The sequence below is a fragment of the Nicotiana tomentosiformis genome, chromosome 4 (assembly GCF_000390325.3).
Source record: "Nicotiana tomentosiformis chromosome 4, ASM39032v3, whole genome shotgun sequence".
In the NCBI taxonomy this organism is placed as follows: domain Eukaryota; kingdom Viridiplantae; phylum Streptophyta; class Magnoliopsida; order Solanales; family Solanaceae; genus Nicotiana; species Nicotiana tomentosiformis.
Window position 1 is genome coordinate 121,997,162 of NC_090815.1, and position 72,089 is coordinate 122,069,250.

Genomic DNA, 72,089 nt, shown 5'->3' on the forward strand with positions numbered 1-72,089 from the left:
GCCATCATGCTATTTGAGAACGTAACTATGATTTTTCCAAGCTCCTTCCCTTATGTGTGCATTGCCTTATGTGATGGTGCTTATAGATATGAAGACGTTATTTGAACAAATAAAAGGGAAAGACTTGAATTGTAAAATGTGCCCAAGTATCAAGAACTATTTAATAAATGAGGTTGTTTGTGCCATGTAATGAAAGATGGGAAAGAGATGTGAATTGAGTGGGCAGTTGGAATAGGTTATGTCTCAAGTGAGATGGCTTAGCCGATCGGGCCGAGATCGGACGCCATGCTGTACACATGGTGGCATTTGTATTGGGATTATTGAATTACATTGTGGATATGGATATGTCTCACTTGAGATGGCTTAGCCGGTCGGGCCGAGACCGGACTCCGTGTAAAAACACGGTGGCATTGTGAGTTGTGGCTTTGGCACTAAAGATTATTAATCTAGAAAGATGGAAAGATTGAATTGGAAACTATGTGACCCTTACTTGGTGTTTTCTTTGTATTTGTATGAAACCCTTATTGATTATTATGACTGACTGCTCCTTGTTTCACTGTTCATTCTGCTAAGATTGGTGTTTGCCTTATATACTAGTACTATTCGACAGTACTAATGTCCCTTTTGCCGGGGGCGCTACATCTTTGAATGGATGTAGGTGGTGCCATCACAGATAGTGCTGATCATAGATAGGTGGTGCTCTCCTTCTCTCCTCACAGCAGTCTTGGTGAGCCCCATTTATCCCAGGGGTCTTGTAGTCCTTTTGTATAAGTTTTCATATTTTGAGGTATAGTCGGGGACTTATTGCCGGCATTGTCATGTTGCTCTTTTGTACTCTTAGAGGCTCCATAGACGTTTATGTGGGTCATATATGTATGTTGGGGTGGTCGTTGGATCGAGTTGTATTTTGGGAACTCAATTATGGCATAATGTATATAAGGAAAAATAAACTAGCAACGTTTCTATATTTATATAACTGATCCCCCCTGTTTTACAAATGGTGATGTGATCCCTTTTTGGATTATGAATGAGTCGGGTAGGAAAGGTTTAATAGGCTTGCTTGACCGGGTTCACTCGGTTGAGCGCCAGTCGCGCTCCCTGAGGTTGGGGCGTGACAAACTTGGTATCAGAGCCTAAGGTTTTAAAGTGTCCTAGGATGTATCAGAGCCGTGTCTAGTAGAGCCCTTCTTATCGGTGTGTTCTCGACCACATCTATAATTAGGGGGCTACTTGGACATTTAAGAAGGATACCCTTCATTGTTGTTCTATATCGTGCGATAGAGCGAAACGTGAGGTTGTTTTCCCCTAACTCGTGCATTGTTCTAACTTTCAGTAAATGGTACCTAAGAAGAGAGCGAGAATTGGCCAAGAAGCCAATACCACCCCAAGAGTGGTTGTTGATCCCTTACTTGATAATACGGGTGAGGATAATCCCCCTTCTATCACACTGCCTGATTCGTCTATTCCAGAACATACTGTCGCAGTTACTACACCCGCGGAGGATGCCACAATCCCTCCCGCCGATATACCTGTTCCACCTCCAACCCCAGCTCCAGGTCCCGGTATTTCTGATGGGGATCTTAGGGGAGCTATTCAGATGCTGACTCAATTAGTAGCTTCTCAGGCCCAAAGGTCAAATGTTGCACCCACCTTATTTAGCTCGCAAGAGGATTCTTCTGGTTCCAGGGTAAACAGGTTCCGTCAGTTAGACCCTCTAGTGTTCACAGGTACTGATCCCGGGGAAGACCCTCAGGATTTTATTGATGAGATGCATAAGACTGTCCGAGTTATGCGTGCTACGGAGACAGAGGGAGTAGAGTTGGCCTCTTATCGTCTGAAAAGTGTGGCATATTCCTGGTTTGAGATGTGGGAAGATTCCCGTGAGGAGGGGAGCCCTCCGGCGAGATGGAGTGAGTTCGCGGATGCCTTCATAGACCATTTCTTGCCTGCCGAGACTAAGGCAGACCATGCTGTGGAGTTTTAGACCCTTAAACAGGGTAGTAGGAATGTGTGGGAGTATTACATGTAGTTCGTGCGCCTGTCGAAGTATGCTGTTCATATGATGCCTACTATGGAGGCAAGAGTGCGTCGATTTATGCAGGGCCTTAGCCCTTTTATTATTAATGAGGCTACCACAACTGTTCTAAATTCTAACATGAACTATGGGAGGATGGTGGCATTTGCCCAAGATACAGAGGCCCGAAAGTTAAAGCTCAGGATGGAACGGGAAAGTAGTAGTAGGGCCCGATCAGCGGGCAACCTTGGGGATTCATTCGGAGGTGGGAGATCAGCTTTTCGGGAAGGATCATCAGGGCCGTCCCAGTCTTATGCTCAGTCTTCAGCTAGTGTCCCGCCATCAGGGCACGGTCAGCAGTAGGGGAGTGGCTTTAGGCCCGGTTAGGGAAGCAGGGGGTCCCACCATCAGGGCCGATCAGGAGGGAGATTCCAGCAACAGCAGAGGGCCCCATTCCCTAAGTGTGGGAGGATACATTCGGGAGTCTGCTACCTGGACATGCCAATATGTTACGGATGCGGAATGAGAGGTCATATTCAGAGGGAGTGTCGTGCATCCCGTCAGGGTACAAGCAGGGGCACAACTCAGTCATCCAGTCCTACAACTGCCATATCTTCAGCACACCCTCCAGCTCGAGGCTCTTCAGCAATCGCAGGGTGTGGTACAGCTGGGGGTGGTGCACAGAGTTCGGGAGGACCCAGCCGATTCTATGCTATGTGTGGTCGACAGAGTGCAGAGGCTTCCTCAGATGTCGTCATAGGTATATTGACCGTTCAATCTCATGATGTGTATGCCCTTGTTGATCCCGAATCTTCTTTATCCTATGTTACTCCTTATGTTGCTACGAGCTTCGGGGTAGAACCAGAACAGCTTCATGAGCCGTTCTCTATATCTACCCTAATTGGCGAATCTATTACGACCGCGCGAGTTTATAGAGATTGTGTTGTCACGGTGCGTGGTCGGGATACCATGGTCGATATTATTGAACTAGGGATGATTGATTTTGATGTAATAATGGGAATAGATTGGCTTTATTCATGTTTTGCCAAACTCGATTGCCGAGCCAGAATCACGAGGCTTGAGTTTCCTAACGAGCCAGCAGTTGAGTGGGAGGGGAATAATGTTATGCCACAAAGATGATCAGGAAGGGGTATATTTATCATTTGGTCCGAGTTACGGACACCACTGCTGAGGTGCCTACCCTTGAATCTATACCAATTGTGAATGAATTCACCGATATCTTTTCGGATGAGCTCCCTAGAATTCCTCCAGATAGGGAGATTGATTTTGGAATTGATGTGATGCCAGGCACGCAGCCTATATCCATTCCACCTTATAGAATGGCGCCGACAAAATTAAAAGAGCTAAAGGAACAACTAAGGGATTTGCTAGAGAAAGTTTTCATCCAACCGAGTGTGTCACCTTGGGGCGCATCGGTTCTCTTTGTCAGAAAGAAAGATGGATCGCTGCGGATGTGTATTGATTACCGGCAACTCAACAAAGTCACAATAAAAAATAAGTACCCATTGCCTAGAATAGATGATTTGTTTGATCAATTACAAGGTGCTAAGTTCTTCTCCAAAATTGGTTTGCGGTCCGGGTACCATCAATTGAAGGTGAGGGAGTAGGATATTCCGAAAACAGCTTTTAGAACCCGGTATGGGCACTTTGAATTTTTGGTAATATCTTTCGGGCTAACAAATGCCCTGGCAGCTTTCATGGATCTTATGAATCGAGTCTTCAAGCCGTTCCTCGACTCCTTGGTGATAGTATTCATTGATGACATCCTTGTGTATTCACGAAGTCGAGAGGATCACGCCGATCACCTCAGGGCAGTTCTGCAAACTCTTCACCAACACCAATTGTATGCAAAGTTCTCAAAATGTGAATTTTGGCTTGAATCTGTCACATTCCTGGGTCATGTCATCTCCGGAGAAGGAATTAAGGTTGATCCTCAAAAGATTACAGCGGTGAAGGATTGGCCTAGACCTACTACTCCAATAAAGATTCGCAGTTTCTTGGGTTTGGCTGGGTATTATAGGAGGTTCGTGGAGGGGTTCTCCACTCTTGCCTCTCCATTGACTAAATTGACGCAGAAGGCGGTTAAGTTCCATTGGTCCGATGCTTGTGAAAGGAGTTTCCATGAATTGAAATCAAGATTGACTTTGGCGCCGGTATTGACCCTACCAGAGGGTACCGAGGGGTTTGTGGTGTATTGTGATGCTACAAGGATCGGTCTTGGGTGCGTATTAATGCAACGTGGTAAGGTAATAGCATATGCTTCAAGGAAACTATTGAATCATGAAAAGAACTATCCAACTCATGATTTAGAGCTTGCGGCAGTGGTTTTTGCATTAAAACTTTGGCGTCATTATTTGTATGGAGTCCATGTAGATGTATTCACGGACCACAAGAGTCTTCAATACATTTTAAAGCAGAAGGAATTGAACTTAAGGCAGAGAAGGTGGCTTGAGTTGCTCAAAGATTATGACATCAATATTTTGTATCATCCGGGGAAAGCTAATGTGGTGGCGGATGCTCTTAGTCAAAAATCTATGGGTAGTTTGTCTCACTTGGACGCATGTCAAAGGCCCTTGGCCCGAGAGGTTCACCAGTTGGCCGGTTTGGGAGTTCGTCTTACGGACTCTAGTAAAGGGGGAGTGATTGTGCGGAATAGGGCGGAATCATCGCTTGTGGCGGAGGTCAAGGAGAAGCTATACAATGATCCAGTGTTGGTGCAGCTGAAGGAATGGATTCATAAACATAAGACTACGGCTTTTTCTCTTGGCATGGATGATGGTACATTACGGTACCAAGGACGACTATGTGTTCCAACCGTAGATGGTCTTCAAGAAAGAATCATGGCAGAAGCTCATACTTCTAGATATTCCATGCACCCAGGTTCTACAAAAATGTATCATGATCTCAAGGAAGTTTACTGGTGGAATGACATGAAGAGGAGTGTGGTGGACTTTGTGGTAAAATGTTCAAACTGTCAACAACTGAAGGCCGAGCATCAAAGGCCCGGTGGGTTAGCACAGAGTATAGAAATTCCAATGTGGAAATGGGAAATGATCAATATGGATTTTGTGGTAGGGTTACCACACACTCCGTGTAAGTTTGACTCAATTTGGGTGATCGTGGATCACCTCACGAAATCAGCACACTTCTTGCCAGTTAAATCCACCAACACTGCGGAACAATATGCTCAATTGTATATCAAGAAAATAGTCAGGCTTCATGGCACTCCAGTTTCCATCATTTTCGATCGAGGGGCCCAATTCACAGCTAATTTCTGGAAGATATTTCAGCAAGGTTTGGGTACGCAGGTAAATCTTAGCACGGCCTTCCATCCACAAACTGACGGGCAAGCAGAGCGGACTATTCAGATGCTAGAGGACATGTTGCGTGCGTGCGTGTGTGCTTGACTTCAAAGGTAGCTAGGATGATCATTTGCCTCTCATAAAATTAGCTTATAACAACAGCTTCTATGCTAGTATTCAGATGGCGCCATTTGAGTCCTTGTATGGTAAAAGATGTAGATCCCCGATTGGGTGGTTCGAGGCTGGAGAAGCTGAACTAATAGGACCAGACCTTGTGCATCAATCTGTGGAAAAGGTTAAGATCATAAAAGAGCGGTTGAAAATTGCTCAGAGTCGTCAAAAATCCTACTCGGATGTTCGTCGCAGAGACTTAGAGTTCAAAGAAGATGATTGGGTGTTCTTGAAGATATCTCCCATGAAGGGGATCATGCAATTTGGAAAGAAAGGGAAATTAAGTCCGAGGTATGTCGGGCCGTATAAAATCATTCAAAGGATATGGCAGGTGGCGTACAAGCTTGAACTACCACCTGAGATGTCATTAGTACACCCGGTATTCCATGTGTCCATGTTGAAGAAGGTATTTGGAGATCCGTCTGCTATTGTGACGGTTGAGACCATCGACGTCAGTGAAGTATTGTCATATGAAGAAATTCGGGTTGCTATTCTTGATAGGCAGGTCCGAAATTTGAGAAACAAAGAAATTGTATCCGTGAAGGTGTTATGGTGAAACCAACAAGTCGAAGAAGCTACTTGGGAAGCCGAGAATGAAATGAAAGAAAAGTACCCTCATTTGTTTGAATAGCCATGTAATAGTTCTATGAAGTTGTTTCCCCTAAAGTTTGTATCACTTGTTTGGCTAATATAAAGACACTCATTTCTAGCTATATGTCCCCCTTGAGGCTTCGGTTGGTGTTATTTTGCATTTTGTTGTGTCATTTAATTCTATATATGTTGCTAAGGTGTGCTTCGGGGATTCTCTGACAGGTGGATAGGCCTAAATACAAAGGAAACTCTGACGAAATTTTCAGGAAGTTAGGCAATTTTGGGGCCGATGGTATGTGGCATAACTGAAACTGTGTTAAGTGAACCTTGATCTTCATTTGAGGACGAATGATTTTAAGTGGGGGAGGATGTAAGGACCCGTAAAAGTTTTAACCAAAATACTCAAGATTTCGTGGTGCCAAGATAGATTCTTGCGTTACTACGTGGTTCGGACTTTTTGGATTGAACAGTACCCTACGAACTGAGAGGAAAATGTTTCGCAGAAGAACGCATTTCTGCGGCCCATTATGTGGCCGCATAATCACTCTGCGGACCGCATAATGGCCGCAGAGTAAAGCAGTAAGTTTGGCCAACTTGAGGTCAGTTTTACGGTCGATTATGCGACCGCATAATCGATATGCAGACCGCATCTCGATCGCGTAATCCCTCTTGAGTTTTTGCGGAGGGAGTTCTGCGGTGCATTATGCGACCGCAGAACGAGTATGCAGACCGCATACTGGTCGCATACCTGGGCCGTAAGTCCAGGCCCCTGAGGGTCATTTCTGCGGTCACTTTGCGGACCACATAACCATTATGCGGTCGCATATGCGGCCGCAGACCTGTATCAGGGTACCATTTTTCTTAATTTAAAACCCGACCCCCATTCTGTTAAAACACCCATTTAGTCCATTTTGAAGCTCATTTCTCATATTTCTAGTGTGAGAGAGAGAGGGTTCTAGAGGGAGGGCCTAATTTTCATCAATTGATCTTCAACCATCACTCAAGGCTTGAAAATACTCAAGTAGAGCACCAAATTCTTCATCCAAAAAGGTAAGATTTCATCACCCCAACTCTTAATTTCAAACATAGCTATAATGGGGTACTAGGGCAATACTTCATGGGTATGAGAGTGGTTCATCTTGCATGCATGTGATAAAGAGTGTGGGAAAAATAAAGAGTGAACTAGAACTATGAACATTTTCCTAATTTTGGGTTCAATTTGTATATTGCTAAAATAGATTGAGGTTGCTAAAGGTTTCGCAAAATTGTAGAGTCTAAAGAAGCGCAATTGAGGTATGTATGTCTAACTCTTTTCTTCCTAGAATCGAACTCCTGGTGTCCGAATAATTGGTGTAAGTTCCAACTTGATCTTACTAGAATTATTTGCCTTAGTGCGTTGGGTTGAAAGATTCATGTTCCCTAATTGTTTTAGATATTTACCATGCCATCATGCTATTTGAGAACGTAACTATGATTTTTCCAAGCTCTTTCCCTTATGTGTGCATTGCCTTATGTGATGGTGCTTATCGACATGAATGATGACGTTATTTGAACGAATAAAAAGGGAAAGACTTGAATTGTAAAATGTGCCCAAGTGTCAAGAACTATTTAATAAATGAGGTTGTTTGTGCCATGTAATGAAAGATGGGAAAGAGATGTGAATTGAGTGGGCAGTTGGAATAGGTTATGTCTCAAGTGAGATGGCTTAGCCGATCGGGCCGAGATCGGATTCCATGCTGTACACATGGTGGCATTTGTATTGGGATTATTGAATTACGTTGTGGATATAGATATGTCTCACTTGAGATGGCTTAGCCGGTCGGGCCGAGACCGGACTCCGTGTAAAAACACGGTGGCATTGTGAGTTGTGGCTTTGGCACTAAAGATTATTAATCTAGAAAGATGGAAAGATTGAATTGGAAACTATGTGACCCTTACTTGGCGTTTTCTTTGTATTTGTATGAAACCCTTATTGATTATTATGACTGCCTTCTCCTTGTTTCACTGTTCATTCTGCTAAGATTGGTGTTTGCCTTATATACTAGTACTATTCGACAGTACTAATGTCCCTTTTACCGGGGGCGCTACATCTTTGAATGGATGTAGGTGGTTCCATCGTAGATAGTGCCGATCGCAGATAGGTGGTGCTCTCCTTCTCTCCTCACAGCAGTCTTGGTGAGCCCTATTTTTCCCAGGGGTCATGTAGTCCTTCTTTTGTATAAGTTTTCATATTTTGAGGTATAGCCGGGGACTTGTTGCCGGCATTGTCATGTTGCTCTTTTGTACTCTTAGAGGCTCCGTAAACGTTTATGTGGGTTATGTATGTATGTTGGGGTGGTCGTTGGATCGAGTTGTATTTTTGGAACTCAACTATGGCATAATGTATATAAGAAGAAATAAACTAGCAACGTTTATATATTTATATAACTGATCCCCCCCGTTTTACAAATGGTGATGCAATACCTTATTAGATTATGAATGAGTCGGGTAGGAAAGGTTTAATAGGCTTGCTTGACCGGGTTCACTCGGTTAAGCGCCGATCGCTCTCCCCTAGGTTGGGGCGTGACAGTTTCCACTATTCCAATTACCTTGGTTGTTAGAATTCCAATTGCCTTGATTATTTGAAGGTATCCATTATTGTTGACTAGGGCCTTGGAAGTTGTTTCTTTGCCCTTGAAAGTTGTTCACATATTGGACCTCTTCCTCTTGATCATTGTAAGAATCACCTTGATCAAATCCACTATTATCTTGCACAAGACTGTCCACTCTTTGTTGCTCTTGTGGACTTCTCATTCTCCTCTTGTTTACCATCATATTGACTCCCTCCATATTATTGACTTGTCTCGGGTTTTGTACTTGTTGAAGTTGAGCCTTTGCCAATTGGTTCATGGTGGTTGTCAACTCGGCTATGGCTTGCCCATGGTCATGTAATTATTTATGTAGGTGAATCACATTCGGATCACCTTGAGGAACATTTACCCTACTTTGCCATGCCGATGAAGTGTCCGCCATTTCATCTAAATTCTCACAAGCTTCTGCATAAGGTGTTGTCATGAAATTTCCACCGGCAAGTTGATTTACCACACTCTGATTGGTCATATTGATCCCTCGGTAGAAAGTTTGTTGAATCATAACCTCCGTCATGTCATTATTGGGGCACTCTTTAACCATAGTTTGGTACCTCTCCCATATTTCATGCAACAACTCATTGGGCTCTTGTTTGAATGCTAGAATCTCGTCTCTAAGAGTAGCCATATGTCTAGGAGAAAAGAACTTGGAGATAATGTTTTCCTCCAATTCATCCCATGTATGGATGGAATGGTTTGGCAATCTCTCTAACCAATCCAAGGCTTTCCTCTGTAGCGAGAAAGGAAATAGCCTCAACCTTAAAGCATCCTTAGATACGTTTGTCTGTTTACTCCCCCAACAAGTGTCCACAAACCCCCAAGTGTTTGTATGCATTTTGACTCGGAGCCCCAGTGAAGAATCCCTGTTGCTCTAGCAATGTGAGCATTACATATGTGATTTGAAAGTTTCCCGCCCTAATGAGGGGCAAAACTATGGCACTTGCATACCCTTCATTCGACAACACCCAGTGTGGAGCCGCTCATGGTGGAGGTGGGGGTGGAACGGGTACATTGTCTTGAGGCGGTCGGCCTCATCTATTGGCTTGAGGTTCAAGAGGGACCTCACCCATTGCATCATCATCAACGTCCACATCCCCCACGGCTATGTTTTCGAGCTCATTGTTTACCATAATTGCACCTACAATACTCACACGTTAGTAACAAGGAAGGAAAAGAAGATATTCCAAAAACACACCTAAATATATAGCTAACACAATTTTTTAGCTCCCCGGCAACGGCGTCAAAAATTGGTCTCGTCCAATTTCACTCTTCTATTTGAGGATATGAAAACGGTCGAAGCAATAGTAATACCCAACAAGAGTCGGGGTCAAATTCCGTAGGGAGCTATGTGAATGGGTGCTAGTAGTATATATCTTAGCGCGTGAGTTTGTATATCTAAATTTGTACTTCCGCAATAATTGATTTTGTTTGAAAATCTAAATTAAATTACGATTGCGATTTAAAAAATGAAACTAGGAAATTATTTTTGGTTATTTTTCAAATGATATAAAAAGGCCTAGGGCTATGACCTTCACCTATGTGTTTGCCTAATGGGTTATAAACTTTAAAGCTTGTTTTATTGGTCGGGGTATATTATAACTATCAACACTCAAGTACCCACTCACTACCTCTCGGTCAGAGAGTGATTTTGCCCAGTTTGGCTTTCTCAAGTCTAAATGAGTATTGAACAAAGCAGTTGATAATAAGCTCAAGTCGGGTTTTATTATCTCTAGGTTCAACCCTTTAATTGGGCTTATCAATCTCTTGATTGACCCAATTTCTTGCTAGCTAAGTTTTCCTAGACTAAGTCTCTCTTTCTCAAGTAAAGACCAAGTCAAATAGGCATGAAATAATGTTTGCAACCATTAATTCTTCACATAAAAGCAAGAACTATGCTAGATAATCAACACCCAACCATAAATAAGCAATAAATCAAACACCCATTAAGTTTATACACTAGGGTTGGGTTACAACCCTAGTAAAAATCTAGCTACCCATGCTTAAATTGGAAAAAAAGAAGAAGAAGTGATAATTAAACCCATATTGATAATTAAAATGATGAAATAAATATTCAAAAAGCTCAAAATAGTAAAATCTACTAAAAAGAGTAAAAGAAAATCGTCTAATGTAGCAGATGATATCAAAACTTAACCTAAAAAAGTGAAACTCTCCTATTTATACAGTGCTGGAATTTTCGGACAAAAATGCCCTTTCGGAGGTTCTGCGGTCGCACAATTGCATGTGTGGTCTGCACTTTGCTTCAGCCTAACAGGATTGGAAACCTGCGTCCGCACAAGTCTGAACTGCGGCCGCACTTCTCTCTTTCTGCGGACAACACAAATATGTATGAGGCCGCACCATGCTCTTCTGCGGTCCGCACAAATGTGGTTGCGGCCGCATCATACTCTTCTGCGGCCGCACAATAATTATGCGGTCCGCACTCTTGTTGAACTTGAGATGCAGGTTCTCTAAACTTTGACTTTTGCACAATTTCATGTGTGGACTGCATCTTGCAACCATCTATGATGGAATTGCTTCATGACCTACGGCCGCAGATGGTATTCTGTGGACCGCACTTTTAGCTTTTGTGTTATTTTTGTCCTTAAGTTCAGATTACTCATTCTTGTAGTGGATTTCATCTTTGGAGCTCATCTTCCAATATTCCTGCAATTAAGTATATTTAATTAGTTTTCGAGAATACAATTAAGCATTTTTGGACTAAAACGAAAGTAAAAAGATACTAATAAATAGTCAAAATCCCCACTAATCAGACACCACTTACAAAAAATCCTGCGTACGACGCTGATTGGTAGAAAATGTTGATAAGCTTTATTACAAGATAATTCAAATTCTGTGATTATCTAACGTGGTTTAAATAGTAAATTATGTAGTGATGATTCATACAGCGATTTCAACTGATTTGAAGTTTAGTCATTGTCATTGTGGCCGACTGATCATTATTTAACCTTAGATTGTATGATAAAGCCAAGAAACTTCTCTTTATTCATAACACACTATATGATTATTATTACACTGGTCAAATAATCAAAGTTTTTTAAAAAAAATCAAAATCGAATTACAATTGCCATGAACAAGGATTCTCATATGCTCCAAACAAATGATGTGCTATTTAAGTTGTATTGTTTGTATGACGACACTTGGAATCCCTGAGTCTTTTTTCTTCAGAAAGCTTCGTTGCAAACCTGGCAAAAATAATATGTTCCATTCAATAATTAACACCGAATATATATACTAATTAATCTTGGTATTGATAGTGCTGTATATGTAGGATAGTAATGTTCAATAGAGACTTTGAATATTACCTTTTCAAAGTTTCTTCATTTGTACCACCAATTTCATGTGGTTCAAATATACCTTTCTTCAGATTTATCCTTGAAACTGGTTTCTTCAATAAAGTTTCTCCTATTTCAACCAATTTGGCCATGTTCTCTTTTGTTGCTATGTCAACAGACGAGTCTGTTCCACTTAGTGTGTCATCCTAACATTGTTGAGCAACATAATTAATATTCCCATATTAGTCAATATAAAGTCACAAGACCAATAACACTCCTATTATTTCAATATTCTATTTGAAAATACACGTGCATCTCTAAACTAAACAGCTCTGTATAATCCATGTATATATGTGCATGCATAATCATGCACAATCAACCTATAATCTATGTATAATATCACTAAAAAAAGTAAATAGTAAGTCTGGCAGGCTATTTACGTAAAGATCCTGGTGAAAGCTAAATAAAGATGATTATATTGTACTCTTCGCTTCGATATTATCAGTCTTATAAAAAAATTGCACACCCGTTAAAAAATATTGTACTTTTTATAGCCTAGATCACATGAGTATATTTCTAAATTACTCATTTCATTCAAGTTTACTTGTTAACCATTGACTTGACACACCCCTTTAAAAACAATAAATAGTATGTTAATTTTATTATATCTCTTCTTAAATATCTGAGTTGATAAATACTCAATTATAACAATAATAACAATAACAAATCCAGTGTAATTCCACACAAGTAGGATTTGAAAATGGTAGAGTATACGCAGACTTTAACCCTACCTAGTGAATGTAGAGATGCGATGAATACTCGACTAATAAGGCTATATTTGAAGGGGGGTGGAGGGGGGGGGGATTGACTGTTTTTTCTATAAAAGCCAAATATCTAAAAACAATTTTTTTTAATTACCTGAATACGAAGGTAATGGTCTTCATCAGAACGAAGAGCTTGGAAAGCAACAGAAATATAATAATCAACCATATCATCACCACCTTGAGTAAAAACATCAATAATTGGATTTGAACCTCCATTAGTTAGCCAACCTAAGATACCCCATTTGGCTGCCATTTTAGCATTAAATTTATGTTCCAGTTTTGCTGATCCAGTGCCTATTGAAATCACCAAAAACCTTCCATGATCACTGGGTTTTATTGGGAAGAAATCTGGATTTTCCGCATATATTTGTTTGGTAACTTCACTTGTAGCAATAAGGGTCTGTAAAAGCAACCAAGTGATATCAATTTCTGACACTATACAAACTTTGAGTTAATTGGCTAGCGTTTGAACATAGATTTGGTTGAAACATGAAAAAATAAGTTTTTGAAGGCAAGATGAAAAATGATTTTTTAAAGTTAAAATTGTGTTTGGACATGTATTTTACTTAAAAAGAATTTGAAGTTTTGTGAGTATAAAATTTCAAAAACTACTCTAGAATTGTTTTTGGGATTTGAAGATTTTATTTTCAAAATCTGACAAAAAATGATTAAAATATATGAACAAACAGATATTTGAAAACAAGATTTGAAAAAAAGCTCCCAAATTCTATGGCCAAACGGGAGCTTTCATTCACTATATACATTCACTATTTTACAACAGTATTTAGTATTTTTTTAAAGTAATTAACCTTTACTCATACAATAATAAAGTCATAGAATTATTTTTCTTCCTATGAAAGTAACGAAACGTTACATATTATAACAGTAAAATCACAATACTTTTTTCATTATAACAGTAATAAAGTCAGGTTGATGAATACATTTTGTTTTTGTAGCGAGTAAAGTTTAGTAACTTTGTTGTTATAATAGCTAATGTTCGGATATTTTAATGCAATACAAACGATAGTACTGTAACTTTATTGTTATGCGGTAGGTAAAGTTTAGTGAAGTCGACATTATATATAGTGGGTAGATTTCGGTTACTTTAATGGGACAAAAATTTTTACTGTTATATTAGTAGATAAAGTTCAGTAATTATATGTGAAATTAACCGCAAACCGCCTGATCACATGTAGAGAAAAAGAAAATAGTTGTACGTACTGGATTGTTAGCTGCGATTGCACCATCAATAAGATTGAACTCATGAAAGTTGCCATCTCTGTCTTGAGTCTGGAACTGATGTGCAGGAAGATATGTTGGAGCAGCAGATGTACTGATGCATATATCTGAAAGCTTAGCATCCATTAATGGATTTTTCCTAGCCTGCAGTTAGCATTTCAAAATTAAACATGTTAATCATTCTCTATCTGAATTTTTTCCAGAAAAATATTAAAGATTAAGGACCCGTTTTTACATAGATTCCCAAATATTTTTTGAAAAAGCTGATCCGAGTGAAGTTTAATTTGAAATTGAAAATGCGTATGGACATAAATTTTGGGGAAAATTTTACATGGTAAAAAGTCCCCTTTTTCAGTAACTCTTTTCCTGGATCTTTTTTTTACATATTATTATGATACCAAAAATCCTATCTTTTTTTTTTATGTTCTGCAACTTTTTTCCTGGATCAATTTGGACTAAATATGCGGTCCAAATTGAACCAAACGTTTAGGCATGCCAACTTGTTATGCCCAAAATGACCCGTCAACTAATATTTTCATGCATTAAATTTGATCCCCCTAATAAAAACTGATAAATTTGTGAGTATAAAGTTGAGAATATAAAGTCAAAATTCTAGACAAAAAACATAGAGCTCAATAAAGGGAGAGAAAAGGACCTCATAAGAAGAGAAAATTGTGGGCTGCATATTCTTGATATCAAAAGTTGGAATAACCACATTAGTCAATGTCTCATGCAAATGAGTCCCTCCTAGTTTCTCTTTTATGACTTTGTGAAGATACTTCCCAGCATACTTTGGTCCTGTTGCTAATTTCCACATATTCGTAATTGTACCAATTCCAAACCAATTCCTAAGATCATGAGAAGCAAAATAAAGTGTCAGTCCTAAGATAATATTAGTGCTTTAACAAGAATTCCACATTAAAAAAAAACTTACATAGTATTTTGTGGGAATATCCTAGGGCCATGCTCAAGATAGAAAGGCTTTATGTCTTTAGCAGCAAATAGAGGACGTTTGTCTTTGTTTGGAGCTGCTAGCATAGCCGTGACAAGACCTCCTGTGCTTGTTCCTGCAATTACATCAAAATAATCTGCAAGCCTCGCATCCACACCGTCCAATGCCTATTCTTTCAAATTTTGAATTTGATAAATGGTAAGTTATCTATTATAAATAAGGGTAGAGAATCGAAAACATCGGAGAAGTGTAAACTTCACCTGGAGTTGAGATTCAAGGAACTCAAGAATGGTGCCAGGAATTAGTCCCCTAATTCCACCTCCATCGATGCTGAGAATGGTGATTAAATTGCCACAAGTTGGAGGCTGATGCTTGAAAGAACCAGATGATGGAATTGCCCTCTCCATTTTTGATATAGCTTAGTTTGATAAATTTAAGAAAAAAACTTTTTATTGATTTTCAGCAAGGTCGAATCATCTATTTATAGAACTTCCCCACCATGTGAAGTTGCTTCTTCAACATGCAACCCAGGGATATGTTTTGGGGACCCACATGTTTTAATTTAATTTTTAGAAACCAATGAATATGAACCTGCCACGGAGCGGGAGTCTAGGAGCAACAATAAAATTATTTTAGTGTGACCTATAGTTTACAGGTTATAGTCGTGGAATCAGTCACTGATGATTGCATCAGGGTAGACTGCCTACATTACCCCCCATAAAATGCGGCCTTTTCTCAGGTCCTACGTGAATACAAAATGCTTTGTACATCGGACTGACCTATAATGGAAATGACCGAGAATATATTTAGAACCCGTAAGACACGTCCTAAAGGATTGATGCAAATTTTGGGACTCATTAATTATCTGACGAATATATAATTGAATTTCCTTGTAGAAAATTTTGATTGGGACGAATAATTTAGCGACCATAATATTCGTTATTGTAATCATCCCGGCTAATTCAAATTCACAATATATATGTACCATTAAAGAAGAAAGTGCTTCATACCATAAATATTTTTATTGATATGGCTCGAATAGATATCTCTAACTAACAAAGTTTGATGATTTTTTTTTTTCTAAACTAAAATATCCTCCAACCTAAACAGTGTTGTTGATTAATTTCTTTCCCACGCCCCTTACTATCCATTTATCCACTGATTTTTCTTGATAAGTTCCATTAAGCGCACTGTTCACATGCAAAATTCTTTGCACTCGTAATTGCAAATGGTATTTTTATACTGTATAGTTGCAGATGCGGATAAAAATTTTGAAGTTTTAGGTTTTCTATCGCAATCTCAACTTAATATACAATAATAATTAGATTCACAGTTAAATATTTATAAATATTTAGTAAATTTCTTAATAGAAATATATGATATATGCAAAAATTCCTGTATTCCTCAAAACCCATATATAATGATTTAGTCCACCCAAAAACATTGACACCAACCCGATCAAATGTGTAACTTGCCCTCGTTGAATTTACAAATATTGGATTTTGTCTCAGGTCATTTTTGTTGGGAATTTAAAACACAAAGAAGGGAAGTTGAGAGAGTATTTTGAAGTCTGTCAAATTGCATAAGAAAAGCTACAGTAGAGGCCTTTTAAATAGGCGTACAACCAACTAACTTAAGCTAAAAATAAGCAACTAATAAACAAAGTGGATAAAATACTCCCACTACTTCTACCATTATCATCCAGCTAAATGATCATGCTAATTAACTGAACAAGTACTAACTTTATAGATGCTAAAAACTAGGAACTAAATAAGCTGTCACTTTGAAGCATTAATCAACACACCCCCCTTGCTTCAAAGCTTGTCACTCCCATTTGTGATCTGAAATACTCATACTTGCCAACGGGAAGTGCTTTGGTTAGAATATCAGCAACTTGCTCATTTGTGCCGCAATGCTTCCAGTTGCTACCAGATTTCGGATGAAGTGGTACCGAATGTCGATATGCTTTGTTCTGCTGTAAAATGCCGGATTGTTTGTCATCGCAATAGTTGCTTTATTGTCATAGAAAATTTCAGTTGTTGTAGCTTACTCTTGAAATAGATCAGCAAGTAACCTCTTTAGCCAAACTGCTTGACAAGCTGATGTAGTGGCAACAACATATTCTGCTTCAAATGATGACAAGGCCACATTTTCTTGCTTCTTTGAGCTCCAAGATATAACACCTGAACCAAGAGAGAATGCATATCCAGAGGTACTTTTCTATCATCCTGACAACCTGCCCAATCACTATCTGTGAAACCAAACAATTTAAAATCTGACACATTAGAGTACCAAATTCCAAAATCAGCAGTTCCGACAACATATCGTAAAATCCGCTTTTCTGCCCCAAAATGATGCTTTGTTGGGTTATGCATGAATCTGGAAACCACACTAACAAAAAATACCATGTCAGGCCGTGTGTGCGATAAATAATTTAGACCACCAACAATGCTTCTAAAGCATCGAGCATCCGTCAAACCCGTACCATCATTTGATATGAGCTTCTCATTTACATTCATAGGTATAGAAGCTATCTTACAACCCAACATATTGAATCTCTTAAGAAGATCAGATGCATATTTTCTTTGCGAGGCAAAAATGCCATCTAAACTTTGTTTAATCTCAAGACCAAGAAAATAGTGCAACAACCCCAAGTCTGTCATTTTAATTTTTTCATCATGAAAGACTTAAATTCAGCAATAAGTGATTCACAAGAGCCCATATAAATCATATCATCTACATAAAGGCACACCACCAAGAAATCAATTTTACCTTGCTTCTTTACATAGAGAGTTGGCTAATTTTTGCTTTTTTCAAATCCATTCTCCTGGAAATAAGAGTCGATTTTGCTATACCATGCTCGCGGCGCTTGCTTTAGGCCATATAAAGCTTTCTTCAACCTGTACACTTTACTTTCATATCCAGTTACAATAAAACCTTCAGATTGAGCAACATAAACTTCTTCTAATTCTCCATTTAAGAAGGCAGACTTCACATCAAATTGGTAAACTGGCCAAGGGAGTTGAGCAGCAAGAGCTAAGCGAGTTCTCACCGTTTCAAAGCGCGCTACAGGGGAGAATGTTTCATCAAAATCAACTCCTTGCTGCTGTGCATATCCTTTTACAACTAGCCGAACTTTGTGCTTCTGAATAGTTCCATCAGCATGGTACTTCGTGCGATACACCCATTTCAGGCCAATAAGATTCTTTCCCTATGGTAAGTTAACCAACTCCCACGTTTTATTCTTTTCGACAGTATTCATCTCTTCCACCATTGCTTGTTGCCACTCTTCTTTTTCAGCTGCTTCTCCAAAGTGTATAGGATCTGAAACAATAAAAGCAAATTGACAAGTATAAATGTCATTAGAATATCTGGGATTTGGTCTTTTGTCCCTGCTTGATCTTCTTGTAGGGATTGGATCTGCTGGAATTGGCTCTTCTGAAGACTCTCCAAGTATTTCAGATGTTACTGGTGCTGAAGGTTCAGCTACAAGTGTTTCAGGTGCATTTTCAAGAACCACAAAATTTGCAGGTGTTGTAGTATTGTTAACATTCCAAGCCCAAATTTCTGCCTCGTTGAACCTAACATCCCTGCTTATAACAACTTTGCCACTCATCGGGTTATACAGCTTATATGCTTTGGATTGAGGACTATAACTCACAAAAATACATTTTTCTGATTTCACATCAAGTTTGCGACGAGATGGAGAAGTATCCAAAGTATATGCTAAACAACCAAAAACTTTTAGATGGCTTACCCGTGGCTTCCAGCCCTTCCGAACTTCTTATGGGGTTCGATTCATGACTGCTTTCGTCGGTGAGATATTAAGAAGATACACTGTTGTTGCTATTGCTTCTGTCTAAAACTTCTTTGGAAGTTCTGTTGCTTTCATCATGCTTCGGGCCATTTCCACCACCGTTAGATTTTTTCGCTCGGCCACTCCATTTTGCTATGGTGTGTGTGGTACAGTCAATTCCCTGTAAATACCATTTTTCTCACAAAAATCATCAAATTCTTTAGAAGTAAATTCACCACCTCTATCTGAACGAAGAGCCTTTATAGAACACCCACTTTGCTTCTTTACAAATGCCTTGAATTTCCTGAAATTCTCAAAAGTTTCAGATTTGAATTTCAAGAAATAAACCCAACTCATTTGACTATAATCATCAGTGAACAACAAAAAATATCAACTTCCACCTAAGGATTCAATACTCATTGGACCACAAACATCAACGTGCACCAATTCAAAATAACTGGAAGCCCTCCAAGCCTTGTTTACAGGAAATGAGTTTCTACTTTGCTTACCATAGACACACCATTCACAAAAATCAAGACCATTAATTTTAGGCAACCCAACAACCATATTGTTTTGACCCAACAATTTCAGCCCTTTAACATTCAGATGGCCATACCGTAAATGCCATAAATTAGCGCCACTAGCTTTAGCAACTAAAGCACAATCCTTCACACCAGATATATCTAAAGGAAATAATTTATTTTGTGTCATAGAAATGTTGATAATATTTTGCCTTGAGTTCTTATCATAAACAGTGCAACAAACATCATCAAACAGAAGAGAGTAACCATCATTCATCAATTGGCCAACACTTAACAGATTATAGGCTAAATTAGGAACATATTGCACATTATGTAGAAGCTTTACATTACCATGTAGGGTTTTGATGGCAATTGTACCTTTTCCTTCAACCTTCATCAGCTTGTTGTCTCCAAGTCGGACCTCACCTTTTTGGGACTCATCAAGTTCTTTAAACAGTGACCTCATTCCAGACAAATGGTTTGAGGCACCACTGTCTATGAACCACACTCCATTAAGGCCATCATTGATAGGAGATTGGGTCATGAATAACTTACTCCTTTCTTCAACTTCCTCTGTGAAATTTGCTTGCTTTTGCTCTGTAAAATTTGCTTGCTTTTCTTCATCCCTCTGCTTGGTCCAGCAATTAGCTTGTATGTGGCCCAACTTCTTGCAATATTGACATTGAATGTTATTTCTTTTTTGACGCTGATCACCAAATTGACCTCTTCCTCTGCCGCTGCCACGACCTCGACCACGATAGCCACCTCTTCCTCTACCTCGGCCACCAGAAAATTCTGATTTCACCTTGTAAAGAGGTTCCCCCTTCACCTGAAAAGCTTTCTCGTCCACCTTTTCATAGGACCTACTGATTCGAACTTCATGGGCTAACAATGAACTCATTAGTTCATCAAAACTGTAAGTAGATAGGTCCTTAGATTCTTCTATTGCAGCAACAACATGGTCAAAGCTTTTTGTTAAACTTCTCAACACTTTACTTACAACAATTTCATTGTTAACACTTTCACCATATGTTTTCATATGATTAACAATTCCAGAAACTCTAGACATAAATTCTTGCACATACTCTTTGTCTTTCATGGCTAAAGTTTCAAATTCACGACGAATTATTTGTAATTTCACAGTAATTACCTTCTTGTCGCCCAAATATTCTTGCTTTAGAGTCTCCCATGCTTGATTGGAGGTTGTTGCTGTTGCAATTCGGGGAAAAATTTCATCATCCAGTGCCGATTGGATGAAAAATAGTGCTCTTGCATCTTTCTTGCGAGTCTCCCGTAGCTGTTGGTCGGGTTGAGCCGGTGCCGGATTTGGCTCAACATACCCGTTCTCTACCAAATCCCATAGCTCCTGAGACTTGAACATTGTCTTCATTTTGAGACTCCAAAGATGATATTTTTCCCTTTAAATATTGGAATCAGGGGTTGAGATGAAGAATTTGTGCCGTTGCTTGCCATAACTTCCTCTAAATTTTGTGATCCTTACATTTTTTTCTCTTACGCTTCACCTCAAACTTTTTATTTGATTGTGGCTGCCTCTCAATGAACCTGGCTCCGATACCAAAAATATTGTTGGGAATTTAAAACACAAAGAAGGGAAGTTGAGAGAGTATTTTGAAGTCTGTCAAATTGCATAAGAAAAGCTACAGTAGAGGCCTTTTAAATAGGCTTACAACCAACTGACTTAAGCTAAAAATAAGCAACTAATAAACAAAGTGGATGCTCCCACTACTTCTACCATTATCATCCAACTAAATAATCATGCTAATTAATTGAACAAGTACTAACTTTATAGATGCTAAAAACTAGGAACTAAATAAGCTGTTACTTTGAAGCATTAATCAACAATTTTTTCTATGTGGTCCAGATGGCTGCTAATTAATAACGTTTAACGTATTTAGAAATTAGAATACTATCATTTTGGCTATATTACCATTGAAACCAGTATTGACTTGGTTCTTCTCCACTCGTTTCTTGGGAATTGGTGGGGCTTTAATTACTTCGCATTATATCAGGACACGTGAAACTAAAGAAAAATTGTTAGGATCACAAAAAAAGATTCAAGAATTATGAGCTGTCTGTTTTGTACGGTTTGAATTATCTCATTGGACTACAACTCTATACAACAACAATAATAACTAGTGAGTCTCACAATTGGAGTCTGAGAAGGGTAGTGTGTACGCAGACTTTATTTCTATCTTTAAGAAGATAGATAGACTGTTTCGGTAGACCCTCGGCTCAGTAAAAAAAAAAGAAAGGTCAATAACGAGCACACCAACCAGAAAACCGAAGTAGAAATACAAAACTAACAGTAGGTACTATCAATATTAATGAAGAGTAAATTTTACAAATTATCATATAACTATGACTTTTTTTCACCAAAGTTATATAACTATATTTTTTCACACAAAAATCATATAACTATGACTTTTTTTTTTAAAACCAAAAGTCATATAATTATGGTTTCTCACACAAAAATCATACAACTTTTATTAACTCACACAAAAATCATAGTGATCAGAAAATATAATTTTTCAGTAGTATTTTTTTATTTTTTATTTTTTAAATTCAGTCTGATAAATAAAAATTCGCTTAAATAGGGATGACCCAACTCGACCTGGCCCACCCGACCCAATATTCGTGTGTGTGTGTGTATATATATATATATATATATATATATATATATATATATATAAATAATACTAAAAGTGAATAGTAAATCCTTCATGATACTTCTATCCTTTTTTGTCAAGATTTTTATTCAAATTGATATCATTTTTATTTCAAGTGCTCTTTAATTATACCTTTTATTTCTTTATTTTTTTATCAGAATCTCATGCATTCCGAACTAAGTTTTTTTACGGGGGAAGAATTCACTTCTAGTATTATTTTAACTTAGGTATAGGGGTATTGAGCCAGGCTGGGTTGGATCATTCCTATTTTAAAGAAAACATATAAAATTAACCGGTTGGCCGAAACTAATTGCATTTGCTAGCCAAAATATATATAGAATGTGTATATTATATGTACTCCCTCCGTTTCAATTTATGTAAACCCATTTGACTAGGCACGGACTAAAAAGGAAATAGGTTCACATAAATTGAAACAGAGGGAGTATATAATACACACATATATATATATAAAAAAAATATTTTATCGGCTATTATTTTTGGGAGCGGCTAAAAATATACTCATATTTCTCATATTTTAATTGGGTAATTATTTATTAGACTGAAAATAAAAGATAAAAAACGCAAAATAAGAAAATACTACCGAAAAATTTATTTTCCGACCACTATAATTTTTGTGTGAGAAAACAAAGTTCGATGATTTTAGTGAAAAAAAGTCATAATTATATGATTTTTGTGTGACATAAAGTTACATGACTTTGGTGAAAAAAAGTCATATTTATATGACCATTTGTCAAATTTACCCTATTAATGGACTACAACATTATATATTTATCTCATTTTTATTTCTTTACTATCATTTTAGGATAACATATTGTTGATTAACTCTCTTTCCAGATTGGCATGACTTTCGGTGAATTATTTTTCTTTCGAGGTTGTATACAATTGTTAGATGGAGTAACATTTTTTGGAAGTTTCACTTTAAGAAAATGGAAAAGAAGAAGAACGGAAGGCCAGCTCGCGTAAAATTTTTATAATATACTATAGTGCTTTGGCAGCCTAAACTTATAAGTATGAATGGTAGGCATAAATAAACAACCAATGAGGTATATTTAACACTAAGTTTCTGACCAAGGTTTGATGCAATCTTGAACGAGTTTAACGCTTACATTGGTATAGTTATTAGATCGATTAAAAGATAATTTACATAATTGTTCATAACAAGGGTAAGTATTGATTTGAAGGATAAGACAAGTAAAATCATTTTAATCTAAAAATTATTTATATTGTTTGTTCCTCCTGAAAAAATAATGTTAATTCTGATTTTGATAGTTACATTTAAAGGTCCTTATTTTGTTTTCTAGGATGCAAGCTATATGGAAAGGTCCTTATTTGGTTGAACAATTAACCTAAATAACCAATCACCCAAGCTTAAACTAAAAATAACTTACGAATGTCTAATATATGTATAATTTATATTTAAAATATATATAATTAATGTATAATCTATGTATACCGTTAGAAAAATAATTAAACAGTAAATGCAATTTGTTAAGTTGCTGAAACTAAATGCACTGTTCATATAAAAATTATTTATATTGTCTGTCCTTCCTGAAAAAATAATGTTAATTGTGATTTTGATAGTACATTGAAAGATCCTTATTTTGTTTTCGAGGGTGCAAGTTGTTGCTGATGGCCACTTCGATAATTTGTAAGCTAAAAATCTACATCTGTTCCACATTTTTTTTAAACACGAATAAAACAAGCTGAACAGAAAAAGATAAGAACAAACCTATAAGATAAGTTATTTGTGGTTATGCTACATATGAGTAATTTGAACATCGCATAATCAGTTGAAAGCCACAGTTTATGCCAATAATATGATAATATGATGATATATGTGTTATAAGTGTGACCGATAGACCTTAAAAATTTGTTATTTGGCTATGCTATTATCGAGTCAACAACACACATATCATGTGAATTTATGTTATACCATATAAAATTTTTCACTTTCTTTTCTTATTTCGATATTAAATTATTTAAGGTGACATGTGCTCCATTTTTCATAAACTTGTTAGCTTAGAAGCCTTTTAATACTGTTAGACCCATTCAAACTTATAGTATTACGTCCTTTTTCACTTTCTAAGGAAGCAATCCTAACACAAATATTTATTTTACTTTATTTTTGGAAAATCTATATCGAATTCAGAAAATTGAGGGGGGGGGGGGGGGGGGGGGGGAAAGCGCACATTTAAGTGACATGATTTTGACTACTGAATTTTGCAAAACGTATATCTTATCCTTATAAACGTGTTCCTAATTCAAACAATTGACATGATTGACTACCAAATTTTCCAAAACGTAATTCTTAACCTTATAAACGTGTTTCAAAATTCAAACAGATTTTTAGCAGACAACAAACACTATTATGAGCAAAAACGTACTATTAATCTGTACTAAAGTTACAGAGGTGTCAGAGAATAGAATATGGAGTATTAGTCAACAAAGCATTTCTTGTGCGGCGTGTGATATTGAATACCAGATGGTTATAAAAAGAACGTCAAATTGAAAGGTTCGTAAAGGACTCCAACTCGTTGGAACTAAGGTGTTGCTGACTTGCTGTTTCTGATTGTTAAACACTTAAACTTAGGTTGTTTTCAAAAGCCAAGAACTTTTGTAATAAAAAAAATTGTACTCCAATTAATTCCCTAAACTTCACATATGCAAAAACTCCTAGCAACCATCAATTAAAATTATAAATAAGATTATCACTTAGGGGTGAGGTGGAATGGTTAAGACTTGAGAGTCTGATTTCGAGTTTGAGCTTTGAAAATTAAAATTTTTTCGATAGAGAGCCTTTGCCTCTTTAGTGGACCTACCTTATGAATGCACGCATGGTAACAAGAATTTTATACTTCATTTTGTTACATCTTATTATAATACACGACTTGAATTACACTATACATCATACACAAATTTTACACATCTATCACAAATTAAAGCTTTAAAGTAAATACAGAGCTAATTTTTAAAGACAAGGATTTCTTGTATGTTGCAAACAAATGATGTGCTACTCTGAGGTTTTGTTTGTATGAGGTGACTTGGAATTCCTTAGTCTTTTTTCTTCTGAAAGCAACTTCGCAAACCTGGCAAATACAATATGATCAATTCAATAATTAACACGAAATACTTTTCTCGGTATTAGTATTACTATATACAACTATATAAGATGGTAATGTTCAGAAGAGAGTTGAATTACCTTTTCAAAGTTTCTTCATTTGTGCCACCATTTTTGCATTGTTCAGATAGGCCTGTTTGCAAATTTACCCTTGAAACTGGTTTCTTCAATAAAGTTTTCCCTATTTCAACCAATTTGTCCATGTTTTCTTTGGTTGCTATATCAACAGAGGAGTCTGTTCCAGTTAATGTGTCATCCTACAATTGATGAACAATATAATTATCTTAGTCAAGATAAAGTCATAAGATCTAAAACTTTCCTCTCTTTTTTTCAATATTATATTTGAAAGAGTTTGACTAATATACACAGCACTAGTATACAAAAATTTCATATTATCCTCAAAAGCTAATTACAACTAATTTTTTATTGCAACCATGAAATTGTATAACCTGCAAAACATGATAAGTGACATGTTACAACAGATAGTATAACAACCTTTTATGCTATTAAAGTATAATAATTAAATTCTATTTGAAAATAGGTGGATCTCCAAACAAAGCAGCTTCAACTACATGTCGACTAAACAACAGCAACAACAATAACGACCTAGTGAAATTTCACTAGTGGGGTCTGAGAAGGGTAGAGTGTACGCAAACCTTACCCCCTACCCCGAAAGGGTAGAGAGCCTGTTTTCGATAGACCCTCGGCTCAAGAAGACGAGACGACGAAAAGAGGCAATATATTAAAATGTATTAAAAGTTTATTCAAGCAATTGTTTTTATGTAGCAAACCAAGACAACCCGCAATCAAGGAATAGAAGCTACCATCCCCGCGGAGATTATATTATCTCTCTACCCAATTTTTCATCTAACAACAAAGAAATTCAGTGGCGGAGGCAGGATTTTCACTAAAGGGGTTCAAAAAAAAACTAAATAATTTAAAGAGACTGTGGCCAGTGGGAATTAAACGAGCAACCTCACAAAGGTTTTGAATCCCCTTGATCACTGAGCTATGCTTTTGGACTGCGTCAAGAGGATACAAAATATAATATATATAAAGGCATAAAACGGATTTTGCCTTATATGTATAGTGTACCCCTTCCATCCCCTAAATCTGCCCCGCCAAGAATAAGATAGTTAAGACACTCAAGTTGTCGAATGATTTAGGATCAAATGAGAAAATCAATCCGAAGAGAGAACCTTAATAAGATAAGTTAATAGGAGTTGCCGAAAGGAGTTCCCACCATTTAATTGACCCTTACAACCTTAGTTGGTCTTAGGCAACAAAGATCAACTTTAAGGACGAAAAGGGCTATCCATCTATTAATACCAATCAGTACTTCTTAGAATTTTTATTTTTAGGCTTATATAATTGTACCTGAATACGAAGGTAATTTTCTTCAGAATGAAGACCTTGGAAAACAACAGAAATATGAAGATCAACCATATCACCACTGGCTTGAGTAAAAACATCCACAATTGGAGTTGAACCTCCATTAAGAAGCCAACCCAAGATACCCCATTTGGATGCAATTTTAGCATTATATTTCTGTTCCACTTTTGCTGATCCAGTGCCTATAGATATCACCAAAAACCTTCCATAATCAATGGGTTTGATTGGGAAGAAATCTGGGTTTCCAGTCATTATTTGATGGGTCACTTGGCTTGTAGCAACAAGGGCCTGAAATAGCAATTACCAAATCATATACCCCTATGAGATGTTCAAGAGCGTGATAAAAATCAAGAATTGAGATAATTGGGAAGGGAAATGGCTTCCGCACAAAAGTGAGGAAAGTCATTTTCCCTCTTTAATTTGATAGAGAATATTCTCTCCGTAAAATTTTCCATAGCAACCAAACTTCAGAAAATGACTTATTTTCTTGTAAACATTTTGGCCATAAACTATAGTTAAAAAAATAAAATAAAAAAGTACTGTACGTACTGGATTGTTAGCTGCTACTCCACCATCGACAAGATTGAACTCATGAAAGTTGCCATCTTTATCTTGGGTCTGGAAATAATGTGCAGGAAGATACGTTGGAGCAGCTGATGTGCTGATGCATATATTGGAAAGCCGAGCATCCATTAATGGTTTTACTCTAGCCTGTTGGCATTTCGAAATTATATATGTTAGTCTTTACCTATATATATATATATAGATATCCATCAGTTGAATATATATATAGATATCCATCAGTTGAATCAAAACCTAGACAAAAACATTTTCACATAAATTCAGAGGTAAAGGGAGAGAAAAGGACCTCAAAAGTGGAGAAAATGGTTGGCTGTAGATTCTTGATATCAAAAGTAGGAATGACCACATTAGTCAATGTCTCATGCAACAGAGTCTCCCCTAGTTTCTCCTCTATGACTTGGTGAAGATACTTTCCATTATACTTTGGTCCCATTAGAGATTTCAAGGTTTTCAATACTGATCCAAACAGTACCATCGATCTGTAATGAAGAGCAAGTATTTAAGATAATATTGTACTTGAAACAAGAATTTAACTAAAGTAGTAGAAATAGAAAAAGTTACTTTTTCTGTGGGAATATCTTAGGGCCATGTTCAAGATAGAAGGGTTTAATGTCTTTAGCAGCAAATAAAGGACGCTTGTCTTTGTCTGGAGCTGTTAGCATGGCTGTGACTAGACCACCTGTGCTTGTTCCTGCAATTATATCGAAGTAATCCGCAAGCCTTGCATCTTCACCATCCAATTCCTATTCATCCAAATTTGAAACTCTTTAAATATAAATTCAAAGTATTAAGCATGTACATGAATACGACCTAAAAGAATTTTTTAGTCACTTAAAACATAACTACAATGGAACAAAAGGGAGGTAATGGGGTTCAATAAAATTTGCTTCGCCAAAAAACTGTACTATACAAATTGGACAAAAACAATTTTTTGATAAATGAATTTTGGATTCTTTTGAGTCTTGGTAGAAGAGAAGATTCTATTGTAGTATCAAAGGGGATTCAAAATTTGCTTTAGATTTCATGTACAAATCCTAAGTCTGATACTCTAGCACTTTTTAAAATCCCTTTCTTAAAAATATCAGGCTCCACTTTTAGTTAGCCATCCATAATATTATCTATGTTTCAAAAAGATTGATATTATTTCCTAATTAGTTTGTTTAAAAAAGATTGACACATTTTAATATTTCCTTAATAAGAAGCATTTATAACCACTCACATGCTATGTCAGGTTTCAGAACAAAAGAAAAGTTTTATAGCCACACAAATACTATGACTTATTTAAGACTACATATCTCAAAAGTCTTCCCTTCTTTATTATAGTTTGTGCAAAGTTAAACTAAGATAATCTTTTTGAAACGAAGGGAATAAGTGAAATTGGTAACTTTAAAAATAAGGCAGACAACCTACTATCCTACGTTAAAATATACTAATAATTTAAAGTTCTACCGCATTTTGTGTCTGTATATATAAGTTAAATCCTTATACATATGACAAAATGGGCGTGTAATAGTGTAACCTCTTAATTTCTGCAAACAAAAAGCATTAAATATAGAGGACATTCAATTAAAATCCTCTTCATTTTAAGAATCTAGAAGGTTACAATGGAAGCTTAATTCACCTGGAGTTGAGATTCAAGATACTCAAGAATAGTGGCAGGAATTATTCCCCTAATTCCACCTCCATCGATGCTGAGAATGGTTATGAGTTTACCATAAGTTGGAGGCTGTAACTTTAAAGAACCAGATGATGATATTGCCTTCTTCATTTTTCCTAACTTGGTAATTTGATGAATTTAAGAGTTACGATCGAATATTATTGTTGGTTTTTTTGAAGCAAGTAAATAATAACACAACAATGCTTAAACTTTTTATTGATCTTCAACAAAAGGTCGAATCATCTATTTATAGCCCTCAAAGTATGACTAAAGAAACATCCCCTCAATGCTCATCAAATTAATTGCTTCTACTACTTGCAATCCTGGATATGTTTTGGAGACCGATAAATTTTATTTTATTTTGAAAAATCAAAGAGTGATGACCACGAACCAGTCAGAGGCGACCTAATTAAATGGCAGGTGCAAAAAACCTTCACGTTACGAGAAACAATTTGAGACTCATATTTATAATTTTATATGAATAGTTTGTCAATATCATTTTAGTTTGTCAACTATAGAAAATTTTGATTGGTAATATAATTAAGATGGAACTATAGTTATCTAGCAAACAAAATATATACAGCCACACAGCCACACCTCTCTATAAGGCCATCTCCAACCCTACTCTATTTTTGCCTCCAAAGTCCAAACTCCATTTTGAAGTCAAAAAATGGAGGGTGATTTGGAGTGACACTATTGATTATTTATTCCATCACTATTCCCTATTATTTTTTTTATTATTTAGCCCTTTTTATTTATCATATTATATATACCTAATTATGTTTATGAAATATCTTCATAATATTAATTTTACATCTTAATTTTCGCGTATAATTTTGATAAATTAATTTTCATGCATATATTATTTTTATGTAAAGTTGTAAATTAATTTGTTATAAGTTATAATTATATAAAAAAAATAACCATCACAAAAATGAAATGTGCAAATATAAAATACAAGATGTTGCTAAGTAGTATTGAAACCAAATTTTAAACTATATGTAATATGTATTAAATTATCTTGTATCTCAATGATTTTACTTTTATTTAAATTATCCATTAATATGTATAATCTATAATATTTGCGTAAAAATTATATTATTTAAAAATTTATGGTATAAAATAATTTTATTTAAATGGTTATATAAGAAAGAAATATGAATTATATGGGATGAATATGTAAAAAAGAAAAAAAAAGGATTTGTTCAATGGAAATAAGAAATAACATTTAAATAAAAGATAATAATATAATATAGAAGAGGGAGAGAAATATAAAAAGGAATCTTCTTTTTTGGAGTAAAAAATGGAGTAATGGTTGGAGTTAGTTTACTCCATTTTGGAGTTACTCTATTTTGGAGTAAAGATTTTGAGTGAAGGTTGGAGATGCCCTAACAACCCTCCTCTATAATAATAATTCGCTATAGTAGCCAAGTACTATTCTTCATATTATATTATAATATTTTCTCTATAATACCATTTCACTATAGCAACAAAAAAATATTAGAACAAATGAAACTATTATAGAGAGGTTTTGTTGTACCTATAGTAGCTAAGTTTTCTTTGGAACGTATACTATTCTTCATATTATGTTATAATATGTTCTCTATAACAACATTTCACTATAGAAACCAAAAAATATCGAAACAAATGAGATTGTTATATAGAGGTTTTACTGTACCTATAATTGTTTGGGCAGCCGTGGATAAGTCAAAGGGCAATGGATACTTGAACTTGAACAACCAATGAGGTATAATCACCAACCACTGATATAAAGGTATGATGTAAATCATACAAGATTTGAACTTCTATAATTAAGGACAACTTTTTTTCACATTATCATTTCGCATGATAGGTCTAGTACTTCTACTACGACTATTTGATTCACAAGTTACTCTAATTCGTAAAGAAAACACTCATTCCAATTCATTAATTGTTTGTGACATTTTGATTACAACTCAATTTTCTAAAACACATTCACTACACTAACTCAAGAAGAACACAACTCTGGTACTCGACTAGAGTGTACAAAATGTAGTTCTTAAGTTGACGTTTAAAAGGATAATCTCATAATGTAATGATCCAACTGGTTATTTTAACTTTTAGAATCCCGTTCCCTAAAATAAAAATTGCTTATAATAAGTGTAAGTAGTAACAAAGAATAAAACAAGTGACTTGTTACAATGTCAAGTTAAATTACATTGTTAATTTAAAATTAAAGTTCTTTACGTCGTTGGGGCGTATATATAATTTAAATTCACCTTGAAAAAATAAGTACATTCTAATTTTGTTCGTTACATGGAAATTAGATGACAGCAATCTCTCTATGAATTAACAAGGAAATGCCATAAATATTGGAAGTAGATTGTAATGTGCCCCCATTATCATTTTAATTTTCAAAAATCATTGAATTGAAGAGAAACTTTGCTTAATTAAGTTATTTGAATTTGAATTAGTAAACTAATAATGATGGGCACTTTGGCTTCAGTTTTTAAAGGAAGAAAAGTATCCATATAATCCGTCCACTGTCTAGTACGCGTTTAAGTTTTTTTCAACAGATGTAGCTTTCATATTCCTAGTAGTAGTAGATTTGAATTATATGTATCTTCTTATCAAAAATTAAAAGCTCTATAATTAAACCTAAAACAAATGTCTATTCTCATTTTTGGTTTGTAAGATATTAAACTGAAAAAGAACTCTCTCTATAGCGCGCGATATAGTCCACAACTAATGTTGAAAAAATACATTTAATTAAGTTTATTATTTACCTTTCCTAATTGGTATATATAGATTATATGCTAACTATACACGGTTATACGCATATTATACATAAATATCATACATCTGCTAGCTTTTTTTGGTGTAAGTGATTGAATGAATGAATATTTAAGTTAATTCTTCTTTTTTATATTTGTGGAGAAAGAAAAATATTGACACGCCTATATAATATGGCTCAAACTTGTGAAAAAGGGGGAAAAGAAAGAGATGGATCTGAATATACTTCAGAGGGAATCAACCAAGATCACTTGTATTTTCTTAATTTTATAATTCAGTAGGATGACCAAGAAAAGTTGAGTGTAAATAGAGAGAAACCAAAAAAGTAGTACCCTGATTATTTGTATAGAAAGATAGTAATAGCCAAAGCAAGCAAAGAATATTTTAAAATATTATTAATACCACTTATTGTTTATTAGAAGATGACGCAGATGCAAAATTGCACGCTTGGAGGTTTAGTTACTTTAAAAAATGTCAATAAAGCTGATCCTAGAGCTATTTGAAGTGATTATTTTAATGGTAGTTATTTCTTAAAAATCGTGGGTCAAGAATCTAGAGTTTTCGAAATTTAGATAATTAATTAAGTGACCACTTCAATATTTTCCTTCTTTGATAGTGCAATATTTCGTGTATCCATTAACTTGAATGATGGACACCTAGGAAAACTGTAACTGCTTATATATTCAAAGAAAACAATGTTACTTAGGGTCCGTTTTGCCATAAATAAAATTCCTTTTTTCTATTTTTCTTTTTACTTTTTTTGAAATCAGTGTTTGGCCATGAAGTTTTTGATTTTCATTTGAAGGTGAATTTCAGAATTTTTCAAATAATTGAAAAACTTAAAAAAAACTATTTTTCAAAATTCACTTCAGATTACTGACAAAAATTCAAAAACAACCCAAAATCATATTCATGTCCAAACACAACTCTAATTTTTAATTACCATTTCCACTTGAATATTTTTTTTCCCCCAAAATTTCAATTCTTATGTCCAAACGCTCACTTAATAACCGTTTAAATTTAATATTAGGCATTGTATTCTCGTTATTAACTTAAGACCTTTTCTTTTCCCCTAATACCTTTGCGGTCAAAGTTTTGAAATAAATGTGATATAGTGAAAGACTAACAGACATCCTTTATAATAATATTTCATTATAATAGCTAAAAAATTTTGAAATCATTTGTTTATGTTATGTTATATTATATATATAAATTCTATAATAGCACATAACTATAGTAACAAAAAATAACGGAACAAACGGGGGTCGAGACTTTCACTTGCCCACTTTCTTGAGGATGATAGGGGTCGAGACTTTGTGAGTGACACCATACTTGGTGAGTAAGGTATCAAAAGTTTTGTTGCAAAAGTGCGATCCCCCATCACTAATAATGGCCCTTGAAGTACCGAATCTTGTGAAGATGTTCTTTTTCAAAAATGTCACCACACTTTGAGCTTCATTGTTGGATAAAGCCACGACTTCAACCCACTTTGACACATAATCCACAACTACCAAAATATAAGTGTTCCCACAAGAGCTCACGAACGGACCCATAAAATCAATGCCCCACACATAAAAAATGTCAATCTCCAAGATGGTGGTGAGGGGCATCTCATTTTTCTTAGAAATCCCACCGGCCCTTTGACATTCATCACAACACTTGACGAGACCGCTAATGTACTTGTAAAGAGTAGGCCAATAGAATCCACAACTCAACACTTTTGTTGCCGTTCTAGCTCCACCATGGTGAATAGTGGGAAGCCTCAAGAATTTTCACTTGTTCTTCCTCCGATACAAATCATCGAATCACAACATCAGTACAAATCCGGAAGAGATACGACTCATCCCAATAATAGTCAAGGCAATCCCGTTTGAGCTTCTTCCTTTGGTTTGAAGAGAACTCATTCGGTACAATACCACTTACACGATAATTTGCTAAGTCGGGGAACCATGGCATCCCGGTAATTGAAATGGCTAGAAGTTGCTCGTCGGGGAAGGAATCATTTATCTCAAGGCCGTCATGTGGCCTCCCCTCCTCCTCCAAACGAGACAAGTGGTCCGCCACTTGGTTTTCACTAGCCTTTCGGTCTTGAATCTCTAGATCAAACTCTTGCAATAGAAGCACCCACCGCATTAACCTTGCCTTTGAATCTTTTTTTCTCATTAAGTACCAAAGCGCCGCATGATCGGTGTGGACAATCACCTTTGTACCCATCAATTACGGGGGGAACTTCTCCATAGCAAAGACAATATCAAGTAGCTTCTTTTCGGTCACTGTGTAGTTGACTTAGGCATCATTCATGGTCTTGCTAGCATAGTATACCGGATGAAAGATTTTGTTGATACGTTACCCCAAAACTACTCCAACCGCCACATTACTTGCATCACACATGAGCTCGAACGGCAAGCTCCAATCCGGTGAGGTGATAATAGGAGTAGTAGTCAATTTGAACTTGAGCAATTTGAATGCCTTCATACAGTCCTCGTTGAAATGGAACTCGACATCCTTCTCCAACAGTTTACACAAGGGGTTCACCACTTTGGAAAAATTCTTGATGAATCGGCGATAGAACCCCGGATGACCAAAGAAGCTCCTCACTCCATTCACGGATGTAGGGAGTGGTAGTTTAGAGATCATCTCTATTTTGGCCTTGTCTACCTCAATACCATGCTTTGAAATTTTGTGGCCGAGGACAATGCCTTCCTCGACCATAAAGTGACATTTCTCCCAATTCAAAACCAAGTTTTTCTCCTTACATCTTGCCAAGACCTTATCCAAGTTGTTCAAGCAATCATCAAAAGAATTTCCAACTACGGAAAAGTCATCCATGAAGACCTTAAGAAAATCCTCCACCATGTCGCCGGTGCATTGCATAACCCAAATGACATTCGTGAGAATGCGAAAGTACCATAGGGACAAGTGAAAGTAATCTTCTCTTGGTCCTCCGGGGCAATAAGAATTTGATTGTATCCGGAATATCCATCAAGGAAACAATAGAAAGCTCGACTGACCAACCTATCAAGCATTTGATCAAGGAATGGGAGTGGGAAATGATCTTTCTGAGTGACTTTGTTGAGCTTTCGATAGTCCATACATACTCTCCACCCGGTTACCATTCTTGTAGAGATCAACTTGTTTTTGTCATTTGTGACCACAACCATGCCCCCTTTCTTTGGAACACATTGCACCGAAAAGGTCCACGAGCTATCAGAAATGGGGTAAACAACCCCGGCATCCAACTATTTTATGATCTCCTTCTTCACCACTTCTTGCATTGCTTCATTTAATCTTCTTTGATGTTCAACGGAGGGTTTGTCATCCTCATCCAAAATAATCTTGTGCATTCATAAGGAGGGGATTATACCCCGAATGTCCGCCAATATCCATCCTATAGCTTTCTTCCTCTTTTGTAGCACTGCCAAAGTAGAGTCTACCTGCACGTTAGTCAAACAAGAGGAAAGAATAACCGGCAAAGTAGAACATGGCCCAAGGAATTCAAACCTGAGATGTGGAGGTAATGGCTTTAACTCCAAAGTGGGAGGCTCCTCGATTGAGGTCTTTGTTGGAGGAGTCTTCCGGTTCTCAAGATCTAAGGACAATCTTCGAGGTTCATAAGTGTACGACCCCATTCCTTGCAATGCATTTACACAATCCACATAGCCTTCCTTCTCATCATCATCATGATTAAGCAATACGACCTCCAAAGTATCATCAATATTCTTCATGGCACTAGCATCCTCAACAATCACCTCGGTCACTAAGTCCACAAATGACCAAACTTCGTTACTATTTGGTTGCCTCGTAGATTTGCATACAAGGAAAACCACCTTGTCATCGCCCACCCGAAAGCTGAGCTCACCAGTTTCTACATCAACAAGAGCCTTCCCCGTAGCAAGGAAAGGTCTACCCAAGATAATAGACACCTCATAGTCTACTTTGCAATCAAGAATCACAAAGTCAAGATGAGCTTATCAACACGAACCAACACATCATCAATAATGCCCAATGGTCTCTTCATAGTATGATCCGCCATTTGTAACCTCATAGATGTGGGTCTTGGTTTCCCAATTTCCAAAGTTTTGAATACGGAGTAGGGCATCAAGTTGATACTCGCCCCTAAATCACATAGAACTTTGGCAAAGTCGGTGCTCCCAATAGTGCAAGGGATTGTGAAAGCGTCGAGATCTTCCAATTTCGGAGCCATTGAGTGTACAATAGCACTCACTTGATGTGTCATCTTGATAGTCTCACAATTCATTGATCTTTTCTTTGTCACCAAATCCTTCATGAACTTTGCATAACCGGGCATTTGTTCTAACACCTCAACCAATGGAACATTAATGTATAAGATGTTCATCATGTCCATAAACTTCTTGAATTAGTTCTCGCTATTTTTCTTGGCGAGCCTTTGAGGGTATAAAGTAGGAGGCCTTGGCATTAGTGCATTGGCCTTTGGCACTACCGGTTCCGGTATGTCAATCACGTGTTCCCTAGACGGGTTCACTTCTTCTTGAGTCTCCTCCACATTTTCATCAATATAAATTCTCACTTCTTCATTAGCTTGAACCACATTGTTTGGAATTTCATCTTCTTGAATCACTATATCATCATCCACAATTCTTCTTTGGTTTGAGGTTGTTGCCTACCCACATTTTCCACCCATTATGGTTATGGCCATGGCATGTCCCTTGTTGTTCCCACCCTTCGGGTACACCACTGTGTCACTAGGTAGTGCCCCCTTAGGACGAGTGTTTAAAGCTTGCGAGATTTGCCCTAATTGAACCTCCAAATTGCGGATTGAAGTATTGTGAGAGGCTATTTGAGCATCAGAGTCGACATTTTTCTCCATCATTTGTTTGAACATATTTTCAATCCGTTACATATCATTATTGGAAGAGATAGAACCATGAAACGGATAAGGAGGCAGGTTGCTTGGTTGTTAATACATCGGGGGCCTTTGAAAGCCCAACCCCCAATTCCCTTAGTTATTATTCAAATCCCTTGGTTGTTGCCTCCCCAATATCCTTGATTGTTGCCACCCCAATTTCCTTGGTTGCCTTGATTATTCCAATTTCCTTAATTATTGTTATTATTCCAATTTTTTTGATTGTTGTTACCACCACTCCAATTGCCTTAGTGGTTTTGATTGTTCAAATTTCCTTGATATCGCCATTGTTGTTGATTCGGGCCTTGAGAGTTGTTACTTTGCCCTTGGTAGTTATTCACATATTGCACTTCTTCCTCTTGCTCATTGTATGATTCGTCTTGGTCAAACCCACTATCATCTTGCACAAATTGTTCCACAAGGTTTTGCACTTGTTGACCCTTTTGCCTTCACTTGTTCACCATCATGCTGACACCTTCCATTGCATTTACTTGCTTAGGACCTTGAACTTGTTGAAGTTGAGCTATGGCTAATTGATTCATTGTTGTGGTCAACTCGGCAGTTGTTTTCCCATGATCATGCAATTCTTTGTGTAGGTGAATCACATTTGGATCACCTTGAGAAACATTAGCTCTACTTTGCCATGCCGATGAAGTATCCTCCATTTTATCTAAAATATCACAAGCGTCGGCATATGGTGTTTTCATGAAATTCCCACCGGCAAGTTGGTTGACCACGCATTGATCGGTAGTATTGATCCCCCTGTAGAAGGTTTGTTGAATCATAGCCTCAGTCATGTCATTATTCGGGCACTCTTTCACCATAGTACGGTACCTCTCCCAAATCTCGTGCAAAGGCTCATTGGGTTCTTGCTTTAATGCTATAATCTCGTCTCGAAGAGTAGCCATATGCCCGGGAGAAAAGAACTTAGCAATGAATTTTTCCGCCAATTCATCCCATGTATGGGTAGAATGGTTTGGCAATCTTTCTAACTAATCCAAGGCTTTCCCTCGTAGAGAGAAGGGAAACAGCCTCAACCTTAGAGCATCCTCGGAGACATTGGTCTGTTTACTCCCCCAGCAAGTGTCCACAAACCCCTTCAAGTGTTTGTATGCATTTTGACTCGGAGCCCCGGTGAAGAATCCCCGTTGCTCTAGCAATGCAAGCATAACATTGGTGATTTGAAAGTTTTCCGCCCTAATACGGGGCGGGACTATGGCACTTGCGTATCCTTCATTTGGCAACACCCGGTGTGGAGCCGCTCTTGGTGGAGGTTGGAGAGGGACGGGAATATTGTCATGAGGCAGACGGCCTCGCCTATTTGCTTGAGGTTCAAGAGGAACCTCATCACCTTAGTCATCGTCCACTTCCTCCCCCAAAGGCAAGTTTCCGAGATCATTGTTGAGAGCCATTTTTGTACCTACAATCGATTCACAAAAAGGTTAGTAACTCGGAAGGAAAAGAAGACAAGTCACACACAAAATGAAATATATAGCTAAATCCTTTTTTAGCTCCCCGGCAACGGAGCCAAAAATTGGTGTCGCCCAAATTCACACCACTGATTGGAATTATGAAGCGGTCGATGGAATTATAATTACCCAACTTTGAGTCGGGATCGATTCCTCAGAGAACTTATATTGGATTAGGTATATACTTAGACTAGGTGTATGACGTGCCTAAAATGCACTTCCACATACTTGGTTGTTTCTTTGTACTTCTAAAATTTATGCTATTGTTTGTAAATGCAAAGCTATAGAACGATATTTTTGGTGTGGTTGTTTTTCAAGTTTATAAAAGATGTAGGGCTGTGACTTCCACCTACGTGGTTACCTAACGGTTTTTGGGCTTTAGGGCATGTTTCGTTGGTCGGGGTGTAATATAGCAATCAACATGTGATTACCCACTCGATACCTCTCGGTAGTTAGAATGGTTTTGCCCAATTTGGCTTTCTCAAGTCCAAATGGGTAATTCACAAAACTGTTTATATATGCTTAAGTCGGGTCTTACTATCTCTAGATTCAACCCTTTAATTGAGGCTATCAATTTTTTGAGTTCGCCCCAATTTTTTGTTAGCCAAGTTTTCCTAGATTTAGTCTCTCTTTCTCAAGTAGAGACTAAGTCAATTAGGCATGAATCAGTGTTTGCAACCGTTAATTCTTAAATTCAATCAAGAATTAGGCTAAATATCATACACCCAACATTAAATGACCCCTAAATCAAATACCCATTAGGTACCCACACTAGGTTTGGGTGACAACCCTAGCTAGAGTCTAGAGATTTAGCTACTCATAGGCAAAAATTAAGAAACTAAGGAAGAAAATAAGATTAAACTCATAATAGATGATAAAGGGATGAAAATCCAATGTTAAAATGATAAACTAATACAAAGTTTCCTAAAGTAGTAAAGCAAAAATGAATATCTACTTTCTAGAGTTCAAAACTTAACCTAAATTTGACAAAAAGAACTATTTATACACAACTGAAATTATCGGACAAAATTTCCCCTGCGGAGGTTCTGCGGCCGCACAATTCTGTGTGCGGTCCACACTTTGAAGCTAGGCTTGACAGGATGGACTTCTGCAGCCGCACAATTCTGGGTTGCGGCAGCACGTCTTCAGATTCTACAAACCGCACATTTATGAGTGCGGCCCCACTCTTGAATTTGAGCTTGACAAGAGGGACTTCTGCGGACCACACATTTTTGAGTGCAACACACTCTTGTATTCTGCGGCCACATAATAATAGTGTGGTCCGCACTTGTTCATGGACTCATAACTCCATCTCTCTGAACCTCATCTTCTGCAGCCACACAATAATTGTGCGGTCCTTCATAGTTTGTGGCCTCACTCAATATTGTGCGGTCCGCACTTTGCTCTTTTTGCTTGGATTTAGTCCTTGTCCAAAAATACTCCTTCTTAAGTTGAATTTCATCGTTTTGGCTCTTTTTCCAATACTCGTGCAAGTAAGCACATTTTATCAGTTTTCGGGAATACCTTTAAGCATTTTTGAGCTAAACCTAAAGTAAAAGAGTTCAAATAAGTAGTCAAAATCCCTACTTATCACATAGTAAGGGCACACAATTAGAAAATACACCGAAATCTTCTAGCTGCTGCGTGATCCACAACAGTTGAGCACAGCAAGAGGCAGTTGCCACATACTCAACTTAAGCAGTTGAAAGGGCCACTAAGTTTTGTTTTCTTGTCTTCCATGAGATTAGACACCAATCTAGAAAATGTACCATACCAGAAGTGCTTTTCCTATCCACCAAATAACCAACATAGTTAGTATCAGCATACCCTATCAAGTCAAAGTTATCTCCTGAGGGATAGTAGATAACCAGGTCCTGCGTTTCTTTGAGATACCTAAGAATTCTCTTTGTAGCCTTCAGATGAGACTCCTTTAGATTGGATTGAAACCTGGCACAGAGTCCCACACTAAAAATAATGTTTGGTCTACTTGTTGTGAGATACAGAAGTGACCTAATAATGCCTCTATATATAGTCTCGTTTACAAGAGAACCAGGTTCATCCATATCCAGGCGAGTGGCAGTGGCAATAGGTGTATCAATGATCTTTGAACTTTCCATCTCAAATCTCTTCAGAAGCTCTTTGATATACTTTTGCCGACTTATCATTTTGCCCCGAGGAGTTTTCCTGACTTGTAGACCCAAGAAGAAATTCAATTACCCCATCATGCTCATCTCGAACTCACTTCTCATGAGTTTTGCAAATTCCTCACACAATGAATCGTTTGTTGCTCCAAATATGATGTCATCAATATAGACTTGCACAATGAGCAGGTTCCTCCCTCGTTTCTTGAGAAATAAGGTGTTGTCAATTTTTCCTCTTGTAAAGCCATTTTCTAGAAGAAATTTGGACAATCTTTCATACCAAGCATACGGAGAATGCTTTATCCCATATAGTGCCTTGTCAAGTTTTTAAATATGCTCAGGATGTTCATGATTCTCAAATCCAGGAGGTTGCTTGACAAAGACTTCTTCTTTTAGAAAGCCATTCAGAAATGCACTTTTGACATCCATTTGGAATAATTTGAATTCCATATGAGACACAAATGCAATGAGGATTCTGATTGCCTCCATTTGAGCAACTGGAGCAAATGTTTCATCATAGTCAATCCCTTCTTCCTGATTGTAACCTTGAACTACCAGCCTTGCCTTGTTTCTGGTTGTGTTTCCAGACTCATCAATTTTGTTTCTGAATACCTACCTGGTTCCTATAACAATTCTGTTAGCAGGTGGTGGAACCATGTTCCATACACTGTTCCTCTCAAATTGATAGAGTTCTTCTTGCATAGTTGTAATCCAATCAGCATCTTTTAATGCTTCCTTGATATTCTTGGGCTCAATTTGAGAGAGAGAAACTTATAAGACAAGCGTGTTTCTTGCCTTTGATCTGGTTTGAATTCTTGAATCAAGAGGAGTGATCACATTATCCGGAGGATGTGAACTTTTGTGTTTCCAGTTAGGCACCTGAACCTTGTTGTGGGATGGTCCAGATATTTCTGAATGTGATTCTCTCTTTGCATGTGGGGTCCCTTGAACTGCATCGGCAACTCTGTTTTCAGCTTCAGTTGTTGTGATTGTGGAACCGGGTTCCTCAATGTCAACTGGAGATTCAGCTGTGCCATTGTTATTTGAATCCTTGAACCGACTCATCATATCGGTATTTCCATTTTCCATGTCAATAACTTAACCAGGGACATTTGATAACTCTCCATCTTGATCAGCCTTATCATGTGCAGTTTTTCCAAGAGGGTGTTGTGCTTCGTCAAAGATCACATGTATACTTTCCTCAATACATTGAGTTCTTTTGTTGTATACCTTGTAGGCTTTGCTTTGTGATGAATATCCAAGAAATATTCCTTCATCACTCTTGGCATCAAACTTTCCCGGAGAATTCTTACCATTGTTGAGAACAAAACATTTACAACCAAATGTCCTCAAGTGTGTTAGCTTAGGTTTTCTCCCATTCAGCAGTTCATACAGGGTTTTGTTCAGGAGGGACCTGATCATGCACCTGTTCACCAAGTAACAGGCAGTGTTGACTGCCTCTGCCCAGAAACCTTTTGCAACACCACTATCAATCAACATTGTCCTAGCCATGTCCTCAAGAGTCTTATTTTTCCTCTCTATGACACCGTTTTGTTGAGGTGTTCTTGAAGCTGAAAAGCTGTGACTTATACCATTTTCAGCACAGAACTCGTCGAACTTTTCATTGTCAAATTCTGTACCATGATCAGATCTTATACTCACAACATTATGTCTCATCTTCACTTGGATCATTTTTACAAATGCAACAAATACTTCAAATATTTCATCCTTGGATCTGAGAAACAGAGTCCAGGTGAATCTGGAATAGTCATCCACAATAACAAAGATGTAATTCTTTCCTCCTCTACTTGGCACTCTCATAGGTCCACATAGATCCATATGAAGGAGATCAAGTGGCCTTGAGGTGATGACTTCCTTTTTGGGCTTGAACGAAGATCTGACTTGCTTTCCTTTTACACATGCATCACACACTTTGTGATTCTTGAAGCTTGAGTTGGGCAGGCCACGAACCAGGTCCTTCTTGACCAACTTGTTCAGCAGCATAAAGCTTGTTGCATGACCCAATCTTCGGTGCCACAGTTCAGCATCATCATCCATAGCACTCAGACAACTGAGATCTCTATTTTGCAGATATTCAAAGTCAGCAACATAGATGTTTTTGTATCTTTTGGCCACTAACACCACTTCACTAATCACAAGATTAGTGACTGTGTATATCTTTGACACAATTTCACTTTGTTTCCCTTGTCACAGATTTGGGAAACACTCAGCAAGCTGTACTTCAATCTGTTCACATAGTACACATTTTCAATAGAGTGAGAGAGACTTCCGAATCCTTCCAACTCCCAGAATGTATCTATTCCTACTATTTCCAACGGATACACTCCCTCCTTGCAGGGCCTTCAGTGAAAGAAAATCGTTTGTACTTCCAGTCATGTGTTTTGAGCAACCACTATCCATGTACCATTGTTGGCTGCTCCCATTCACTGTTCCCTGCACATTGAAATTAAATGTTATACTTAGGAACCAAAACCAGTTTGGGTCCCTTGTAATGAGGAAAGGGATGAATGATGGTTCTTTTGGTCCAAGCAAATATCATGCGTCTTTTATATGAGGGACCAGGTTCTCTAACAATAATTACCTTTTTAGTAAAAACTTTATTTTTCTGTTGAGGCTGAAACTTGGCCTTATAGGTTTACTTAAAGTGCCCAGTGTTACCACTGTGAGTGCAGAGCCAGTTGTCAGGTATAGTAACGTACTTGCTATGAGGGTTTTAAGGAGTTTTTTCCCTTTGAAACCTGATTCCCTGCCTGTTTCCCCCATTGTTCGTGTATATGACAGTTATAGATTCAGAGGACCAGGTCCACTTGAGTAATTTTTCAAGATTACTCTTGACTCTACCTAGTTCTTCCTGAAGTTGTTTGATTTTCTCGAGTTCAACACACAAAATAGATTTCACTGATTTTATCTCATCTTCAAGCCTAAGATGTGTTTCATCCGCAACTTCCTTTCCCTTTTGAAGAATATCATGCCTACCTTCTCATTTTAGTTCCTCAATTGTATCCTTCATATCTACAACTACTACTAATAGGTCATCTCTCACATGCTTTATGTTAGCAACCTTTTCAGTTAAAGCTTCTTTCTCCTTTTTAACACACACAATAGTCTCTTTTAGATCGACCACAACAACCACTAGATCATCTCTCTCATGTTCTATGTCTCCTAGTTCTACAGTTAATGCATTTTTATTATTTATAAGACTGTGATAAGCATCAATTAAAATATTTTCCAAGGACATTAGTTTTTTAGGAGAATAAGACTTTAGATTTCTTTGAACATCTAGAAAGTTTACCTCATCATCATCGTCGTCATCTTCATTATTATCAGACTATGCCATCAAGGAAAAAATAGAGTCATACTCAGCTTCTTCACTTTCCAGTGCCATCATGGTGTTGTCACCTTGATCATCATCTTCTTCAGATTCGCTGGAAGAGTCTCCCCATGCAGCAAGAGCTTGTTTCACAACATTGTCAGCGGCTTTTTTCCTCTTGAAATGTTTGTCAGGAACCGGATTCCTCTTAGTTGCTTTGTCTGTGTTGTGTTTGTATTGATTTTGCTTGAGGAGAGGAAAATCCTTGATGAAATGTCCTAGCTTACCACACTTATGACATAGGTCATAACCGTTTGGCTTGCTGGAGCTGCCCCTTTTTGGAATGCCTCCATTTTTGCAAACCATTTTCTAGAATCTTTTTGTCAGGTAAGCCATATCAGCATCCTCACCACCTGAATCATTGTTGTCCATCTTGAGGACTAGGTTCTTCTCCCTTTTGGGATCTCTTCTCTCATTATCCTTCTTCTTCTTCTTCTTCTTCTTCTATTTATAAGTTTTTAGATTACCAACAAGTTCATCAATGGTTAGCTTCTGCAAATCCTTTTCCTATGTGATAGCATTCACTTTGCTTTCCCAGGAACTGGGTAAAACACTGAGTATTTTCCTGACAAGTTTGTTCCATGGAATGATTTCTCCCAAAGAATGAAGCTCATTGATGATGGAGGTGAATCGAGTATGCATGTCCTGGATGGACTCATCGTCTTTCATCCTGAAAAGCTCGTATTCTGTGGTAAGCATGTCAATCTTTGATTGCTTAACTTGGGTTGTCCCTTCATGAGCTATTTGGAGAGCTTCCCAGATCTCCTTAGCAGATTGGCATGCTGAAATCCTGTTGTATTCATCAGGACCAATACCACAGACAAGAATTTTCTTTGCTCGAAAGTTCTTCTCTATGGCCTTACGATCAACATCATTGAATTCTTTTATTGTTTTGGGAACTGTTACTGCTGGGTCACCACTAGTTTTTGTAGGGACGAAGGGTCCATTGCAGATGACTTCCCAGAGCTCTGAGTCTTCAACCATGATGAAGTCGTGCATCCTTGTCTTCCACCATCCATAGTATTGGCCACTGAATCTTGGTGGCCTGTAGATAGATTGACCTTCTTTAAAGTTTGGTGAAGTAGCCATTGGGGTCCTTTCTAGGTGTTAGCCTAATAGAAAGAACCTGCTCTGATACCAATTGATAGAATTTAAGGGTCCGCCAAACTATATAGAGAATCAGGTTCTCTATTAGTTCCTATAGAACACACGCACACTACAGTAGGTAACACTGCAAGAAAATAGATCTTTAGCGAAGGAAATTATGGTCGTTAAAAGTACCGATCCGGTCGCTATTAACCAATAACGTCCGTAAAAGATTTGGTCATCACCGATCGTTGATGTCCCCGACGTTAAAAGTTTGCGACCGGATTTCAATACGGACGTTGAAGAGTCTTTAGCGGCGATATAAAATCCGGTCGTTATGCCTCATTTTAACGACCGAATTTTCCTTCGTTAATTATTAATCTGGTATATAAAACCCTTTTATTACTATAACAAATCCCTTCGTTAAAAATGATGTTAGCAATGAAGTTTTTCGTGGACTAATTGTCACAATCTTGCATGAACAACCAAAATTACAACCAATTCATTAAATTTTAAATACATCCAAAATATATAAAACAATTAATAATCATAAAAGTTTATGGTCAATTACAAATACAGAAGCATAACATTACCAAAAAATATACCCATCCAAAGCATAACAATCTTCCAATAAATGCCTAATAAAGAGATAGAATTGTGGCATGTACAAATGAGAACATTTCTAAACAAATACTAACACAACAGTAGGTCTCTCTAATTCTTCAACTTGTTCTTTTAACATTTCAATTGCTTATACTTTCTCAGCACTTGCTCTCATGACAAGTTCTTCAGACATAATTCATGATCTGTAAAAAGAATAATATAAAAAAATTAATAAAAGGACTTCAAATTCTTGAAAAGCATATAGACACCCACATGTATCCATATTAGGAACAAAGGTACAATAAGCCTATTGTATAGTATAATAAAGTAAAAAAGCTACACCATGAATAAGTTTGTTTGTACCTTTGGATCTTGGACAAGACAGATGTAATTCAGCTCAACTTCTATGAGAGTAAATATAGATTGGATGTAATGGAAAGGAGCCAAATAATCCACATGAAAAGAGAGAGAGATACCTAAATCAAAGTAGCTCCCCGAGCACTTGCAAACAACCTTCTTTGTAGAGAAAGCCAAAACCAAAGTACTTTACAATTCCAGTTTCACCAGTCACAAAGATAAAAGACACCGGATGTGAACATAAGAAAAACTACCATTTTTATCACTTATCTAAGGATATACTAGTTCCAGAGTAACAAACATTAAAAAAAAATTAGTAATTGGTAGAAACACTACGGAGTTACATGTGATGTTAGTTCCGCTTAGGAGGAAACCGGGTGGATGCAGAAGCCTCTTAGGATTTGAGGGCAAAAAATGGGGAGAAATGAAAAAGATAATATCTCAAGGTTTGATATCAGTTTCATAACAAGCAACAGTTGGTATATTTCCTAGTGTAGCTTCCTTATAGGCTGCAAAAGGATTCAAATTGGTTGTAAATCATTGGCAACTCAAAAGGGAGACAATTATAAGCACCTTGGAAATAACTAAATAAGCATCAACTTGGTGATCAGTACTAGGATCACTGAGAATGAGGATAATGAGGAGACGTGGCTCAAGTGCATCACAACTCCCATACATCTTCACAAGTTCTTAAGAAACGAAAGGTGTATATTGTATATCTTTCTTCAGAATCTGACCATGTATTTCTTTACCGAATTTCACCTAGATTCCTCTTACAACCATCAATCTGCAGTAAATTAATTTTAGAAAGATATTTGTAGGTGTTGGGCAAAACAGAAAAATTAATGATGCTATAACAAGCTCTCTCTACGAGCCTGTGTGAAAGGTCAATCTGTCTTTGCCAATAAGAAAGACTTTGTATTGATAAGAATATTCAGTAAAGGTAGTTGAAAATTTCCTAGCCAAAACGCTTCAGTAAATTGAGGGCGGAGGGGTACAAATCACAGCAACATCAGCAGGTGTTCACAATGAAAGAACCTCAAGATTAAGTAACAATTTGAAAAGGGGATGAATGCAAATAGAGATCCTGTTCAACTTAAAAGGTTTAATATTCTGATCATTAAAACTTCAATATAGATTATAAATATGCATTCGATTTTTCACATTATTTAATTCCGAGGAATTTGGGATTTTACCTTTATGACAAGCTTATCAAGCGTGTTATTCAAATTAAGTGGGTATGTACTCGATAAGAATTCCTCTTCACTTAAAATGAAAAGAATATGCAATACAAGCTATGTAGTTATGAGCTCCCTCCCGTGCTGCCCAAAACTCTGGAATACAGAAATCTAACTGTCAAAAACACCAGTAATGACCAATCTGAATTTTCTAACTCTAAAGACTAAACCAAAGTCTTTTTTAGAAATAACACTAGAAAGTAGAAACCATCTATTTCCACTCTCTTCTTTTTCCTCACAAGGCTACCATCTTTACAAGGAAAAATGTCTTAAGCAGTGCCTATGAGGAATATTATACCATATATGTCTATTTTACCGAACATGACAAAGCAAATAATGGATCAAATAAAGTAAACTTACAATAAGGATTCTGAGCTTTCACTTATCAACGCAGTCTTTCCTATTCCGTCAATAAGTAAATGCAGTCGTCTCTGCACGATACCCTCTGTTTTGACTAGTAAATGTCTCGATCTGCATAAACATGAATGAAGATGCAATGTTTAGAGGCGATGCATGTTTGTGTAGTTTTAATTTTCCAAGAAAAAAGTTAGAAAATGTAGAAAAGCTTGGGTGTCACCGATGTCTCAATCTCTTCCAGCAAAGCTCCCCTAGAAGATATCATTAGCCGATGTCAAAAACCCAATTTATCACCAATCACCTCACTCCACACCCCCCAGAAAAAATCTAAACTAAAACTAGAGTAGGAAAAATGTCGAGGAAGCGGGGGGAAACCCCAACCTAGTTGGTAGTGCAACTGGCCTGTTGACTGAAAGGTCACAGCTTTGATTCCCCTCGTTGGAACTACCTTTACCTTCTAGGTCTGATCTTGTCAAATTGAGCTACAACCTCCTACACTACCTTCCTCTCGAGTAAAATAAAATATCAAGCAAAACAAAAGGAAGGAGAAATGCGGACCCTCAATCTCAAGTAAGTTAGAATCAGCTGTACGAGTCCTCTATATCCATTAACACTTCTATTCAGGTCCATTTCATTCAAACTACTAATGTTTAATTGCCGGTAATGCTTGCAATTATCAAATGATTTAGCAGCAATAAAGTTATGGCCACTATATAATTGCCGGTAAAAATGCTTTTTGTAGTAACAATAAACAAGGGATATCACTTTGGAATTTGGATCAATGTTTGTTCAGATTTTTTCAAGTTCTTGCAATTCTTCATTTTTAGAAGTAATTTGCCGGTGTTACTTAGACAAGTGTTCCTCATCTATCGCAAAACTTACGAATCTTCAAAACACTACAACTATGAATAAACAGTTTCTCTTTGCAAGCTAAAAAATACTTTTTTCTAAAACTTTCCCCCAAAGTTGCACAAACAGTTCCCAAATATCAAAATTTTAACAAAATTTAGAACACTAAAACTTTCAATTTGGGTCACAACTTCATTATTGTAACGACCCGGCCGGTCGTTTCGAGAGTTATAGCCTCGTTTTCTCCATTTCTACTTCTTTTTGTATTATTCAACTATATTATGTTATGTCGGGTTAGTTGGTTCGGGACCGGAGTGGTTTCAGAGTGAATTGAGACACTTAGTCTCTTAAGTAGAAACTTAAGTTGGAAAAGTCAATCGGATATTGACCTATATGTAAACTATCTCGTATTTGAATTTTGATGGTTCTGTTAGCTCCGTTAGGTAATTTTGGACTTAGGAGTGCGTCCGGAATGTGATTTGGAGGTCCGTGGTAGAATCACGCTTGAATTGGCGAAATTAAAAATTTGGCGATTTCGATCAGCAGTGAAAAATTTGATATCGGGGATGGAATGGAATTTCGGAAGTTGGAGTAGGTTCGTAGTATCATTTGTGATGTGTGTGCAAAATTTGAGGTCATTCGGACGTGATTTGGTTGATTTCGGCATTAGTTGCCGAATTTGGAAATTTGAAAGTTCTTAGGCTTGAATCCTAGGGTAATTTGATGATTGGATATTGTTTTGAGTGATTCGAAGGTTCGACTAAGTTTGAATATTATTATATGACTTGTTGTTATTTTTAGTTGAGGTCCTGAGGACCTCGGGGTGATTCCGGGTGGTTAACGGGTTTGTCAAAGTTGGAATTTGCATTTGGAGCTGCTGCTACTACTGTTTTCGCACCTACAGAAGAAAGCCTCGTAGGTGTGAGGCCGCTGGTGCACGTGGGGAGTGCGCAGGTGTGGAAAACTCTGGGCCAAGGCTGGGAATGCAGCTGCGAAGAATTGGCCTCATCTGCGAGCCCGCAGGTGCGAGGCCTTGAGCGCAGATGCGGAGACGAGAATTTTGGGTTGGTTTTGCAGATGTGCACCATGAACCGCAGATGCGAGTCCGCAGGTGCGAGAAAGGTGTCCGTAGGTGCGGAAGCTGGGGGATTAAGTGAGTTGTGCAGGTGCGGTCGCGCGGGTGCGAGAAAATGGCCGCAGGTTCGAAAAACCTGGGCAGAAACCATAAATAGAACCCTTCGCGATTTTGGTGCATTCTTCACCATTTCTATTCGGTTTTAGGAGCTTTGGGAGATATTTGAAGAGGGAATTAAGGGGGTTTCATTGAGGTAAGTTACTTGAGCCCTAATACTTGTATATATGGTAATTTTATGTTGTTTAATCATGGTAATTAGTGAAAATGAGGGGTTAGGGTTTGAAATATTTGAAAAGTAATTTAAGGATTTGAAGGACCAAGCGATATTGGATTTTGATGAATTTGGTATGGTTAAACTCGTGAGTGAATGAGCTTTCTAGTTTTGTAAATTTTGTCGAATTTCGAGACGTGGGCCTGGGGGCCGGAGGGTTTTTCCCTGATTTGAATTATGACAACCTCTTTGATAAAATCCACTATTTCTATATATATATATATATATATATATATATATATATATATATATATATATATATATATATATATATATATATATATTCTCCGGTTACGGAGGAAACTTGCTAGTTGAGAGCTTGAGTAAACTGTAAAGAGGGAAATCGTACCACATATTTTATACTTGTTTGTTTCATATATTTACTCTGTCTCATATTCATTCACTTTTTTACTGCACCTGATATTATTGGACCACTAGTAAGTATCGCAGTCGACCTCTCGTCACTACTTCTTCAAGATTAGACGGGATACTTACTGGGTACGCGTTGTTTTCGTACTCATACTACACTTGTTGTACATTTTGTTGTACATGTACATGTATGGCTAGTGGCCTTGTGAGCGTAGCAGCGTGGTTGATACGAAGACTTAGGTGAGTTGCATCTTGTGCGACGATCCGCAGCCAGCAGAGTCTCCTTCAGAGTATTTGTATTTTCTTTTCTGTCCAAATTTGTATTACGGACAGTTATTGTATTTTATTTTGTTCCCTAGTAAATGCTCATGCTCTTGTGACACCAGGTTCTGGGATGATTATGTGATTATTCAGTGTTGAAATTTGCGAAAAACGTTATTAATTACTTTGTGAAGTTCATCATTTATTATTTAATTGAAGGAAATTTATGATTTCAGAAAATATTAAAATGGGAATTTACTAATTATTGTTGTTGGCTTGCCTGACAGTAGTGTGCGGCGCCATCACGACCTTTCAAGGATTTTGGGTCGTGACGGAAGCGCTATAAGCCAGTATATTATAATGGAGAAGTGTAAAACAACGGAGAAGTTGTATCTAGAACAATTTGCTGGAATTAAAGACTTTAAAATTTTGCTTCCTGTATATTATGCTGGAGGCCTATCAGCTGAAAGGATATTATCCAGTATTTTATCCTGGAGGTGTATAATCCAATTTTGTTTTGATGGATTTGAAGGGATTTATTGATTGAAATAAAGATTAATGGATTGGAGTTTATATTTTTTATGGTGTGTTTTTATATATAATAAGTTGAATTTTCTAATTTTTGTTGATGTTATTCTAGTATAATTAACTGGAGTTCTTATTTTGTTTGGTTCCTGTATATTGTGCTGGAAATGCTACTTATGAAGCGCTATGAGCCAGTATATTATAACGGAGAAGTGTACAACAACGGAGAAGTTGTATCAAGAACAATTTGCTGGAATTAAAGAATTTAAAATTTTGCTTCCTGTATATTAGGCTGGAGGTCTATCATTTGAAAGGATATTATCTAGTATTTTATCCTGGATGTGTACAATCCAATTTTTTTAAGCGCTATTATCTAGTCTATTTATGATGCAGAAGTGTAAAATAACGGAGAAGTGTAATTTGTTGCACAATTATTTTTACAAGCTGTATAATCTACTGCATTTCATGATTTTTGATCGTTCTATCCTGGAGTTGTTATTTCTTATAAGTTTGTTTTTTTGTTTCTTTCCGATAAATGTTTTTTGATTCCTGTATATGATGTTGGAAATATGATTTGTGAATAGATATTATCCAGTATAGTTTACTGGAGAAGTGTAAAATAACATAGTTGTTTATTTTTACTATTTATTATCCAGATTTCATCATTTTTGTCGTTCTATTCCAATAGAATTAGCTAGATTTTTTATTTCTCATAATTTTGTCATTTTTTTTTATTCAAAAGAGTTTTTGATACTGTGGGGATCCTATTCCGTAACTATCATTTGTGAAGATTTAATATCCAGTTTATTATACCGTGAGAGTGTAAATAACGAAGTTCTCTTTTAATTTATTTTTTTCAAAATGTTTTTCTTTTTTTGTATATTATGCTGGAAATATGACTACTCAAATATGTTGTATTTTATTATGTTTGATAATTCTATTCCGGTATGACCAGATTGATTATACATTTCTTATTGGGATAAAATATAGTCTACTTTTCTTATTTTTATAATATTTTAGGTCAAATACTTTCATTTATATAACATAATACAAGATAAAAACCACACAAAATAAAAGAAAACATTAACAAAAACACAGAAGCAAAACATAAAAAAGGGATTAAAAAAATTAAGTATCATCTCCATCATCAGAATAGTACTCCTCAATTTCTCGATATATCTCATCATCGTCTGAATTAGAGATAATTATAGGATACTCGGGCAAAAGACCACAAAGTCTCATGAGATCAAACTTCAACTTGTTGAATTGATCACACAACTGATTTTGTTCAATTATTACTCTGCCCATAAGATAAGGAAGACTCTTCAAGCTATTTTTCAGCTTGGCATAGTCGACCCTGATGGGAAACTTAAAATAATCAAACTTCTAGACAACCTTGTCTAACGAGGTTGAATAACCTTCACAACTGCGTTCGAAGTTCAGCCTGTTCTGGAATGATTCGTCGGCAAAAATTTGTGGTCTGATTCTTTCCCAATCAGCCTTTAGTTGCTCCCACTTTTGCATAAGATTAGCCATTGGTACAGTACTATTCCAATCAGACTTTAAACTCTCCCATTTCTGCATAAGTTCATCCATTGTAAGCTTCCTACTTCCGCTAGCATCAGACATTATTTTTTTTAAAAGCTTAAAGGCTATTGATGAATTTAGATTTAATGAAATATGATAGAAGTCTATGGATGACTATGAAATTTTCAAGTGAAGAGATTGTTAATATAGCCAAAGTGTGCACCTAATCAATTTAATATCTATAAATGCAAAGGTAACTTTTCAGGTCTGTTTGCTGTTTTACGTTCAGAGAAATTGAATGTAACAAGATAAGTAGGTGGTAAAAGACAACAAGTAGGTGATAAATGCAAAAAGAAATGTAACTTCAGCCTAATAAGTCCACATTTTTTCTATAATAAAACAATAACTTCAGTTTCTCTTTTTCAAATGACGCGCCATTCCCTAAAGCATCAGTTTATACCACGTGTGCTCCACATATTTATATCACGTACGTTGTCTCTCTTTTCCAATTTCAAAATACACAACCGTTAGGGTTTAATCGGAAATTCTTGAACTTTAATATGTTAAATGTCAAGTTTAATTTCGAGTAAAAAGTGTTGAAGTTTTATGGGTAGAAAGCACTCCCTCAAGCGTGGAAAACCTATTCATCCAATCTCACCATCACAAGAAGTTTCTGATTTTGTTATGGATGTTGAAAATCAGTCTGTTACAATGGCGGAGTCTTATATGTAAGATGCTCCAAGTGCAATGTAAAGACCCGACCGGTCGTTTTTTATTCCTAGAACATGATTTCCCTAAATAAGACTTCCTGTACATACTTTTACTATTTTATGACTTACGGGAATGGTTAGTTCGTGATTTGGAAGGGTTCGAGTTGAAATTGGAACACTTGGTTCCTTAGGGTTGGCTTAAAAGGCTAAGTTTGACTTCGGCCAACATATTGAGTAAACGACCTCAGAATCAGAATTTGACGGTTTCAATAGGTTCGTGTGATGATTTCAGACTTAGACCTATGTTCGGATCGGGTTTTGGATGACCCAGATGCATTTTGGCGCCTAATAGTGAAGGTTGGTTCTTTGAAGGCTTTAGAAGTTCTTTAAATTTGGTTTGAAGCGGGTTTTGGTATTATCGAGGTCCTAATGGAATTTTGAGACCGGGAATAGTTCTGTAATATCATTTAAGACTTGCACACAAAATTTGGTGTCATTCCGAGTAGTTTAAGTATGTTTCAACGCATTGGAAGTGAATTGAAGAACTTGAAGTTCATAAGTTTGGTTCAATTGGTTTTGGGGTGCGATTCTTAGTTTTGATGTAATTTTGGTCTTTCTGAGAGTTCGAACGAGGCCGTTTTATGATTTTCAACTCGTGGGTATGTTCGAGCGGGGCCCCGGGGGCTCCGGGTGTCAAGCGGACGAGGCTCGGACCAAGATGAGAATTTGGAGCAACAACTGAAGCATCAGGTCTATCAGAATCGTACCTACGCTTGGCCAGGCACACGTGCGAGACAAGCCTTACAGAAGTGGCCAAGGAAAGGCAACCCAAATTCCGCAGGTGCGGCCCATCATCGGCAGAAGCGGGACCGTAGAAGCGGAAACTCATCCGCAGAAGCGATGACAGCCTGCCCAGGGGTGTTCCGCAGAAGCGAGGGCGCAGGTGAGGCCCTATGACCGAAAGTGCGACCCTATGACCGCAAGTGCGGCCCTATGACCACAAGTGCGGCCCTATGACCGCAAGTGCGGAAATAGCTGGAGGCACTGAACTTCATTTAATACGGGACTTAAGCATTTTTCACACATTTGGGCGATTTTAGAGCTTCAAAAAAGGATACTTCAACCTAGCTATTGAAGGTAAGTAATTCTTACCTTAATGTGAGTTTAATACATAGATTATGGGTAGATTTCAATATGAAACTTGGTAGAAATTATGGGTGTAGATGAAAAACCTAGGGTTTAATAAAAATGAGATTTTACCACAAAAATGATTATGAAACTTAGTGAAAACCATATATTTATGTTCCTAAGTTATGTGTAACAACTTTCTTCAAAATTTTCGGAATTCGGGTATGTGGGCCCGGGGTGAATTTTTGAAAACTTGCAATTTGGGTTGGGTAATAACTCTAATAGTGGAGATATGAACTTTTGAGCATAGATTGATTGATTTATGAAATGTTTGACTAGTTTCGAGTCGTTTGGCATCAAATTTGAAGGTTTGAGCGCATTTTTGAATTAGGAAGTAGGCTTTGAGACGAGGTAAGTCTCTTTTCTAACCTTGTAAGAGGGAATTTACCCCATAGGTGAACGTAATTAATATATGTTATTATTTGTGGGGGGGGGGGGGGGCTACGTACGCACGAAGTGACGAGAGTCCGTACGTAGATACTTTTTCTGTTTATGTTCTGGTAGTTTTAGGTTTACACCATGCTTTGTGGACACCGTTATTTGATTATATTTATTAATTGTATCAAATGGAACTAAGTCGAGGATTTTAAGGATTTAAAAGCTTCAAGTTGAATTGTCTTTATTTCGAAAAGAATCAAGAAAGAGTATGATTTATTGATAATTTATATTAGACTGCGTCGCAAGTATAATCGGCGAGCAGGGTAATTCTTTCTTCTACTCTCATGGGAGCGGGTCGTTTGCCTCAGCGGGTTAATAGATGTATCTATTGTTCGTGCCGTTTGACCCTCGACAGTGCACAGTTTACATTTATGATGGATTGGGCCGAACGTCGTCAATGGAATTTTGTGCATGATAATAGAACTGGAAGTCTTTTTTTATAATTGGTATAAATTCATTATTTGAAAGATTATTTGTTTTAAGTGAAGGAAGTGATTTGGGTTCTTAAATATGGTGATGAATTGTTCAGTTATTTCTCGTTCTGAGTTTTATTGTTATATATATCATGCTTAATTAGAATTTCATATTATCATATTGTTGGCCCTTAGTAAGTGTCGGTGTCGACCCCTCGTCACTAGTTCTTCGAGGTTAGACTAGATACTTACCGAGTACATATTGTTTATGTACTCAGGCTACACTTCTGTACTTAATTGTACAGGATCTGAGGCAGGTATATCTTGTTACCAATCTGGTGCGCTGATTTGATCAACCATCTCGAGACTTTACGGTGAGCTGCCTTCCGAGCCGTTCTGCAGCAACTGGAGTCTTCCTTATGTTTTTTTTCTGTCTATTTCCTTTTAGATAGTAGGCTAGTGTTCTTTTGTATATTCTACTAGATTTCCTACATAATTGTGACAATGGGTCTTGGCACACACTGGTAGACTTATGATTTTGGGTTGTATTTCTACATTTATGATTTCATTTAGCTGTTTTCATTTTGTTCACTTTAAATTTCATTATTTGTTAAATTCTCTAAATCTAAAATAAAGTAAGTTGTTCGGCTTATTAAAAATGGAAATCACTAGATTGTTCACGGTTGTCTTGCCTAGCAACGGTGCAGGGCACCATCACGGCCTAAACCAGAGTTGGGTCGTGACAATATGGTATCAAAGAACTAGGTTCACATAGGTCTCACAAGTTATGGGAAGACCTAGTAGAGTCTTGCAGATTGGTGCGGAAACGTCCTTACTTATCTTCAGAGGCTATAGGGTGTTAGGAAACTACTCTTTATTCATCTCCTATCGTGCAATTGATGGTATACTAAAATCCTTTCTCTCATTCTCTCATAGATGGTGAGGATGCATACGGCGGACGTTCCAGACCCGGGAGGAGCATGGCTAGGTGCCCGCCGCAAAGCCAGCTGCTGCCACGACGGAAGAGATGTGTAGAAATTCATAACCAACTACCGAATTAACAAATCATGGAGTCTCTCCTCCGGACAAAGACCATCACCTCATTCTAAACTGAATAGCGATATTTGTTCTTTAATATACCTTATATAAATCTGACTGCATTTATTTCAGGTCCAGTAGTCTCGTCTCACCCAGTGTAAGCTACACATGCAATAAGCCACTTCAAACACTGACCAAGATCTCGTATGACACTAATAATGCGCCAACTGGCTATAAACTCGAATATGATACATAAGGAAAAATGAACTCTGGAAAGAATAGTGGCAATCTCCAGTTTTTCAATTCAAATCAGAAGTAGCGCGAGCCGCCTGAAGAACAAGGTTGCAAGCTCAAGTCTACCGCAAGTTCAAGTTTATTTCAAGTGCAAGCAGCAGGGTGCCCGCCTGAAGAATAGGGTCAACTTCCAGCTTATTTCAATTTTCAAATCATTGGCAGGCGGCCACCTGGAGAACGAGGGAATTCATTTCAAATTTCAAGTCAGTTGCAGGCACCCACCTGAAGAACGAGGGAAGTCATTTCAGAATTCAATTCAAGTTAGAAGTACAGAAGCTCGCTTCAAGAATACAAGTCGACAGTCCGAGATGACCAAAAGAAGAAGTCTCAATCTAGAATAAAAGAAAAAAAATGTGAATTCAAAATGTAGAAGCAGATGAAAAGATATGGGCTGCTTAAGACATGACTGAAGTCGCAAGCTTTGCATGTCCTGTTTTGATCCGATGAAGCTGAAGAGATGAATTTGCACCTGCAGCTAGCAAGCATCAAGGTTCAAATGAAAATTCTTCATGAAGAACCATTCAAGACTCAAGATCAAGCTTCAGAAGACTTATAGATAGGAATCTTGTAACTCATAGCTGACAGGCTTAGTTAATCTTTTTCATTTTTGATTTTGATGTAATAACAGGATCGCGGACCGGAACTTCGACGGAACGGTATCTCACTCGACTCTCTCATTCTCTCCATACACTCCATCACTTTTGAACTACACGTGGCATGATTCCTTTATAGCCAAGGATATGTAGGCAGCTCAGATACCAGGGCTCGGTCATAATCTTTTATTCGTCTTTGTTTCGTTTTGAATAAGCGTCGGATCATAAATAAATTACTGTTCTTTGCTCCGAAAACTCTTCGTGTTTCCAAGCAAAGAGAGACAGCTGTAAGCACGTAATTTTTGACCCGCGCAACTTTTAAAAGTAGTATTTTAAAAAAAATAGTTATTTATTTTTAATTTTAATAGGATTTCAGTCAACTTTTAGTTTTAGTTTTAAAACATAAGTTTAAAAACACAAAAATAGTTTTATGATATTTTTTTTCTTATTATATATTTTTGTTAGCTTATTAGTATTTTATAATATTTAAAAAAATACCAATGATATTTTCATTTTTAATCTATAGTTCACTTTAATAGTTTATTCTTATTAACTAAGATTAATTAGTATATTTTGGTACTATTAGTATTTTTATTTTTATTTTTGTTCAATGGGAAAGAATTGAATTTGGGCCAATTGGGAGCCCATTTTCGGATTTTGGTGGCCCAGCAAGACAAAGGCTCATTATTCCCAATTACTTTTATCCCAAACCCTTTTCTTACCCTTACAAACCCCCTTAATCATAGCCATTGATCTACTTTCATCCAATGGCTAGGATTAATTCCCCTACACCATACAAAATCCTAATAGAACCCCAATCTAAAAGAACCTAATTCCTACCCCCACCAAAAAAGGAACGCCCCTGCTTCCTTCAAAAGAAAAATGACCCCATTTCCTTATCAACAGCTCTCACGCACACATTCGAGAGAATCAGCGGCATACAATCTCCTAAGCTAAAGGAAAAAGACACACACTCGAAAAGAAAGAAAGAACAAGAACGATACAGTGAGAAAACAGACGAAATTGGACAGAATCTTTGAATAAGAAATAAGGTTTTGGTTCTGGGATTTCATTGTTCCTTCTCCTAAATTTCTGTTTTGGTTTACTGCACCAAACAAGTTCCGGTTCGAGTTCGAGGTTCCGGTCTAAAGTCGATTTTCGGTCTAGGATCTGTCATGAGTGGTCGTTGTATGAATTTTGTTGGAAGCTTTGTTCAATAGAAAATTGTTGCTTCAGTTAAGGTCCATTCTCAATTTGTCTTTACTATGGATTAGTTGAGTATTATGTTTGTTTGCTTTTGCTAAATCATTTAATTGCTTTATTTTAGGTAAAAATATTGATTGCTTGTTTGAATTGTTGATCGGTACTTTATGAGATATTTTTTTTTGTGGTTTCAAATAATTCCATGTATATATATTTCTAGTGAACTCAATCCTCATTGTTTTTGACTTTCTATGCTTGTGTCAGTCATGAGCCTTTAAAATTCACTACATAGTTCCTGGATGATTATCGCACTATGAATATTACATTGTGGTTCTGATTGTGAAAATAAAGTATATTGTTGTTGATGGGAATCCGCAGTTTAGATTAATTAGAGATAATCCTGAGGGCATCCATCTATTGGAAAATTTGAATTGTCTCTTTGGTCGAAAATTGAGCAAGAAAGTGTTATGTTCGCGTTTGTATTATTTTCTTAGATATATCAGTGATCATGTTAACTCTCTTTTTAATTAAATTTTACATTTCATCCTCAATTGACTTCCATAACTCATGGCCTCATAATAATCTCAAGGTTTTGGAAGAATAATGAATATAGTAGCTTGCTTTAGGCGCGATTAATAAATAAATTATCGTGACTATGGGTACGGTTCCCGTGGCTTAGTCATGATACATAATCCCCAATTCTAGTGTGCGTTTCACGTGACTCGACCGTAACTTCGAATAGTAATAAAATTAATATGTTGTAAATCGTGGGTACGTTTCACGTGGCGCGATTTGTAATGTGTACAAAAATAAACGAGTGCATGACATCGCGACTTGTTCAAACAAATTCCATAATATTAAAAGCGGTTTAAAAGGTTAAAATGCACAATAGGTTATAAATATATAATTAATCAGATAATTAGGCCAATTATTAATTGTTAAGCGACCGTGCTAAAACCACGGAACTCGGGAGTGCCTCACACCTTATCCCGGGTTAATAGAATTTCTTACCCGGTCTTCTGGTTTTGCGGACTTAAAAACAGAGTCAAGTTTCCTCGATTTGGGATTTTAAATAAACCGGTGACTTGGGACACCATAAATTATTCGAAGAGGCGACTCTGATTAATTAAATAATCCCATTTCGAATTATGTCACTTTAATTGAAAAAATCTCCTATCCCCTATCCCCACGGGAAAAAGGAGGTGTGACAACTATGGCATAAACTTTTGCATTAGTAAACTTCTAATTTACTGTGATACATGATGTAGTACAAATTGAAGTATAAGGCGGGTAACTTCTCATATACATATTATTTTACCTCCTATGATTGTGGAAATATGAAGATTTTTAATTTTCCAATCATTTGTGGTCTCAATATGATAGCCATTTGTATCAGTAAACTTCGGATTTACTACATCATATGTTTTGACCATAATCATATAATAAGAACGACATATTTGTATATAAACTTTCCGAGAGCCTTCATTTATTATCCACAATCTAATATTTATCGGACACTACTGGTGTCATGTGTATTCTAGACAAACATCTAGCTCTTCAGGAGTTGTTGATACATTTTGTACTATCAAATATTGCTCAGACACTTCTGGTATCATGAGAGAAAATCATAATCAAATAAACAATATAAAGACAATTCTAAATTTATAAATGTAAGAAATCAAGAATTTTAATATTTTTACCACCAACTTTGTGTCTCCTTCAGGGAGAAACGCCATTAACATATGAATATTTTATATCAAAGCGGCAACCACATAGTCATTACATCATTCAGGGAAATATACATGAGTTGTTATTTTCTTCGGGGTAGTTAATAACAACTAACCATAATATATCAATGTGGTTGTAGTAGAAAGCATTCTACAAGAATGCTTTTGCCTTAGAATGATACTTAATAAAATTATCCAAGATGTTTTACGTACAACAAGTACGTGTGGTAATTATCTTTATGCTACAAAAATAATATTTATATCCTCTATTATTCTATCTCTTCAAGAGTCGAGTTGTGGTATTTATTCATTCACTCCAGGGAATGAAAATGTGCTTCAAAAATAACTTCGAATAGCTCATTATTTTGTTTAAGCACAGAAAGATACTGCTTCAAAATATTTTCCTACTTCAGGATGAAACTTCAATTATGTTACTTCTTTAGGAGTAAATTTAAAATACGAAATATTGAGTATATATTCTCTCAATCATATTAACTCTTCTGGAGGTGAATTGTAATATATTTACAACAAGAATACGTTCATATTTACGACTTTATTAATATTATCACATTCACTTTAGGGAATGGATAAATATTTATAAAACATTCTCATCCTTCAGGAAATCGAACATAATTATCCGAACGCGCATTAATCACATCAAATTGTGATGCTTCAACCTCTTTTAAAATATTTACTACTTCAGGAGCATATCGAGGCGTGCATATAATATAAAGAATATTTCTCTAGATTATCTTTAATTGTAACCATAGAACGCCTAAATTATCACTTCTGGTGGTTAACAAAATTTAGTTACAATGAGATATATGAAACATAACCAATTCTGGTGGTTGTATATTTCTTGCAAACTCTGCTAGAGTTTAAGTAGATCTAACAATGTTATCCACTTCGTAATCCTTTATTAAGATAATTAGGATGAAAACAAATACCAAAATACGTACTGTACACGTAACATATAACTAAGCAAGCGATGATAAAGATATTAAAATATAAGCAAAAGGCTCAAATTAAATTATACAAATTTGGCCACTCCAGATGTACGTAATATGTACATTACTATTGCCAAAAAAAAAAACTCACCACCTCAAGGATATAATATTCCTTATGATTTGCCTTGCATCGGAGATGAACTCATTTTGCACGAGCTGAAAGCTTGAACGACATCGGCTACGGTCCATAACACGGCCCCTCAGTGGCAATCTTTTGAAGCCCATAAAGCTGCACCTTCAACTCATTGTTAAGAACATCATCATTCCTTTTGAAATCCACAAATACCACCGCTGCACCGAATAGCTTTTCCAAATCTTCTCTATACCTTCCTAATATTCTAATAACCCCTTGTCATCTTTCTCCACTAATACATCAGCCTTTTTCCCGCTTTCAATTTCTTGAAATTCAAGTTTCTCTGGAATTTCCTCAACATAATACAAGGACCCAATTTCAAATTCCCAAAATTTTAGAGCCACATAACAATTCTTTTCACTTACTTGATGGCAGAGTCTCGTGATAATAACGTGTTATAAAATAAAGACTATAAAGTAGATAAACTGAAGACAAGTATAGAGAGAAACTGATATATTATTCAACTTCAAATTCATGTACATAATGAACTGAAAACTCCTCTATTTATAGAAGAAAGGAAGCACCTGCAAGGCTTTTCTTTAGCAGCTTGTAAGCTGTCTGCATGAGCTACTTGTAACCTGCCTGTTTAATAAGAAGCTGCTGCAAATTATTTTATTGAGCTGCTTGCAACCTGCCTGCATCAACTGCTTGTAGATAAACTTGAACAGAGTACTAAATGGATAATCTTCTTCAGGAATATTATCTATAGCGGAGTAATAAATGAACATCCACAATGTAATTATTTTCATAACAGACTCGTGCATTTTCCCACTTTATTCCTCCACTTGCCCAACCCAGGAGAAGAATTAAAAAAAGAGAAAACTTACGCCCTCCCCCCCCCCCCTCGATCTCCCTTTTTCTGGGGATGATAAAAAAAACCCTCGATATCCCTTTCAAGCCGTCAATATTCCCTTAAACTTGATCGTTACAGGTAATTCTTCACTAGTTTTATATTTCTTTTTCTTAGTTGATTTTGCCTTTTTAGGATTGGGTGACGTGTTAGGGCTTGGTCTTTTATTGCTTCAATTATTTTTAATTTTTGAACTTATTGATTTTATGATGATTAGGGATCGTGAAAGCTTGAATCTTTTGGTTTCTCTTATGAATTCAGTTAACACATCGAAGAAGAGAAGAGTGGAAAAAAGGGTTTTCGATTAGATTGGTTAATAATTGTCACGACCCAAAACTAACCCTTGTCGTGATGACGCCTATCGTGGAACTAGGCAAGCCGACTCATTTTTACAACAAACCGATATTTTCATTTAAAAGATAATTTTAAGTTTATTTAACATAAAAACCTTCGTTAAGGAGTTCCAATCAAAATAAAAGTGCGGAAGAAAAAGTCCGATATCGGGGTGTCACTAGTCATGAACATCTACTACAATATGTCTAACAATATCAAGGCTAAATCAGCTTGAAAAATAGCTAAATACAACTAGAGGAAGATAAGAGGGAGAAGAGCAAGGGTTGTGATCGCCAAATAGCTACCTTGCTATCTCCAAGAAAATCTGCAACCAAAACACTCAATAACTGCTACCGTGACCAGCTACACCTGAATCTGCACATAAGGTGCAGGGAGTAACGTGAGTATGTCAACTTAGTAAGTAACAACAATAAATAAATACTGAGCAGTAGTGACGAGCAATAAAGCATATAACATTCATATCGGGAAATCTAGTAAAATACCACATACTTTTAAAAATCAGGATTTGAATCAAAACATCTCGTTTAACCTAGTTCTAGTAAAAAATATTTAAAGATATTTTTCAATAGTTTTCAGACATAGGAAAAATACAAAGGTGAGCCAAAATGATGAAATCATAAACAGCCCTTTGGGCAAAACATCACTCATAAATAGCCCCTCGAGCAAACCTCACAGTCACTCGTGCCACTCGGGCATACCTCACAATCACTCTTGCCACTCGAGCATACCTCACAATCACTCATGCCTCCCATTCACTCAGCACTCGCACTCAGTAGGTACCTGCACTCACTGGGGTGTGTACAAACTCTGGAGGGGCTCCTTCAGCCCCAGCGCTATAATCTGCACGGACATCTCACGTGCTGCACGGATAACTCATGTGCCATAATAATAAAGTATGTTGCAGGCGGGCAGCCCCGATCCACACTCATCCTCACAAATCAGGCCCTCGGCCTCACTCAGTCATAAACTTCTCAAGCCACTCGGGTATTTCAGTAAAACAGGGCATTCGGCCCAAAATATTTATATGCATCAAAATAGATTCATAAAACTAAGTTTTGCGGTAAACAAGTATAAACATGACTGAGTATAGATTTTCAATCAAAAACAATGAGAGGATGGTAAGAAACAACCCCTACGGATCCAAACAGCATTGGCGCAAGGCCCAAACATTGCATTCGGCCCAATTTACAAAAATTCTTTCTAAAACATATAAGTATCATATGGTTTCAACAAAGTATGCAACTTTACAGTTGCTACGGGACGGACCAAGTCACAAATCCCCAACAGTGCACGCCCACACGCCCCGTCACCTAGCATGTGCGTCACTAAAAATAGTGGAATGATACAAAATCCGGGGTTTCATACCCTCTGGACTAGATTTACAATCGTTAATTAACTCAAATCGGTCAAATATCTACCCCGCAATGCTCTTGCCTCTGGACTCGGCCTCCAAATACTCCAAATCTATTCACAATTAGTACAATACCATCAATATACGCTAATGGAATGAATTCCACAAGAAAATCTTCAAAATTAGACCAAACCCCGAAATTGGCTCAAACCCGGTCCCCGGACCCACATCTCAAAATCCAACAAAATTTACAAAACTAGAAAGCTCATTCGCTCACGAGTCTAACCATACCAAATTTATCAAAATCCGACATCGTTTGGTCCTTCAAATCCTTAAATTACTTTCCAAAACTTCCAAGCCCTAACCCCTTATTTTCACTAATTACCATAATTAAACAACGAAAAATCATCATATATACAAGTACTAGGGCTCAAGTAACTTACTTCAACTAAACCCCCTTGATTCCCTCTTCAAATCTCTCCCAAAAGCTCCAAAAACCGAATAGAAATAGTGAAAAATGCACCAAAATCACGAAGGGTTCTATTTATGGTTTCTACACAGGTTTTTTGCACCTGCGGCCATTTTCTCGCACCCGCGCGACCGCACCTGCAGTCCAAGGAGACGCACCTGCGCAACTCACTTAATCCCCCAGCTTCCGCACCTGCGGATACCTTTCTCGCACCTGCGGACTCGCATCTGCGAAACCAGCCCAAAATTCTCATCTCTGCATCTGCGCTCAAGTCCTCGCACCTGCGGGATCGAAGATGAGGCCAATTCTTTGCACCTGCATTCCCAGCCTTGGCCTAGCGTTTCCCGCACCTGCGCACTCCCCACGCGCACCAGTGGCCTCACACCTGCGAGGCTTTCTTCAACAGGAGCGAAAATAGCAGTAGCAGTAGCTCCAGCTGCAAATTCCAACTTCGACAAATCCATTAACCACCCGGAATCACCCCGAGGCCCTCGGGACCTCAACAAAATACCAACAAGTCATATATCAACATATAAACCTACTCGAACCTTCGAATCACTCAAAACAATATCGAATCATCAAATTACCCTCGAATTCAAGCCTAAGAATATCTAAATTTCCAAATTCGGCAACTAATGCCGAAACCAACCAAACCACGTCCGAATGACCTCAAATTTTTCACACACATCACAAATGACACTACAAACCTACTCCAACTTCCAGAATTCCATTCCGACCCCGATATCAAATTTTCCACTGCCGACCGAAATCGCTAAATTTCCAATTTCGCCAATTCAAGCCTAATTCTACCACGGACCTCCAAATCACACTTCAGACGCACTCCTAAGTCCAAAATCACCTAACGGAGCTAACAGAACCATCAGAATTCAAATCCGAGATCAGTTACATATAGGTCAACATCCGGTTGACTTTTCCAAGTTAAGTTTCTACTTAAGAGACTAAGTGTCTCAATTCACTCTGAAAGCACTCCGGTCCCGAACCAACTAACCCGACATAACATAATATAGCTGAATAGCACAAAAAGAAGTAGAAATGGGGAAAACGAGCCTATAACTCTCAAAACGACCGGCCGGGTCGTTATATCCTCCCCCTCTTAAGTATCCGTTCGTCCTCAAACGCGTCTAGAAACATACCTGGAGTCTCGAATAGGCGTGGATATCTGCTCCGCATCCCCCGCTCGATCTCCTAAGTGGCCTCCTCCACAGGCTGACGACTCAATTGCACCTCAACCTTTGAACCTGCCGATCCAAAATAACCACCGGCTCCACATCATAAATCATATCACCCTCCAACTGAACCGTGCTGAAATCCAAAACATGGGACGGATCTCCAATATACTTCCGGAGTATGGAAACATGAAACACTGGATGCACACTCGACAAGCTGGGTGGTAAGGCAAGCTTATAAGCCACCTCCCCTATTCTCTGAAGCACCTCAAAAGGCCTAATGAACCGGGGGCTCAACTTGCCCCTCTTCCCAAAACTCATAACACCCTTCATGGGTGATACCTTCAGCAAAACCTTTTCCCCAACCATAAAAGACACATCACAGACCTTTCTATCCGCATAGCTCTTTTGCCTAGACTACGCCGTGCGAAGCCGCTCCTGAATCAATTTCACCTTATCTAATGCATCCTGGACGAAGTCTGTACCTAAGACCCTATCTTCAGCTGGCTCAAACCATCCAACCGGAGATCTATACCTCCTCCCATATAAAGCCTCATACGGAGCCATCTGAATACTCAACTGATAACTGTTGTTATATGCAAACTCCGTGAGTGGCAGAAACTGGTACCATGAACCCCCAAAGTCAATGACACGAGCATGCAACATGTCCTCCAATATCTAAATAGTGTGCTCAGACTACCCGTCTGTCTGAGGGTTAAAAGCTGTGCTCAACTCAACCTGAGTAACCAACTCTCATTGCACGTCCCTCCAAAACTGCGATGTGAACTGAGTACCCCTATCTGAAATGGTGGAAACTTGGACACCATGCAGGCGAATGATCTCTCGGATGTAAATCTTAGCCAACCGCTCTAAAGAGTAAGTAGTACCAACTGGAATGAAGTGCGCGGACTTGGTCAGCCGATCCACAATAACCCAAATAGCATCGAACTTCCTCGAAGTCCATGGGAGCCCAACTACAAAGTCCATGGTGATCTGCTCCCACTTCCACTCTGGGATCTCTAACCTTTGAAGCAAGCCACCCGGTCTCTGATGCTCACACTTAACCTGCTGACAGTTGAGACACCGAGCCACAAACCCAACTATATCCTTCTTAATCCACCTCCACCAATAGTGCTGCCTCAAATCCTGGTACATCTTCACGGCACCCGGATGGATGGAATACCGCGAGCTGTGGGCCTCCTCAAGAATCAACTCTCGAAGCCCATCTACATTAGGCACACATATCAGGCCCTGCATTCTCAGCACACCGTCATCACCAATATTCACATCCCTAGCATCACCTCTCTGAACCCTTTTCTGAAGAACGAGCAAGTGGGGGTCATCATACTGACGCTCCCTGATACGGTCATAAAGAGAAGACTTGGACACCACACAAACCAATACCCGATTAGGCTCCGAAATATCCAATCTGACAAGCTGGCCTACTAAGGTCTGAACATCTAATGCCAAAGGTCTCTCTGCTGCTGGAAGATATGCTAAACTCCCCAAACTCTCTGCCCGGCGACTCAAAGCATCGGCCACCACATTGGCCTTCCCCGGATGGTACAAAATAGTGATATCATAGTCCTTAAGAAGCTCCAACCATCTCCGCTGACACAAATTAAGATCCTTATGCTTTAACAGATACAGCAGACTCCGGTGATGTGTATAGACCTCACAATGAACCCCATACAAATAATGACGCCAAATCTTCAAGCTGTGAACAATGGATGCTAACTCAAGATCATGGACAAGATAGTTCTTCTCATGGGTCTTCAACTGGCGCGAGGCATAGGAAATCACCCTACCCTCATACATCAAAACACAACCAATGCCTATTCTCGAGGCATCGCAATACACGGTGTAAGAACCTGAAGCTGATGGTAGAACTAACACCAGAGCTGTGGTCAAAGCAGCCTTGAGCATCTGAAAGCTCTCCTCACACTCATCCGACCACCTGAATGGAGCACCCTTTTGGGTCAATTTGGTCAAGGGCGATGCAATAGATGAAAATCCCTCCACAAAGCGACGGTAGTAACCCGCCAAACCAAGAAAACTCCTAATCTCCGTGGCTGAGGACGGTCTAGTCTAACTCTGCACCGCCTCTATTTTCTTCGAATCCACCTGAATACCCTCGTTGGATACCACATGTCCCAAGAATGCTACTGAACTGAGCCAAAACTCACACTTGGATAACTTTGCATAAAGCTTCTCCTCCCTCAATCGCTGTAATATAATCCTCAAATGCTGAGCGTGCTCTTCCTGACTACGAGAGTACACTAGGATGTCATCAATGAATACAATGACTAATGAGACCAAATAGGGCTGGAATACACTGTTCATCAAATGCATGAACGTTGTTGGGGCATTGGTCAGCCCAAAAGACATCACCAAGAACTCATAATGGCCATATCGGTTCCTGAAAGCTGTCTAAAGAATATCTGAATCCCGAATCTTTAGCTGATGATAACCGGACCTCAAATCAATCTTAGAGAACACCCTCGCTCCCTGAAGCTGGTCAAATAAATCATCAATACGAGGCAAAGGATACTTGTTCTTGACTATGACCTTGTTCAACTGCCTGTAATCAATACACATTCTCAAGGAACCATCCTTCTTTTTCACAAATAGAACCGGTGCACCCCAAGGTGACACACTAGGCCGAATAAACCCCTTATCAAGGAGTTCCTGAAGTTGTTCTTTCAATTCCTTCAACTCTGTTGGTGCCATACAATACGGTGGAATAGAAATGGGTTGAGTGCCCGGCACCAAATCAATACCAAAGTCAATATCCCTGTCAGGCAGCATGCCCGTCAGGTCTGCAGGAAATACATCCGGAAAATCACATACCACCAGAGTAGAATCAATGACAGGAGTCTCTGCTCTAACATCCCTCACAAAAGCCAAATAAGATAGGCAACCCTTCTCAACCATGCGCTGAGCCTTCAAATATGAAATCACCCTACTTGGTACATAATCTACAGAACTGTTCCACTCAACCCTCGAAATTCCCGGCATAGTCAACGTCACCATCTTAGCGTGACAATATAGAAAAACATGACATGGAGATAACTAATCCATACCCAATATCACATCAAAGTCAACCATACTGAGCAATAATAGATCCACTCGGGTCTCCAGACCCCCAATAGTCACCACACATGATCGATATATGCGGTCCACAATACTAGTATCTCCCAAAGGAGTAGATACATGTACATATGAAACTAAGTACTCATGGGGAATATCCAAAAAATGGGCGAAATACGAGAAAACATATGAATGCGTGGAACCAGGGTCAAATAATACTGAGGTATCTCGGAGACAAACTGAGACAATACCTGTAATCACAACATCTGAAGTAATAGCATCTGGTCTGGCAGGGAGAGCATAGAAACGGGCCTGACCAGCCCCTGATCTGCCTTCCCGTCTAGGGCGACCCCTAGTTGACTGACCTCCACCTCGGGTTGACTGGACGGGTGGTGAGGTAACTGGTGCTGTAGTCGGAGGCTGACTCCTCTGCTGAGATAGACCTCCATGACGTCGAGGACACTGTGCCTCCACATATGCCCAAGCTCCCCACACTCAAAATAACTCCCTGGTGTTGGCGGCGGAAACTGAATGGAACCCCTAGCACCGGGATGACTGGTAGAAGAACATGGCATGGAAGAGCCCTGAACAGGTGGAGCACGGGATGAACTCTTATGTGGAAGGGCACTAAGTGATGAGTGGACCTGATGAGAACTATGAGAACCTTGGCTGGATGATGCACCCCGATGAAATGGCCGAGCTGACTGAGCCTTCCTGAAATTACGACCTCTACCGTGCTGGAACTGACCCCCAAAAGAAGCACCATTGAATACACCCTGACCAAGAGGCCTCTTGGCCTCCCTCTCAATCCTCTCCTGACCGCGAACCATCTCAATCTGCCGAGCAATGTCGACAACCTCATCAAAGGTAGCACCCGAAACACGCTCCGTGGTCATGAGCAACTGTAGCTGATAAGTGAGGCCATCAATAAACCTCATGATCCTCTTACTGTCCATGGGAACAAGCCAGATAGTATGACAGGCCAACTCAGATAATCGTATCTCATACTGTGTCACAGACATATCACCCTGGCGTAGCCGCTCAAACTGTCTGCGCATCTCCTCTCTACGGGATCGAGGCTGAACTTCTCCAAAAAGACCACGGAGAACTGCTGCCAAGTAAGGGGTGTTGTGCTAATAGGCCTACGCCTCTCGTATGTCTCCCACCATCTGAGTGCAACCCCAAAAAACTGAAAGGTAGTGAATGAAACCCCCACAAGTCTCCAGAATACCAGCAGTACGGAGTATCCTCTGACATATGTCCAAAAAGTATTGAGCATCCTCTCTCTCTGTGCCACTGAAAGGTGGTGGCTGAAGTCTCCTAAACCCCTACAACCTACGCTGATCATCCTCAGGCATAGCAAGAACCATATAATCCTGAGCAACAGCAACCGACTGGGCTGGTGGTGCCTACAGTGTCTGAAGTCCCTAAATAACCTACTCAGGTGTGCGAGCGACGGGAGTCTAAGTGCCTCCCCTGGCCTGAGAAATGGCTGCGGTCGTCGAAATAGAGACCGCCTGAGCAAGGCCAGTATACGCTGTCAGAATCTGAGCTAGGGCCTCCTGAAGGCCTGGAATCACAATAGACACAAATGGTGCCTGAGCTCGTGCATCAACAACTGGAACCTAGTCCTGATCTGGGACAATCGATAGATCTACAAGTACTGCCCCAGTTGTTGTACGGGCTGAACCTCTGCCCCTACCACAGCCTCTACCGCGGCCTCGGCCTCTCGCGGCCCTAGCTGGTGGTACTGGTGGATGGCCCTCCTGACCGATAGTACGAGTCCTCACCATCTATGATAGAATGAAACAACATATGTTTAGTTACTAGAATCAACAGATTCGCACGAAAAGAATTCAAGAATGTGGAGTTTCGTAAAGGTTCTGTAGCCTCCTGAAGATAAGTACAGATGTCTCCGTACCGATCCGCAAGACTCTACTAAATCTGCTCACGACTCGTGAGACCTATGTAACCTAGGCTCTAATACCAATCTGTCATGGCCCAAAACTAACCCCTATCATGATGGCGCCTATCGTGGAACTAGGCAAGCCGACTCATTTCCAAAACAACCCAATATTTTCATTTTAAAGATAATTTCAAGGTTATTTAATATAAAAACCTTGGTAAAGGAGTTCCAATCAAAATAAAAGTGCGGAAGGAAAAGCTCGACATCGGGGTGTCACTAGTCATGAGCATCTACTACAATCTGTCTAACAAAATCAAGGCTAACTCAGCTTGGAAAATAGCTAAATACAATTAGAGGAAGATAAGAGGGAGAAGAGTAGGGGTTGCGATCGCCAAACTACTACCTTGCTATCTCCAAGAAAATTTGCAACCAGAATACTCAATAACAGCTACCGTGACCAGCTACACCTGAATCTGCACATAAGGTGCAGGGAGTAACGTGAGTACGCCTACTCAGTAAGTAACAATAATAAATAAATACTGAGGAGTAGTGACTAGCAATAAAACATATAATATTAATATCGGGAAATCTCAGTAAAATACCACATGCTTTTAAAAATCAGGATTTGAATCAAAACATCTCGTTTAACCCAGTTCCAGTAAAAATTATTTAAAGATATTTTTCAACAGTTTTCAGACAGAGGAAAAATGTAAAGGTGAGCAAAAATGATGAAATCATAAACAACCCTCGGGCAAAACATCACTCATAAACAACCCCTCAAGCAAACCTCATAGTCACTCGTGCCACTCGGGCATACCTCACAATCACTCTTGCCACTCGGGCATACCTCACAATTACTCATGCCTCCCATTCACTCAACACTCAGCACTCGGCACTCAATAGGTACCTGCGCTCACTAGGGGTGTGTACAAACTCTGGAGGGGCTCCTTCAGCCCCAACGCTATAATCTGCACGGACAACTCACGTGCTGTACGGACAACTCATGTGCCATAATAATAAAGTATGCTGCAGGCGGGCAGCCCCGATCCATACTCATCCTCACAAATCAGGCCCTCGGCCTCACTCAGTCATAAACCTCTCAAGCCACTCGGGCATTTCAGTAAAACAGGGCATTCGGCCCAAAATCAGTCATAAACCTCTAAAGCCACTTGGTTTCAACAAAGTATGCAACTTCACAGTTGCTACGGGACGGACCAAGTCACAAATCTCCAACAGTGCACGCCCACACACCCGTCACCTTGCATGTGCGTCACTAAAAATAGTGGAATGATACAAAATCCGGGGTTTCATACCCTCAGGACTAGATTTACAATCGTTACTTACCTCAAACCGGTCAAATATCTACCCCGCAATGCTCTTGCCTCTGGACTCAGCCTCCAAATACTTCAAATCTATTCACAATTAGTACAATACCATCAATATAGGCTAATGGAATGAATTCCATAAGAAAAGCTTCAAAATTATACCAAAACCCGAGCTAGAAAAGCATAAAATCTAGCTGGAGCGCCGGTTGGCTAGCCTCTACCCTACTGAACAATAACTGGCTGACCTCCCCTTGCCTGGCCTCCACCTCTAGGACGAACCCTACCCATATGTCCCCCACCTCTGGGTGGTCGGACAGTTGGTGTTGCAATCATGGGCTGATGACCCTACTGTACTTCCTTGCCCCGAAGTCTAGGACAACATCTCTTTATGTGACCTGGATCTCCACACTCGTAACAATCTCTCGATTCCATAGACTGTTGCCCCGAAGTCTGACCCTGATGGCATGAATACCTACTAGAAGGACCCTGGATGGCTGGTGGGCGGTATGAACTCTCTAGCATGGCATTGAAATAGGCAATGGAAGAACCCTGATGAGCTGGTGGGAAAAAAGAACTCTCTGGCATAGCCCCAAAATAGGGTCGCGCTGGAGCACCCCGAGGAGGTTGTGGTGATGGATATGTGGGCCTGCTAGGCTAACCCCTCCCAAGCTGACCTCTACCCCTAGACGAGGCACCTCTAAACTCTCTAGAGAAACGGGTCCTCTTGTTCTGATGCATCTACTCTCTACCCCTCTGGCGGTAGCCCTCA

The 72,089-nt window shown here is 38.1% G+C and overlaps 5 protein-coding genes and 1 long non-coding RNA gene across 6 annotated transcripts; 1 reads left to right on the plus strand and 5 right to left on the minus strand.

Moving 5' to 3' along the window:
- Nucleotides 1–1,336: 1,336 nt before the first annotated feature.
- On the plus strand, nt 1,337–1,984 carry LOC138910471 (uncharacterized). Its single transcript, XM_070201713.1, has one exon. The coding sequence runs from the start codon at nt 1,337–1,339 to the stop codon at nt 1,982–1,984; it is 648 nt and encodes a 215-aa protein (XP_070057814.1).
- A 9,722-nt stretch (nt 1,985–11,706) lies between these two features.
- On the minus strand, nt 11,707–15,486 carry LOC104105922 (patatin-like protein 2). The gene is made up of 7 exons (XM_009614354.4): nt 15,295–15,486; nt 15,017–15,201; nt 14,738–14,930; nt 14,065–14,226; nt 12,938–13,243; nt 12,050–12,225; nt 11,707–11,929 (listed from the first exon to the last, which is right to left on the minus strand). Exons 1-7 carry the CDS (start codon nt 15,439–15,441, stop codon nt 11,857–11,859), a joined length of 1,242 nt encoding a protein of 413 aa, XP_009612649.1. The 5' UTR covers nt 15,442–15,486; the 3' UTR covers nt 11,707–11,856.
- Nucleotides 15,487–17,080: 1,594 nt separating this feature from the next.
- LOC138910472 (uncharacterized mitochondrial protein AtMg00810-like) lies at nt 17,081–17,697 on the minus strand. Its single transcript, XM_070201715.1, has 2 exons — nt 17,271–17,697; nt 17,081–17,217 (listed from the first exon to the last, which is right to left on the minus strand). Exons 1-2 carry the CDS (start codon nt 17,695–17,697, stop codon nt 17,081–17,083), a joined length of 564 nt encoding a protein of 187 aa, XP_070057816.1.
- A 7,221-nt stretch (nt 17,698–24,918) lies between these two features.
- LOC104105923 (patatin-like protein 2) lies at nt 24,919–29,006 on the minus strand. The gene is made up of 7 exons (XM_070200209.1): nt 28,773–29,006; nt 27,713–27,894; nt 27,438–27,630; nt 27,119–27,280; nt 26,555–26,857; nt 25,259–25,434; nt 24,919–25,145 (listed from the first exon to the last, which is right to left on the minus strand). Exons 1-7 carry the CDS (start codon nt 28,917–28,919, stop codon nt 25,070–25,072), a joined length of 1,239 nt encoding a protein of 412 aa, XP_070056310.1. The 5' UTR covers nt 28,920–29,006; the 3' UTR covers nt 24,919–25,069.
- A 16,056-nt stretch (nt 29,007–45,062) lies between these two features.
- LOC117279131 (uncharacterized) lies at nt 45,063–46,840 on the minus strand. The gene is made up of 3 exons (XR_004509538.2): nt 46,709–46,840; nt 45,632–46,299; nt 45,063–45,358 (listed from the first exon to the last, which is right to left on the minus strand). It is a non-coding gene; the product is annotated as an uncharacterized lncRNA (long non-coding RNA).
- A 4,805-nt stretch (nt 46,841–51,645) lies between these two features.
- Nucleotides 51,646–69,147, minus strand: LOC138910473 (uncharacterized). The gene is made up of 4 exons (XM_070201716.1): nt 68,734–69,147; nt 68,341–68,551; nt 51,923–52,169; nt 51,646–51,874 (listed from the first exon to the last, which is right to left on the minus strand). The coding sequence occupies exons 1-4, from the start codon at nt 69,145–69,147 to the stop codon at nt 51,646–51,648; spliced, it is 1,101 nt and encodes a 366-aa protein (XP_070057817.1).
- Nucleotides 69,148–72,089: the final 2,942 nt, after the last annotated feature.

Excerpts from the sequence above, each read along its gene's own strand:
- LOC138910471 (XM_070201713.1), top strand. The coding sequence starts at position 1,337 with ATGGTACCTAAGAAGAGAGCGAGAATTGGCCAAGAAGCCAATACCACC.
- LOC104105922 (XM_009614354.4), bottom strand. The coding sequence starts at position 15,441 with ATGGAGAGGGCAATTCCATCATCTGGTTCTTTCAAGCATCAGCCTCCA. Across the intron at positions 12,226-12,937 it reads ACCATTACCTTCGTATTCAG|GATGACACACTAAGTGGAAC; the intron begins GTAATTAAAAAA and ends CAACAATGTTAG. Across the intron at positions 11,930-12,049 it reads AATGAAGAAACTTTGAAAAG|GTTTGCAACGAAGCTTTCTG; the intron begins GTAATATTCAAA and ends TATTTTTGCCAG.
- LOC138910472 (XM_070201715.1), bottom strand. The coding sequence starts at position 17,697 with ATGACAGACTTGGGGTTGTTGCACTATTTTCTTGGTCTTGAGATTAAA. Across the intron at positions 17,218-17,270 it reads CACAGATAGTGATTGGGCAG|GTGTTATATCTTGGAGCTCA; the intron begins GTTGTCAGGATG and ends CTCTTGGTTCAG.
- LOC104105923 (XM_070200209.1), bottom strand. The coding sequence starts at position 28,919 with ATGAAGAAGGCAATATCATCATCTGGTTCTTTAAAGTTACAGCCTCCA. Across the intron at positions 27,895-28,772 it reads ATCTTGAATCTCAACTCCAG|GAATTGGATGGTGAAGATGC; the intron begins GTGAATTAAGCT and ends TTGGATGAATAG. Across the intron at positions 27,631-27,712 it reads AAGATATTCCCACAGAAAAA|ATCGATGGTACTGTTTGGAT; the intron begins GTAACTTTTTCT and ends TCTTCATTACAG.
- LOC138910473 (XM_070201716.1), bottom strand. The coding sequence starts at position 69,147 with ATGCGCAGACAGTTTGAGCGGCTACGCCAGGGTGATATGTCTGTGACA. Across the intron at positions 68,552-68,733 it reads GTTCTCATAGTTCTCATCAG|TGTCCTCGACGTCATGGAGG; the intron begins GTCCACTCATCA and ends GTGGAGGCACAG. Across the intron at positions 52,170-68,340 it reads TTCAGATGTTGTGATTACAG|CCTTTAAGCTTTTAAAAAAA; the intron begins GTATTGTCTCAG and ends ATTCATCAATAG.